This window comes from Panulirus ornatus, chromosome 37 (genome assembly GCF_036320965.1).
Source record: "Panulirus ornatus isolate Po-2019 chromosome 37, ASM3632096v1, whole genome shotgun sequence".
Classification (NCBI taxonomy): domain Eukaryota; kingdom Metazoa; phylum Arthropoda; class Malacostraca; order Decapoda; family Palinuridae; genus Panulirus; species Panulirus ornatus.
Window position 1 is genome coordinate 10,232,245 of NC_092260.1, and position 72,089 is coordinate 10,304,333.

Here is a 72,089-nt window from a genome sequence, read left to right on the forward strand (position 1 = left end):
AGCATTTACTACTACTACTATATTGCCCTACACTTTCTGCACACAGACGAACACACAACATCACAACACTTTATGACTTAGGATCCCAACCGGTGGACGTGCTGAAGGAGTTTCATAAGGATAGAAGGGACTCCTAAGGCAAAAAAAAGTTATATATATATATATATATATATATATATATATATATATATTGCAGTAGGTCACAGTAATGGGAATTAGCTAATATCTGCTGATAACGACGAGGAAAATTGAAGTACGATAAGTTCCAGGTGTTACATCGTCAGAGGAGATGCAAGACTGAGGTTCAATACTTGGATCATTTAATATTTATATTGAAATAGGCGGAGCTAAGACGGCGTCGGTAGACCATTGTTTATGGTTTTGTGGTTTTCGGGTCTGGCACTGTGTCTGTCATGGTATGTGGTCAAGACAGCAAACCATTCAAAAATTTTGCCTACGACAAATTATATATATATATATATATATATATATATATATATATATATATATATATATATATATATATATATATATATAACTATTTCTTTCAAACTATTCGCCATTTCCCGCGTTAGCAAGGTAGCGTTAAGAATAGAGGACTGGGCCTCTGAGGGAATATCCTCACCTGGCCCCCTTCTCTGTTCCCTCTTTTGGAAAATCAAAAGAAAAAAAAAAAAAAAAAAAAAAAGGGGGAGGATTTCCAGCCCCCCGCTCCCTCCCCTTTTAGTCGCCTTCTACGACACGCAGGGAGTACGTGGGAAGTATTCTTTTTTTTTTTTTTTCCAAAAGAGGGAACAGAGAAGGGGGCCATGTGAGAATAGCTTTGTTGAAAACAAAATTTGTGAACGATTCCCTTGACTCGGTTCTCCAAGCGGCTCTTGTCTTGTTATAACAACAGCTGGTGATGATGAGCAACAGTTAGGCCATTCTGGGGCCTTGCACGTCAAATGAAAATGACCACATTTTCGGCAGGTGTTCTACCCTCGGTGCGTGTTCTGCTCTCTCTCTATTCAGCCTGACTAAGTAAACATTCACTACATAGTTCACGGAACAGGCGATGGATCGCATATACAAGAAAAGACGTTACACTTCTAAGTAAAATATGTAGAATATGCAGCATCAGGTAACGGGATATGGAGCATTGTCAAATATGCAGCATCAGGTGACGGGATATGGAGCATTGTCAAATATGCAGCATCAGGTGACGGGATATGGAGCATTGTCAAATCTGTCCTCAACCCTGGAGGCCAGAACACCAGAGACTCCCTAGAGACACATTTGCACATCTCGGACCGGGGAAACTGTAACCTGGATGAATTCAGTCATGATAAACGTAGTTTATATCACTCATTCCCGATTGTTGCATTTCAGTCTACCCCCGCAGTAATATAAACCTGTTAGGCATAACCATCATCTCTACTCTCTTCTGAAAACCCCACACAATGAACATCACGAAATCTACTTCTCAAAACCTGGGGGTGTTGTATAGCTGCCGTAATTTCTTTGCTTGGGAGCAACTATTCAATCTCTACGGAAGTCTTATGTGCCCCAGTGTGGAGCATCGCTCCCATATCTCGGGTGGCTCGTCCTCCACCTTTCTCTTAGCCAGACTGGAACAAAGCGCCATCCGCCACCCTCACTCTCCTGCCATCATGGTCCTTTGAACCGTCCCTATCCATCTGTCGTTGTCCTCTGCTCCATCTCTCTCTTCTCTGTACAGTGATCACTACGGTCACTGTTCTCGTAAGCTGCCTGTGTGTACCCCTGCCACTCTGCTTTACAGCTGTGGCATGCAACTGGCCCCTGTTTTCCAAAGCTTCTCTGTGAAGCCCATCCACACGAGGACTGACAGGTTATGATACCTCCTCTTCCCTCGCGCAGTGGTACTCTCTTGTCCTCCTTTGTCCTTCCCTCTTCCTATGATCTTTCCATCCGTATGAGTCAAGTCTACAAACAAATACGGAGCTCTGATTAAATTAAGTCATTATCTTTCTCGTACTTTTTATTTTTTCTTCCGTTTGAGATGGCCACAATTACGGCACAAATACATATATGATCTCCACGCAGTCACGAACAGTCTTACGTCGAGGGATACTACAAGTGTTGCCCACCCAGGACTTAGCATGCAACATTCATGGAAAACCAACAGGGCGCCAGACACCGTGAAAATCGACCACAGATACAACAGGGTGGTTTCGTCGTCACCTGGCCAAGCTACAGCTGTTGTGTTTTAGTGAAAAATGACAGATGTGGAATCTATCATTACCATTAGGGGCCATTAGGATCTTTGCATTTATCTTACGATGAGGCAGGAGGATTAAGCAAGTGCGTTTCACAATATGTGCCTAGCCAGGTACCCATAAGCCAATGTTAATAACACTTAGGTGTAGGTGAATGGCGTGTGTGAGTACAGTTAGTGTGGTACCTTATGCATGATACACAAGTATAATGGTATGATGGTATACACAAGTATGATGGTATCATAAATCCCTGTAAAGGTTAAACGTGCATTCTAGTGAGAGGCGTTGTGGCTTAACAGTATGTGATGAATGTCTTTAAAGTGTTAAGTTGTGTCGTGCGGGAGGGGTTGATGATGTGTGCGTGTGTGTGTGTGTGTGTGTGTGGGAGGAAGGATGGAACAGCTGAGAGCTGGCAACACCACACTTGTCACACAGGTGCTAAAAAAACTGATAAACAATCTTAGTCCCACGTTATCATCCGCCGCGGTTGTGAACTGGACTCACTTTCTAGCTGTCCGTAGTGATGAGTGAGAGAGAGAGAGAGAGAGAGAGAGAGAGAGAGAGAGAGAGAGAGAGAGAGAGAGAGAGAGAGAGAGAGAGAATTAGGCCTGGCTATACGGCAAAGACATGTTACTGCCATTTCGTATTACCAAAATGATGCTTGGAAACGAAGCCATGCACGTACAAATGCAGACACTTCATCTATCTCACTTTCATCTCCAGTGAGTGTGGTTTTTCCTGGTGTTGCATCGTGGACTAGTGAGAAGGACGAGGATTGGCTCATTAAGCAGCACACAAACCAATGGAAGATTCCATAGATATCAAGTTGGGCGTGTTCAGTTGGGCAGGGATTTCAGCAGGTCATGTTGCGGTACGTGAGTGATCGGCGAGGAGGAGGAGGAGGAGGAGGGTGGGGCTAGCGGACCAGACGAGCCAATGGGGTAACGAGAACCAAACAGTTAGGCGCCAGACGGATGAAGAACGTGGCGTGAACGTAAGCTTAATGTTTACCTGATGTGCTGATCAACTGGATATGGACCTTGTGTTGGAACGCCCCGAACGAAGTTTTCCTAACTTTGTGCATTTCTATTACTTCATTATCTCCATATATATATATATATATATATATATATATATATATATATATATATATATATATATATATACATATATATATATATATATATATCATCCCTGGAGATATAGGAGAAAGAATACCGCCCACGTATTCCCTGCGTGTCGTAGAAGGCGACTAAGAGAGGGGGCGGGAGCGGGTAGCTGGAAATCCTCCCTTCCTGTATTACCTTCCAAAAGAAGGAACAGAGGAAGGAGACAAGTAAGGAATTTTCCCTCTTAAGGCTCAGTCATCCGTTCTTGACGCTACCTGGCTCATGCGAGAAATGACGAACGTGTGTGTGTGTGTGTGTGTGTGTGTGTGTGTGTGTGTGTGGGAAGTGACTGGACGTAAAATATCATAATCTCGTTGAAGAACTTCTCACTGCAAAACAGTCCATCACTACCGGACTCCGCCAGGGTCCACGTGGTGACGTCGCGATCGAAATGTTATCATCGGCGAAGTGGAATCGCGGGAAGACCTTCTCGCATGAAAGGAATCCATCCTTTCCCTGCCACTGATTGCATCAAAATGTTTTTTCCTTTTCTGCCGTGAATACCAACATCACATACCTCGTCCTTCCCCTCCCTCCCACACACACACACACACACACACACACACACAATCGGTGCAGCAGCTCTACTGATGGCTGGCCACGTCGACGGCTGCTCAACACGAGCATCAAGACAGTGATTTGAACGACATACCAAAACGTGGCAAGACTTAGAATTTCCTGCTTAGCTCGGTAGACAACCAAGATGAGATGAACAAGTTCATCAAATCTTATCCTTTATTTCTTAAATGCATCTAAAACTTCTTAAAGATATATCTAAGAAAAATCGTGGGCATATTTTTCTTTTTTTTTTTTAGATCTTCACGTATTTTTATTTTTGTGTTTTTCAAACGCAAAAATTGGATAGTTATAATTTAGTGACTCCTTAAAGGGCGCTCAATCATCCTCTTGGTTTCAGGACGCCATGAACAACAACACGAATTTCCTTCCTTTTGGAGAAGATTTTCTCCCACGAGCGAATGATGGTGAACGACTTCGGCTCTCTGAACACAACTCCGGGAAAACAAATATTTGATGAAATAACAAACAAAGAACGAAACAATATGAAAATATTAATGACTATTAATACTGTAGGTAATTAGATATATGATAATGCTAATCGGAAAACTAATGAACGATAATGAAGCGTAATAAAAATTCAATGAAATTTTAAAGTTTATTCTGACATGAAAGATATGTACATGGTTCACATGCAGGCCACTTCATCTCGACCTTACCACCACCTGCCACCAATCCACAAGTTATACTTATATATATTATATCATGGGTTATACTTAGATATAATAAGTATTGTCTGGTTCCATTTTGTTAACCCAGCGAATCTTCAGGTTCATGACTGACCAAGTGAACCCTCAGGTTCATGACTGACCAAGTGAATCTTCAGGTTCATGACTGACCAAGTGAATCCTCAGGTTCATGACTGACCAAGTGAATCCTTCAGGTTCATGACAGACCAAGTGAATCCTCAGGTTCATGACTGACCAAGTGAACCTTCAGGTTCATGACTGACCAAGTGAACCTTCAGGTTCATGACTGACCAAGTGAACCCTCAGGTTCATGACTGACCAAGTGAACCCTCAGGTTCATGACTGACCAAGTGAATCTTCAGGTTCATGACTGACCAAGTGAACCTTCAGGTTCATGACTGACCAAGTGAACCTTCAGGTTCATGACAGACCAAGAGAACCTTCAGGTTCACGACTGACCAAGTGAACCTTCAGGTTCATGACTGACCAAGTGAACCTTCAGGTTCATGACTGACCAAGTGAACCCTCAGGTTCATGACTGACCAAGTGAATCTTCAGGTTCATGACTGACCAAGTGAACCTTCAGGTTCATGACTGACCAAGTGAACCTTCAGGTTCATGACAGACCAAGAGAACCTTCAGGTTCACGACTGACCAAGTGAACCTTCAGGTTCACGACTGACCCAACCAACCCTCATGAAATGACTGAACAAGCGAACCCTCAGGTCGTGTCTGAACCAGCTAACCGGTATCGTTCAGAGCAACGAATCTGCTGTATAACGAGAGGAGACTTTTTCCTCGGTGTTTGAAAAGACTTGGGGTAACGTGTCAGCTTCTGAGGACAAGGGCCATACGTGCAGCGAGAGCATGTATCATCCTGAACACCTGAAGAAGATGCTTCAAGTTACTTCAACGGTGGTTCCAAAATGATGCTTTCGGTCTCAAGGAACCCTAAGAATTGATAGGTGTGAAGCTGAAAGAATCAACCAACCAATCTCCTGATGTCGTTTATGCTTCTATTGGGATCGGTCCTTTAAAAATGTAATTTTTTTATGTTAAGTGAGACGGCACTGTTAACTGAAGCTTTAATCAAGGCCATTTCTTTAACGATATATATATATATATATATATATATATATATATATATATATATATATATATATATATATATATATATATATATATGTATATATATATATATATGTATATATATATATATATATATATATATATATATATATATATATATATATATATATATATATATATATATTTTTTTTTTTTTTTTTTTTTTCCCCATACTATTCGCCATTTCCCGCGTTCGCGAGGTAGTGTTAAGAACAGAGGACTGAGCCTTTGAGGAAATATCCTCACTTGGCCCCCTTCTCTGTTCCTTCTTTTGGAAAATCAAAAACGAGAGGGGTGGATTCCCACGACAAGTATTCAAACCAATGCGCTCGACCTCACAAATTGCCCTTTTTCTTTCTATCTGGCTAAGAGTAAGTATCTATTACCCTTTCCTGGAACTGACCACTCCTTTATGGAGCTCATCTGGATATGTTCGTCACACATCACGTTTAGTTTCTTGCATGTAGACGTTTTCTGTGGAGGAGATTTTGTCTCGTTCCGTCGTCTTTAGAAAGAGTTACTGTGGGGACTTTAAGATCTCTTGTACAGGTTACCATTAGGGTACCTGAAATAGGCAAGGATATGTGTGTGTGTGTGTGTGTGTGTGTGTGTGTGTGTGTGTGTGTGTGTGTGTGTGTGTGTGTGTGTGTGCATACATAAAAAGGAGTAAAGATATAGTACGTATATACAAGGTTAAGAGACAGGGCAACACGAGTGTACAATGTCTTCCCGTAACACACAAAAGGTAACGAAGAACTCTCAAGGAAGCTGATGGTTGGGAGGGATGTATAGAGCCAGTGGCAATAAGATATGTTGATGTCGGTTGATGCCTTCATCAGTGTGGCTCGTGGTTTTTCTTTTTCACTCCACCAGAACTCCTAATGCTTCTTACTGGGATGTTATGCTGTTTCTTTGGATCAACTTATATCATCATTTAGAATATCTGGCATCAGAAAAAAGAAATTCGTACATGCTCGCCATTTCCCGCTTGAATGACGTAGCGTCAAGAACAGATGACCGGGACTTAGACGGTAAAACCCTCACTTGGCTCCTTGCTTTGTACCTTCTTTTGGAAAGCAAAACAGGAAGGAAGGATTTCCAGCAACCCATGCCTGCCCTCTTTAGTCGCCTTCTAGTACACTCAGGGAATACGTGGGCAGCCTTCTTTCTCCCCTAACCCCAGGGATAACATAGAACATATGATAACAAAATTTTGTTGCATGTTATTTGTGCCTCCACCCGACCATAGCACCCAACTCGACCATATTGCTACACATGCTTTCTCCCAGACCGGAGGAGTTCACTTTTTGGACAAAACTCGTGTTTTTCTCTTTTTCCTGCGTTCTCTCCTTTTGAATTTGTCATTTCAACTGGTCTTCCGTAAACTTCACAAGCCCGGACACCTAATCCGTGAGCAATATTACCCGCGTCATACTACATATGTGCCATACTGTTTATAAGGTATGTGACGCGTGCACCATAAAACGTTATCTACCATATTGCATGTATCCCATGTTACATGTGTGCCACATTACATATATCCCATGTTCACGTGTGCCATATTACATATATCCCATATTCACGTGTGGCATATTACAAGTGTGCTGTATTACACGACTACCATTACCCGTGTGTTATATTACAAGTGTGCCACATATGAGGTGTTCATCATGAATCATTTCAAAATTGGAGAATTGAGACATATGCCTTCTCATGTGTATGATCTGTATGTATGTATTATTATGAATACTTGAAAACAGGCACTTTGATGATGATATTTTGAACTGTAAGTGTGAGAATTATCAGCACGTCTTGGTCAGGAACGTCGTATAGTTTAAATATCCAGCGAGATTATGATTGTGATTCTAACCGTAAACCAATGAAATACGTCGAAAGCTATGACATTGAACGTTAGACAGGCTTCTGAGAAGAACAGAAAGAAAAAGAAAAAAAAAAAAGGATTGCTTTGATGTAAACTATATCATTAAGTTAACTATTTCTTAACGACCAAATTAGCCATCCATCCCCCTGTAGTAGGCCTTGGTTTGGTGACCTCCCATCCCCCCTTCCTTCACCCCCCCCTCTCTCTCCTCTCCCCAACACAAGGAACCATTACCAGGCGTGGTGAGGTGAGGGCTGGTCGCAGGTGTGCAATAAAATCATTTACCAGCCAGGATCACTAATGTCAAAATAATGATTCGCACCTCAGCAGGTAAGGTGATTTACTGGTGCTCTCTCTCTCTCTCTCTCTCTCTCTCTCTCTCTCTCTCTCTCTCTCTCTCATATATATATATATATATATATATATATAATATATAAAATATATATATATATATATACATATATATATATATATATATATCATCCCTGGAGATATAGGAGAAAGAATACCGCCCACGTATTCCCTGCGTGTCGTAGAAGGCGACTAAGAGAGGGGGCGGGAGCGGGTAGCTGGAAATCCTCCCTTCCTGTATTACCTTCCAAAAGAAGGAACAGAGGAAGGAGACAAGTAAGGAATTTTCCCTCTTAAGGCTCAGTCATCCGTTCTTGACGCTACCTGGCTCATGCGAGAAATGACGAACGTGTGTGTGTGTGTGTGTGTGTGTGTGTGTGTGTGTGTGGGAAGTGACTGGACGTAAAATATCATAATCTCGTTGAAGAACTTCTCACTGCAAAACAGTCCATCACTACCGGACTCCGCCAGGGTCCACGTGGTGACGTCGCGATCGAAATGTTATCATCGGCGAAGTGGAATCGCGGGAAGACCTTCTCGCATGAAAGGAATCCATCCTTTCCCTGCCACTGATTGCATCAAAATGTTTTTTCCTTTTCTGCCGTGAATACCAACATCACATACCTCGTCCTTCCCCTCCCTCCCACACACACACACACACACACACACACACACAATCGGTGCAGCAGCTCTACTGATGGCTGGCCACGTCGACGGCTGCTCAACACGAGCATCAAGACAGTGATTTGAACGACATACCAAAACGTGGCAAGACTTAGAATTTCCTGCTTAGCTCGGTAGACAACCAAGATGAGATGAACAAGTTCATCAAATCTTATCCTTTATTTCTTAAATGCATCTAAAACTTCTTAAAGATATATCTAAGAAAAATCGTGGGCATATTTTTCTTTTTTTTTTTTAGATCTTCACGTATTTTTATTTTTGTGTTTTTCAAACGCAAAAATTGGATAGTTATAATTTAGTGACTCCTTAAAGGGCGCTCAATCATCCTCTTGGTTTCAGGACGCCATGAACAACAACACGAATTTCCTTCCTTTTGGAGAAGATTTTCTCCCACGAGCGAATGATGGTGAACGACTTCGGCTCTCTGAACACAACTCCGGGAAAACAAATATTTGATGAAATAACAAACAAAGAACGAAACAATATGAAAATATTAATGACTATTAATACTGTAGGTAATTAGATATATGATAATGCTAATCGGAAAACTAATGAACGATAATGAAGCGTAATAAAAATTCAATGAAATTTTAAAGTTTATTCTGACATGAAAGATATGTACATGGTTCACATGCAGGCCACTTCATCTCGACCTTACCACCACCTGCCACCAATCCACAAGTTATACTTATATATATTATATCATGGGTTATACTTAGATATAATAAGTATTGTCTGGTTCCATTTTGTTAACCCAGCGAATCTTCAGGTTCATGACTAACCAAGTGAAGCTTCAGGTTCATGACTGACCAAGTGAACCCTCAGGTTCATGACTGACCAAGTGAATCTTCAGGTTCATGACTGACCAAGTGAACCCTCAGGTTCATGATTGACCAAGTGAATCTTCAGGTTCATGACAGACCAAGTGAACCCTCAGGTTCATGACTGACCAAGTGAACCTTCAGGTTCATGACTGACCAAGTGAACCTTCAGGTTCATGACTGACCAAGTGAACCCTCAGGTTCATGACTGACCAAGTGAATCTTCAGGTTCATGACTGACCAAGTGAACCTTCAGGTTCATGACTGACCAAGTGAACCTTCAGGTTCATGACAGACCAAGAGAACCTTCAGGTTCACGACTGACCAAGTGAACCTTCAGGTTCATGACTGACCAAGTGAACCTTCAGGTTCATGACTGACCAAGTGAACCCTCAGGTTCATGACTGACCAAGTGAATCTTCAGGTTCATGACTGACCAAGTGAACCTTCAGGTTCATGACTGACCAAGTGAACCTTCAGGTTCATGACAGACCAAGAGAACCTTCAGGTTCACGACTGACCAAGTGAACCTTCAGGTTCACGACTGACCCAACCAACCCTCATGAAATGACTGAACAAGCGAACCCTCAGGTCGTGTCTGAACCAGCTAACCGGTATCGTTCAGAGCAACGAATCTGCTGTATAACGAGAGGAGACTTTTTCCTCGGTGTTTGAAAAGACTTGGGGTAACGTGTCAGCTTCTGAGGACAAGGGCCATACGTGCAGCGAGAGCATGTATCATCCTGAACACCTGAAGAAGATGCTTCAAGTTACTTCAACGGTGGTTCCAAAATGATGCTTTCGGTCTCAAGGAACCCTAAGAATTGATAGGTGTGAAGCTGAAAGAATCAACCAACCAATCTCCTGATGTCGTTTATGCTTCTATTGGGATCGGTCCTTTAAAAATGTAATTTTTTTATGTTAAGTGAGACGGCACTGTTAACTGAAGCTTTAATCAAGGCCATTTCTTTAACGATATATATATATATATATATATATATATATATATATATATATATATATATATATATATATATATATATATATATATATATGTATATATATATATATATGTATATATATATATATATATATATATATATATATATATATATATATATATATATATATATATATATATATTTTTTTTTTTTTTTTTTTTTTTCCCCATACTATTCGCCATTTCCCGCGTTCGCGAGGTAGTGTTAAGAACAGAGGACTGAGCCTTTGAGGAAATATCCTCACTTGGCCCCCTTCTCTGTTCCTTCTTTTGGAAAATCAAAAACGAGAGGGGTGGATTCCCACGACAAGTATTCAAACCAATGCGCTCGACCTCACAAATTGCCCTTTTTCTTTCTATCTGGCTAAGAGTAAGTATCTATTACCCTTTCCTGGAACTGACCACTCCTTTATGGAGCTCATCTGGATATGTTCGTCACACATCACGTTTAGTTTCTTGCATGTAGACGTTTTCTGTGGAGGAGATTTTGTCTCGTTCCGTCGTCTTTAGAAAGAGTTACTGTGGGGACTTTAAGATCTCTTGTACAGGTTACCATTAGGGTACCTGAAATAGGCAAGGATATGTGTGTGTGTGTGTGTGTGTGTGTGTGTGTGTGTGTGTGTGTGTGTGTGTGTGTGTGTGTGTGTGTGTGCGTACATAAAAAGGAGTAAAGATATAGTACGTATATACAAGGTTAAGAGACAGGGCAACACGAGTGTACAATGTCTTCCCGTAACACACAAAAGGTAACGAAGAACTCTCAAGGAAGCTGATGGTTGGGAGGGATGTATAGAGCCAGTGGCATTAAGATATGTTGATGTCGGTTGATGCCTTCATCAGTGTGGCTCGTGGTTTTTCTTTTTCACTCCACCAGAACTCCTAATGCTTCTTACTGGGATGTTATGCTGTTTCTTTGGATCAACTTATATCATCATTTAGAATATCTGGCATCAGAAAAAAGAAATTCGTACATGCTCGCCATTTCCCGCTTGAATGACGTAGCGTCAAGAACAGATGACCGGGACTTAGAAGGTAAAACCCTCACTTGGCTCCTTGCTTTGTACCTTCTTTTGGAAAGCAAAACAGGAAGGAAGGATTTCCAGCAACCCATCCCTGCCCTCTTTAGTCGCCTTCTAGTACACTCAGGGAATACGTGGGCAGCCTTCTTTCTCCCCTAACCCAAGGGATAACATAGAACATATGATAACAAAATTTTGGTGCATGTTATTTGTGCCTCCACCCGACCATAGCACCCAACTCGACCATATTGCTACACATGCTTTCTCCCAGACCGGAGGAGTTCACTTTTTGGACAAAACTCGTGTTTTTCTCTTTTTCCTGCGTTCTCTCCTTTTGAATCTGTCATTTCAACTGGTCTTCCGTAAACTTCACAAGCCCGGACACCTAATCCGTGAGCAATATTACCCGCGTCATACTACATATGTGCCATACTGTTTATAAGGTATGTGACGCGTGCACCATAAAACGTTATCTACCATATTGCATGTATCCCATGTTACATGTGTGCCACATTACATATATCCCATGTTCACGTGTGCCATATTACATATATCCCATATTCACGTGTGGCATATTACAAGTGTGCTGTATTACACGACTACCATTACCCGTGTGTTATATTACAAGTGTGCCACATATGAGGTGTTCATCATGAATCATTTCAAAATTGGAGAATTGAGACATATGCCTTCTCATGTGTATGATCTGTATGTATGTATTATTATGAATACTTGAAAACAGGCACTTTGATGATGCTATTTTGAACTGTAAGTGTGAGAATTATCAGCACGTCTTGGTCAGGAACGTCGTATAGTTTAAATATCCAGCGAGATTATGATTGTGATTCTAACCGTAAACCAATGAAATACGTCGAAAGATATGACATGAACGTTAGACAGGCTTCTGAGAAGAACAGAAAGAAAAAGGAAAAAAAAAAAAGGATTGCTTTGATGTAAACTATATCATTAAGTTAACTATTTCTTAACGACCAAATTAGCCATCCATCCCCCTGTAGTAGGCCTTGGTTTGGTGACCTCCCATCCCCCCTTCCTTCACCCCCCCTCCTCTCTCTCTCTCCCCAACACAAGGAACCATTACCAGGCGTGGTGAGGTGAGGGCTGGTCGCAGGTGTGCAATAAAATCATTTACCAGCCAGGATCACTAATGTCAAAATAATGATTCGCACCTCAGCAGGTAAGGTGATTTACTGGTGCTCTCTCTCTCTCTCTCTCTCTCTCTCTCTCTCTCTCTCTCTCTCTCTCTCTCTCTCTCTCTCTCTCTCTCTCTCTCTCTCTCTCCCTAGCTAAGGCAGACGTGAGGGAAAGGAGGGGTGTGTGTGGGGGGGAGTGGGGTGGAATATCTATCGTGCGGGGGTAGAGAGAGAGAGAGAGAGAGAGAGAGAGAGAGAGAGAGAGAGAGAGAGAGAGAGAGAGAGAGAGAGAGAGAGAGGGGAGGTGGGTGTCTCTGGCCAGGGGGTGGGTCGGTGAGTAGAGGCGACTGGGCCGATGATCATCCCACCATTATGTGGTGATCATGGTCGTAGCGGCGGATCTGCCTGGGTCCCCCAGCGTCGTCCAATTTACCAAATCTTGTTTATTTTCGAGACGAGTTATGGATCCCGATTCCAATTCTATTATCCGTACGTAAAATTTACGTCCAAATCTACATTTTTCTTCGTTGTAATTGCCTTTGCTTTTGGCTGTGCAGTTATCTGTCATCACACCAATAGTATTTTACCTTTCATGAACTTGCTCTCAAAGCCACTGTCGTTATATATAAATACACAAACACACACACACAAATATATATATATATATATATATATATATATATATATATATATATATATATATATATATATATATATATATATATACATATATATATATATATATATATATATATATATATATATATATATATATATATATATATATATATACATATTACATACACCAAATAATGGAAGACGAAGTCAGTACCAGGGAGACTCAAGACCCAAGACGCCCTTTCCTCCACATCAGACGTTTAACATCACCAAGATTAACCCACATACGTCCTGAGGGCGTCCGTCATCAGTGACAGACTCTGGGAATATTAGGAAACATTCGAGTCTACCTTTGTGAGGACAATGGTTCTCCGTGTACTCCCAGTGGGAACAAGCAACCCTCCCTGTTAGGCTCAGTGGCAATTGGAGTCTGCATTACCTTGCAGACATCCACTCGGCTTTTCTGTCGTCCATTGTAACAGCTAACAATCTACCTTAAGCCCCTACGGACTCAGCAGTAGAACATCATCACAGTTTATTTTCTGCAGTTAGAGCTTGTGACACCTGTACTAATAACCCATCTAGACTCCCTCCTCAGTGAAGATACTAACAAAGCAGCATCGTGGAAGCAGAAGGCATGCACCCAGGCCCCAGCCACACTAGACCAAGCTTCAGCCATGCTAGAACAAGCCCCAGCCATGCTAGACTAAGCCCCACCATGCTAGACCAAGTCCTAGCTATGCTAGATCAAACACAAGCCATGCTAGGCCAAGCCCCAGCCATACTAGACCAAGTCCCAGCTATGCTAGACCAAACACAAGCCATGCTAGACCAAGTCCCAGCTATGCTAGACCAAACACAAGCCATGTAAGACCTAGCCCCAAGTATTCTGGATCAAGCCTCAGCCATGCTAGACCAAACCCCAGCTATGCCAGACCAAGCCTCGGCCATGTTAGACCAAGGCCCAGCCATACTAGAACAAACCTTAGCCATGCTAGAATAAGCCCCCGCCAAGCTAGACCAAGCCCTAGCCGTGCTAGATCAAACCCTATCCATGGTAGACAGAGCATCAGCCATGTAAGACCAAGCCCTAGCCATGCTAGACCAAGGCCCATCTATGCTAGACCAATCCCCAGCCATGCTAGACCAAGCCTCAGCTATAATACACCAAATCCTAGCCGTGCTAGACCAAGCCTCAACCATGCCATACCAAGTCCCGGCCATGCTAGATCAAGCCCCAGCCGTGTTAGACCTAGCTCCAGCCATTCTAGACCAAGCCTCAGCCATGCTAGACCAAGCCTCAGCCATGCTAGACTAAGCCTCAGCCATGCTAGACCAAGCCTCAGCCATGCTAGACCAAGCCTCAGCCATGATAGACCAAGCCTCAGCCAAGCTAGACCAAGCCTCAGCCAATATGTTCCGAGGTGTAAGAGTGACCCGTCTGCCAGACACAGTGAAATTAAGGACATCGCTTCAGGAATTCATCCTTCTGCTGAGCATCCAGTTAAGAGAACACCCCAGCTCCTCATGCCTGATGGAAGTGACAGGCGCTCTGCCGGTGTGGCATCATATGCCCGAAAGAGAGACAGGCGGGTGAGATGGAACTACATAACCATATGTGCTATACGTGTCATCATAATGAAGCAACGAGAGTCCCACCTCATTATGCTCGGTACTTGTTTCAAATGCAACGGTACTAAACCCCCTTCCACCGAAACCACTCTCTCGCTAACCCCCAACCCTCCACCGAAACCACTCTCTCGCTAATCCCCAACCCTCCACCGAAACCACTCTCTCGCTAACCCCCAACCCTCAAGTTAAAATAAAAAGCTTACCCCCTTCCTCACACCTCAGTAACCACTACTCACAGATCCCCCCCAACCTAACAAATATAACAATGACAAAATACATACACACTGAAATCACCCAATGAGCACCAAGCCCCAACTCAGTCTTAAACTTCAACTTACCTGACATACACCCATTAGAAACTGCACTCCCCAGCCAAACACGAGGCACACTCCCCCGCTCACGCTTTGGACGTCACTTATCACTACAACACCACAAGGATCGTTTCATCACATCCCAACATCCTTCATGCCCGTGAAGCAAGAGCTCATTTGCCCTGCCCTTTCCGTACATGGACGCAGACACATCATAACACTTTATGACCTGTGGTCCCCACTGGCTGCCGTGGCCAACTTCCTGAGCGCTGCAAGAGCCTTAAAATGATAAAAGGGACTCCTGGGGCTGAAAGGTATGATTATATATATATATATATATATATATATATATATGCTGGGGAAAATTATGAATGAAGAGGGATATATTTTTAAAGTTCAGGTAAAACAGACATACACATTTCGAGTGCGTAGAAAAGTGTATAGTTATAGGAAATAATTTTCGGATAACTGACTCCAAACACGATCAGAGATGAAGGTTGATTACCGGCTCGTAAACCTGGAGAGCAGATCGGTACGTGGATATCGCACGTATATTTCCAGAAGACGTTTGTTCAAATATGTATTTTCGATGTTAACGCGACTGAATGTCTTGAAAGCATCAGTACACGTGAAATCTGCCCATAAGATTGTCGAGCATGATATATGGCCAGATATATTATCACACACGTCGTGGTGAGGCCCCCTGATCTCCGGCACATAACAAGGGAGCTGTGATAACCCGCAGACCAAGCACCAGCGCCTTCCGTGTGGACATAACACTCCTAAACGGACTGACAGTTCGATTTCGTATTTTCATGATGATCGGATACGTTTGCCAGCCATGTGAGCAGGCATTACATGGCTCTCTCTTGAACCGAGTCTGAAAATTGGTCCCGCGTGGCCTGTAAAGTTAAAAGCTCCCGACACGATTCATCTCGGCAATTTGATGCTCATCTCCTGGCTCAAAAAATGAGGCATCACATCCCAGAGGTCTTGTGAAGGCACGTGAGGTCAGGTCCATGAGGGGGGAGAGTGAGGCGAGGGCCGGACAGGTCAGGTCACATCGGAGGAGGCGACTCCACTGTGGCAACATTGTGTTATGTATGATAATCCCTTAAGATCAATGTAAATGTAAATTGCTTATGTAAATGATACAGAGATATCACGAAACCTCATGAAAATATCACGGTAAGTTATGTTGATAAGATCATGAGGTATACAGGAGTCTGACATGGACCAAATACAGAGTGAAAATGTGTGTGTGGTTTTATAATCGTCTTTAACACCTGAAGAAGGTGTTACAGATGATTTTTTTTCGGTTGGTGGATGTAGAGCACGACAATGACGACCTTAACGACCCCCGGCAGTTGATGGGACTAAAGCTCAAACAACCAGCCTGAGCTCTGAGGGAGGGTGTGTGTGACGCAGGTCCCCCGACACTCCTACGTAAAGAGAAGCTAAAATTAACCTGACTCTGTACAAGGTTGTACGTCCTTATCCAGGGTTATTTCAACCATTGGACTGAACTACTGCATCAGAACCTTGGAACCCATGGGTAGCCACTACAATGGCTAGAAAAACCTAAAAATAAATGTTCAACGCTGAGATTTGGGCCGTCATCACGACCTGTGTTGTTTTGATTGACACGTACTCAATAACACGTACACAGTGACACCCACACTATGACAACCCCCACACAGTAACACGTACACAGTGATGACAACCACACTGTGACACCCCCACACAGTAACACGTACACAGTGACACCTTACACAGTAACACAGTCTACAGCGACACCCACATTGTGACACCCCACATAGTAACACGTACACAAAGACACCCATACAGAGACACCGCACAAATTAACACGTACACAGTGACACCCCACACAGTAACATGTACTAAGCGACACTCACACTATGACAACCCACACAGTAACACGTATACAGTGATGACAACCACACTATGACAACCCACACAGTAATACGTATACAGTGACACCCACGGATTGACACCGACACACTGACACCACTATAAAGTGGATAAGGAAATATTCAACAAACTTTACGTCGGTGGTTTAGGCTAAAACTGGAATACGCTTCTCCAGTTTTATCCCAGCGCCTCAAGAAGCACAAAGAACTAACAGAAAACGTCGAGAGGAGAGCAGCAAAAATGGTACCAGAATTCTGAGAAGTCAGCTTAACACTAAAGATTTGTACAGCATGGAAGAGAGAAGAGTAGGCGTGACTTAATCACGGTCTTAAGCTTAAAACTAAATTTGATAAATTGAACATTAAAGAACTTTTCGAGAAATGAAAAAAAAAACAGAAAAACCAGGAAGAAACTCGTGAGGGAAGATGTTAGGAAGTAGTTCTGTAATACAGTGTGATGAAGGAATGGAATGAACTGGGTAATGGAACTGTGAATGTGGACAACATACAGAAGCTTAAAAAGTCGTATGATAGCAGAAGAAAGTTCAAGACATGGGACCCCCAAGTGTCTAGCACTCCCTACCCGTTACGTCATGTCTCACATTATCAAAAATTATCCGAAATCTGCTTATTGTAAACAGTTTACAGGTGGCCTGTCTTATCTAATCATAGTTACTCAGCATTTTTGTAAACAGTTCACTTACAAGGTAAATTGCCAAGTGATTCATTAAATGCTGTCCAATTCTTAGTAGCGTTTTTCTCCCTCCGTAACTTAATATAACTCAATCACTGAGGCGCAGTCCCTGCACCTTTTATGCACTGTAGCCTTATTTTTCTCCTGTGTGTGCCACGCCCACACGACGGGTAAAGGAGCACAATACGTTGGCCGTTTTTGCGGGAAAGATGATAATCCATCCTCTCCGTAGAATGTGATTAGGACATTGCACTGGTTTTCCTTCTTAGTTACACCCACACAGTGATAAGTACACAGCGACACCCACACAGTAATAAGTACACAGCGACACCCACACAGTGATAAGTACACAGCGACACCCACACAGTAATAAGTACACAGCGACACCCACACAGTAATAAGTACACAGCGACACCCACATAGTAATAAGTACACAGCGGCACCCACACAGTAATAAGTACACAGCGACACCCACACAGTAATAAGTACACAGAGACACCCACACAGAAATAAGTACACAGCGACTCCTACACAGTAATAAGTACACAGCGACACCCACACAGAAATAAGTACACAGCGACACCCACATAGTAATAAGTACACAGCGACACCCACACAGTAATAAGTACACAGCGGCACCCACACAGTAATAAGTACACAGCGACACCCACATAGTAATAAGTACACAGCGACACCCACACAGTAATAAGTACACAGAGACACCCACACAGAAATAAGTACACAGCGACTCCTACACAGTAATAAGTACACAGCGACACCCACACAGAAATAAGTACACAGCGACTCATACAAAGTAATAAGTACACAGCGACACCCACACAGTAATAAGCACACAACGACACCCACACGGAAACATATACTCAGTGACTGCCACATAGTAACACGTCCTGGGTGACACACACACACAGCGACACGTAACACCGTTGGGCAATCTGAAGACAACACAGATGTATGGCTGGATTTCCTACACATCTCGTTATGTTCACGAAAACATGATGGACAAGATATCTAGTTCCATACAGTCATCACCTACGTCGAGCCATCCGTAATCGCCATTTCCGCAGTCTAAATATTGTCCAGTGGATACTATTAATCATGAGTCTCAGACTCCGGCACACGAGTAGTGTTGATCATTGTAGATATTGATCTGATATGTGAGTTTTTCACAGTGCCTTTATTCCACCCCTGGAAATTTCCCCACCTCCCGTTCACATATACCTGTATCCCTATATACAGTCAAATGTTTACTGCTGTAGATGTCGTGCCCACACCATACCATGGAGGGCGGTAAATAAAGTGATTACACTGAACCAACTTGTTCCTAGGGCGGCTGATATTTTGATCTACTGCTTTTATGTATAATGGTAAACAAACGTGTTTATTTTCTATTCAGTACATACCCTGCTGGGGGAAGGGAACGCACCGGACCGTGGACAGGGGAACGAAACAACTTTTTCGACCAAAAGCAACTTCCACAAACGGAAGCTATAGGGATGCATCATCCATCTGTTCCTCCTACAACGATGAGGGGCTGGTTAGGGCGCCCTCTGCACGCTACCACGACACCTCCCTCAAGTGTGGTCCGGAGGCAGGTCAGGAGAACACCCTATCTACAGCCTCGTTGTGATGTCCAGTGCGGTGGTCTACGGCCGCGGCCGCCCGCCCGCCAACCAGACCACCAGGGCTGGAGGGAGCGCACACTGACCGCCCGGCTGTGAGGGCGAGAGGGACGGAGAGGGTGACCCAGGGACAGAAGAGGGAGTGACGGTCGGTGCTCACCCTTTCTACGGGAACTGGGGATGGAGAAGGAGGAGGAGGAGGGGAATGAGAAAGAGCTCCTCCGAAACTTTGTTCCTAATAATTTTTATGCACAAGTCTTGTGCCAACACGAACATTCAGTTCATCCTGGACGATTAGATTGTGCATAGTTGACCCAGATGACAACGCCACCTACACACAGACTCACATCTGCAGCCAGGGGTGGCGTGGTAATCACCAGACTACAGTATGTTAACTGTAGAGAGACAGAAAATGACCTTCTGAATGTTAAGAGCTATTATTACCTATGATAAGCCACATCACTAATATATATATATATATATATATATATATATATATATATATATATATATATATATATATATATATATATATATATATATTCCCAGTGAAATTCACTGGTGATTTATCAATTAGTATGACAAATAAACGACTATATCATTTGTAAAAAAAATTCATTTTTTCTCACAAATACAAGATTTTGATACATTTGTTTCCTTATTTATCCAATCCAGACGGGCATTAGAGACTTTCAAACTGAAACAGTTGAAGAATTTTACTCTTTAAGAATCACTGGCGCTGCATGGGTTCAAGGCTGACCACAGAGAGGCACAGCTTCACTATGGTTAAGAACCAACGCTCTGAACCATATGGCTCCTGGACACAATACAGGAGGTAGTGATGGTGGTAGTGGTGGTGACAGTGATGGTGATGGTGCTGTTGTTGATGGTGGTGGTGATGGTGATTGTGGTGGGGAACCATGGCTCTTGATTGTAATTCAAAAGCGGTGACATTATTAGTTTACATAATTCCTGGTAAATTTAAGCAACATTCTTCTCTATGTTTGCTGAGACGGCACGGGCAAGTAAATGTCCTCATCTAGGCCATATTATGAACGCTATATATATATATATATATATATATATATATATATATATATATATATATATATATATATATATATATATATCTTTGCTAACTTAAGGGATTTATCAATGAAAGATCTAGGGTACTTTAACTTGGATCCAATTGAATATATCTTCTCAAACTCATCATCAAAATGCTCTGGATTGCAAATACGTAATGCCCTAAGGAACATAGATTGAAATTATGATAATTTAACTCTGTTATGTTGAGGTGAGTAATAATGGACATATGAGCATACACTGGTATGTTTTCTGTATATGCTAAACTTAAACTTGTTTCTTTGCCTATGGATCATTCAGTCTAAAAATAGTAAATATATATATATATATATATATATATATATATATATATATATATATATATATATATATATATATATACTAAGCAAGGTACCCAATTTATCGACCAACCGCTAAAGGTGGATGAACAGCTGGGTTGACTGCGCAGTGACTGCCACAACCAGGATTCGAATCTGTGCATGCTCGACCTTGAGCGACCAGCGAATACGTCATGGTCAGCAAGACTAACTGCTACACAAAGGAGCTCCATATCGTTACTGGAAACGTGAGACTGAATCTGTTAAATCACTAGTTTTCTGTACTGTAAAACGTGTTATATATATTCCATGTAGTCGTAAGCCTCAACACCAGGGCCAGCAGGACCTCACTGGAATGTGACAATTGAATCATACACACTTCGCCCTCCTCTCAGTAGGCCGCCGCCGAAAACGCACGTAGCTCCTGTATCTCTCGCCCAACTTGCATCGTAGGAAGACTCTGGTCCAGGCCAGTGCCTGGCCCTGTAAACAGTGCCATAAGCGCGGCACCGAGCCCGTCAACGTGCCAGATGTTTACTTGGCCCCTCGTTGTATCCCACCTTAAGCATGGGCAGGCCCGACGCCCCAGCTGTGTGTCAGCTGGTGCGTGTGGTCATCTCTCAAGACGCATTAACATCTGCAAACGTCAGAATCTGCACGTTATCTGTATCACCAATAAACAACGGGTTCCTCAGAGCCATAGATCTTGGTGTCTATACATCTATATTCGCGCTATACTCGCTGCAGATCCATTTATTTACCATATGCCTCGAGTATTACCAAAACAGGGATTCGCCCGGCCTTAATCCCATCGAGCCGCTGTAAGTGGCGAGATTCGCTTGACAATAGGGAGTAAGTATTATTTTATGGCTTTACAGCGCCCGGGGGACCGCTACTCTATGAATATGGTGCTCTGCCCACCGACTCTGCCGACCGCCCGCCCCCTATTCTCTCTCTCTCTCTCTCTCTCTACCTCACCCCTCACCCTCTCCCTTGCCCCTCTCCCTCACCGCTCATCGCCTCCCTCCTCCCGAGAACTGCCTCAGGCCACCGCCCCTAGAAAACCTCCCTCCTGGTATTGTGAATGAGGGGAGCTGCTTATGACACTGAGGTGATTACGGCCATTTAAGCTTATTAGTTTACATCAGGACATTACGTAAAGACAGTCCAGTGTATAACAGACAGACAGACAGATAGAGAAAGGACAGGAGGGAGAGGTGAGCGGCACGACACAGCTGGTTGGACCGAAGTGGATGATGGAGGGACAAAAGGTCGCCACAGTCACTATCCGCAGCTGTCACCCCTTCCACTGTTCACACGTGCCATCACAAATCACTGGCCATAGCTGTTATCATCGTCATTATCCACAGTTATCATCACTGTGTCTGTCCCCAGGCGTCATCACTGTCACGGACCAGACTTGTCATCCCTGTCACCATCCACAGATGTCATCCCTGTCACTATCAACAGTCATCATCCCTGTCACCATCCACACTCGTCATCCCTGTCACTATCCACACTCGTCATCCCTGTTCATCCCTGTCACTATCCACACTCGTCATCCCTGTTCATCCCTGTCACTATCCACACTCGTCATCCCTGTCACTATCTACAGGTCTCATCCCTGTCACGATCAACAGATGTCATCCCTGTCACTATCCACAGCTGTCATCCCTGTCACTATCCACAGCTGTCATCCCTGTCACTATCTGTCATTCATAACAATGTCCACAGCTATTATCTCTGTCACTGTCCACATTCGTCACCCCCCCGTCACTACCCACAGCTCTCATCCCTGTCACTGTCAACGGCTGTGAATGATTCTGGATCTCGTCATCATAGGAGACTTACAACAGAAGACATATCGCGGCATTTGTCTATGTAGGATGATGACGATGAGAGGACAAGTGATGGTGTGGCGTCCCTCATCATGGAGTCAGATCATGAGAAGAATGTCTGGGATTACAGCTGCTGACGGCCGTTAGAGAAACAGATGTGGGTGGCAACTCTCGGGACAGATGTGGACAGTGACTGTGATGATAGATGTGGACAGTGACTGTGATGAGAGATGTGGACAGTGACTGTGATGAGAGATGTGGACAGCGACTGTGATGAGAGCTGTGGACAGTGACTGTGATGAGAGATGTGGACAGTGACTGTGATGAGAGATGTGGACAGTGACTGTGATGAGAGATGTGGACAGTGACTGTGATGAGAGATGTAGACAGTGACTGTGATGAAAGATGTGGACAGTGACTGTGATGAGAGATGTGGACAGTGACTGTGATGAGAGATGTGGACAGTGACTGTGATGAGAGATGTGGACAGTGACTGTGATGTTAGATGTGGGCAGTGACTGATAACAGATGTGGACAAAACAAGGGATGTTGTGAGGAAAGCCGAAGAGAAAGACGCTGAATCAAGTTACTGTTATGAACAGTGAATATCATAAGATTTCACTATTGCTTCAGATCACGACTGTGACAACGATCGCTGTGAACAGTGAAATTCACGATTTCAGTGATGGCTATGTTTCCCCCCAAGGGACGGAGAGGAGTATAGTCTTGTCAAGGATCCTCTCGCTCCAAAGGAGTCCCCAACACTTTGCCTCATATGAGCTTCGTAAACACGGTCTTCAGTTTGTACAGCTCCTCTCCATACTCCTTCGCTGATTCTCGCTTTACCCAAGTAGCGCCATGAATGGACAAGACAACGGTCTCGTTTGCTCTTCTCCTCGCTCCAGCTGTCACGTATAGTGCATCGAAACCAGAGTACGCCATCCACCGTCAAGCCCAAAGACCCATTCTGTGGTTTCCCCGAGCCGCTGCATACACCATGGTCCTTTGATGATGTTAATGAACCATAGAAAGGTGTGTGGGGGCCTGGCTCTGGATACGGGGCTCTACTTGCAGTGACCATTACACATGACCTCCAGAGAGTGGATGTGAGCTGTAAATGCCGTTCATTCCTTTGCTCCTGGCGCTGCCTTGCTAAACTGGGAAACAGGAAAAGGGAGAGAGAGAGAGAGAGAGAGAGAGAGAGAGAGAGAGAGAGAGAGAGAGAGAGAGAGAGAGAGAGAGAGAGAGAGAGTCTTCTTCGTACCGATTTACGTAACTGTAACGACCTGACCCCTTGTATGAAGCCTGACCCAGCAAAAATCTTTGAAGTTAATGTAGAATCAGTTTCATGATGGGCAATGACGCATTCACGAGCCATCCGGGTTCAAGCCCGCGTAGGTCCGAATCCTGGCTGCGGTAGGGAGTCTGCAGTCACCCCTGGTGTTCATCCTTACTTTAGGGGTATGTCGATAAATTGTGTACATGGCTTAGCTCTCTCTCTCTCTCTCTCTCTCTCTCTCTATATATATATATATATATATATATATATATATATATATATATATGTGTGTGTGTGTGTGTGTGTGTGTGTGTGTGTGTGTGTGTTATGTGTGTGTGTTGTGTGTGTGTGTGTGTGTGTGTGTGTGTGTGTGTGTTGTGTGTGTGTCGTAAATAAGATGACCTTGATTAGGGCATTCACTCACCCATGCCATCTCAGCAGACATAAGAAAAAACTGATGCCAAGGAAATATAACTTGCTTCTATATAGTGGACTCAGTCATGCAATCTGTATAACAAAATTCTTATAAAAAGTTTTCAGAATCTGCCCGATATATAGGCATGGTACAAATGGTTCAGAATCTATATTGCAAAATCAAACCCTTCATTTTGAAAAGGAGGGCTTACTCCTGCTTTACAATACCCAATAGAAAGAAGCTAACACAGAACAAGTAACGCTTCACATGATCTTCCTCAAAACCAAAGCGTAGCTGAATCCATCTTTAATAACGTGGCAGACGATTTGTGGTAAATAGCGTCGCTTCGGTATAGACCTTTGAAATCTAGTACTAGGTCTGTAGATAGAAAATTGGAGAGTGTACAGAAACACTTAGGTGTTTAACAGAGCAAACTTGCCTCATTATTCGCCATATTGAAAATATCGCTTAACCTTCTCGAGAGTTTTCTATTTTGATAATAATATATACAGGTAAACACACAAATGTCAGCCAAGTAACTTAAAAAGAAAGAACTTGCTTATAAAATATTTACCTGTAATGATGTCTTATCTGATGACATTATTTCAAATGGTACTTGAATGAGATTAAATATCACTTCCATTCTGTGTGACTAACACAAAAAAACGCTGAAGAAACAGAAGAGAAACGACAAACATAAAACTGTTCCGCAAATATCAGATCACCTCTTGAGACGTGTTTTTGAATTCCTATCATTTTACGGATCTTGACGTCACTTTAGGAAGAAAACAATATAGAAACCAGTTTCGTGAAGGTAAGTTTCCCTTCCACAGGAACCCAACCTTCAGGAGTACTTCAGACGCAGATAATTCTGTCGACTCCACTGTCACATAACATACGCCCTCACGGACACGCTACACGGTAAGATAGATATAGTGTCTTACACCTCCGCATATCCTCAAAAAGACTCAGTCGAACGATACTTTTGCTAGTTCGTTGATCATAAGCTTTTCCACCCGCAGTGTAACTATAGGTAGGCGTAATCTATTAACGAAAAGGCGTAGAATCCCGATGGGAACTTCACACTCCTTATCCATCATTTCCCTGCGACTGAGAGCAGCGCAGCCTTAAAGCTGCAGGAACCCCTCCAGAGAAGGAGTCTTGGGATTATATTATAACAATGATAATAACTATGATGATAGAAATGAAGATAATAATACTTGTTATAATGTTAATGAACATAAACAAAACAACAATATACAAAATAATAATGATAATAATAGTAATAATAATAATAACAATACTAATAATAGTAATAATAATAATAATAATAATAATAATAATAATAATAATAATAATGATAATAAAAATGATACCACCACTACTACTACTACTACTACTAATAATAATAATAATGATAATAATGATTATAATAATAACAATAATAATGATAATGACATAAATACACATTACTGGTATCATTATATATTATAACCCAGGGTCCATTTCATGAGGGTTGCTGCTGCTTCGAAGCTGTGCTACAATCAGGAGCAGGGAAACGATGGACTCTGGTTCAAGAAGTTCCTCGACGAAGACTAAACTGCCTTTGTTACAAACACTCACAGTGAAACCACAGACAGGCGGAGCCCAGTAAAACACACAGACCCACCCACCCACCCACCCACACACACACACACATATATATATATATATATATATATATATATATATATATATATATATATATATATATAGTGCGTTATGTGGTTACGCCGTGAGTGAGAAGTCAACTCCGGCAGGATTGGATCAACATCAGTGGAGGGAAAGAAGTACAATGCAATATCGTCGAGGAACTTCTCACTCCACATGAATCCATACTTTCCCTGCTCCTGAATAGAGCGAAGCTTTAAAGATGCAGGAACCCCATTAGATGGTTCCTGGGATTACATCATTAAAAAAAATCACATATACAGGTGTTCATGCACCCCTTAGGTAGGACTTACGCAGCTCCAGGGCTGCTCTGTATGCGGAAGCAGGGTAAGGTGGGTTCCTTCGGAGATGGAATGCTCTCGACGACACTGTGCCTCTTAAAGTCCCTTAAGTGTGGATGATTCAGCCTCGTAAAAAGAGACGTGTTGCTCGCGTTATTTATGAATATATATATATATATATATATATATATATATATATATATATATATATATATATATATATATATAATGAAAATAGTGTAATGGACGCCCACTTTCATAGAACATATCGCTCTCCAACAGTAAGGATGCGAACTCCTTACTCCAATTTGGTCTCCCACTTCCTCGTTCCCTCCACCTCTGGCACATATATCCTCTTGGTCAATCTTTCCTCACTCATTCTCTCCATGTGCCCAAACCATTTCAAAACACCCTCTTCTGCTCTCTCAACCACGCTCTTTTTATTTCCACACATCTCTCTTACCCTTACATTACTTACTCGATCAAACCACCTCACACCACACATTGTCCTCAAACATCTCATTTCCAGCACATCCACCCTCCTGCGCACAACTCTATCCATAGCCCACGAGACGTATTCCCTGCGTGTCGTAGAAGGCGACTTAAAGGGGAGGGAGCGGGGGGCTGGAAATCCTCCCCTCTCGTTTTTTTTTTTTTCTTTTTTTCCAAAAGAAGGAACAGGGGGGGGGGGGGGGGGGGCCAGGTGAGGATATTCCAAAAAAGGCCCAGTCCTCTGTTCTTAACGCTACCTCGCTAACGCGGGAAATGGCGAATAGTTTAAAAGAAAAAAAGAATATATATATATATATATATATATATATATATATATATATATATATATATATGATTCTATTCCGTACCTGTTTGCTGTTTCCCGAGTGACTAAGGTAGCGCTAAGAATATGTGAGTGAGCCTTAAAAGGAAAAAAAAAATCTTCACTCAGCTCTGTCTTCTCTTCTTTTGAAACGTAATGATACAGTAGGGGAGGATTTCCTGTCCATTGCTCCTAATCCTTTTTTGTCGCTTTCTACGACAAGCAGGAGACATATGAGCAGTATTCTTCACAATAACGATAACAGCAATAATGACAATATTAATGATATTAATATTAATAATAATCAATATTAATAATCTAATTTCAATAATATTAACAATTACTATTATGAAATCAATAATAATGATAACAATAATAGTAATGATTATGATAATAATTCATGTAAGCGATAAGACCTGAACGTGATGTACACAATCTATGCGCCACATTACATCACTGTTCACCTTCAGGTATTCTGGGAGCGTCAACGTCTGCAATTCGTCGTGGTGCAGGTCCTATCAGCCTTCACAACTACGCCTTCTCTAAAACCAGTCAACCAGGCACCAGCCTCCTTGTTATCCGATCACCCACCAACCATCATCCTTCTCATCCGATCACCCACCAATCATCATCCTTTTCATCCGATCACCCACCAATCATCATCCTTATCCCATCACACAGCAATCATCATCCTTCAACACCTGTTTTTCTCTTAGTATCATCCTCTTCCGATCATTCAACACACATAACACTTTACAACTTGGCTTTTTGATATGAATACGATTATAATCCTTCCCATCTAATCATCCGGCGCACAATATCATTCACAACCAGGTCCTCAGTTCACAACTCAAAGCCCACGCAGTATCTCATCTATACCTCATGAAGTAGTTACATTCATATATGAAAACAATATTCCATGAAATGTATATTACAGCCCACTGAACAGGGAACACTACCTCCGATAGGGTGAATCCTCACAACCCTTCAACAAGGTTATCAAACCTTTCACAATCTCTTTTTTTAGGCAAAATATACCTAACGTAACTTTCAGGGAGCATCATGATTGCAACTATTTTCCAGGTATAACCAACACCTGTAAAATGGATGGTGTCTCGTCCTGCACCAGCAAGTGTCTGCAGCTCTCGTTCGTGCCCGTGGGCGTCCCGTCTCCAGCCTAGACAAGGCTGCTATGGCGCCGCTGCCCGATCAACACTAAGCGACTAGCGCGGAGCTCGAAAAATATTCATTGGTACGAATACACCGTCAATTCGTCTTGTTTTGGAAGTCTTTAGATCGTAAATCTTGTAGCAGTGGTAACATGCTGAAGTATATTAACTGATTCGGGTCCCTGTTGTTCATTCTGGGGTAAACATATTAATCTTACCGATACAAGTACGGGGTTTGCGTAGAGCGGACAACATGGCATCATAAGGATGGCGAATAGAATATGATAAAAGTCCTTAACTCCGAATAGCTTATACCTCGACAAACGCAGCGTTGAATTAACATCTCGTATGTAGATGTTCAAACTAGTCAAACGTCCAATGAGAGCGAAAGGATAAGATAAAGGTAAGGAGGGACACCAGGACGTCTGTACGGTGTTAAACCAAGTCTGGTTTCTCATACTTGGCGTGAGATGGCGCGCGGAGGCAGTGGGCTGGAACTGTTGAGTTCCAAGTGGTATCCGTATGGAGTTTCGAAATCTCAGTGTTATACTGTAAATGTATTTTTCTCCGAGAACAAAGAAAATATCTAGCCAGAATACTGTAAAAGATCAATTTCGTGATAAGTTTTTCTTTGAATATATATCAAATCTTTAATACTGGATGAGAAGAATGCGGTAAAAAAATATACTATTTGGGCTCCCTGGCACCTGAGGCTGCAGAGGCGGAGCCTACACTGTCACTGGGCCAATGGGCTCACGCCATTAAAAGCAATAACAGAGAATCGGGTGCTAATTGACCAATCATTGACCACGCTGGCTCATAATGGCGATAAGAGCAGTCAGTACAACGTAAAAGGAGTAGAACAGTTCCAGCTTGCCGTATAAGTCCACGTGAACTCCTTGCGTGATCATCTCAGGACACTTGTTATCCTGTGAACTCATAAGCCTGTGGGTGGCTGTGACTCTCTGGTGTGAAGACAGGACAACACTTGGTTGTCCGAGTGCGTACTGGTTGGAGTGTGTCGTGTTAGACTTAATAGGAACGCATTGTGTCCTCTGACTTGATGATGCCACAAGCGCCCACGCCCGTGGTGCCCACACGCCCACGCCTTGGTTTCTCCATAGAGTCGCTGGTGGGTTGCGGAGATGAGAAAAGGACTTCAGTGTCGCCACCTGCGCCAGGACTGACCAAGCTACCAGAATCGCCGCCGCATCACTCCCCGCGAGACCTCAGCAGCCTTGGCCTCCCACGGGAGTTTTTCATGGTTCGCGAACAACAGCTTCGTGATCATTTGCGGGATCAGCTGTTGAAGGAACAGCTTTTCCGTGTGCAGCAGGCGCGGCAAGAACCTCAACAGCCCTCTTCACCCGTGACATCGCCTGTACGCACACACTCCCCCTAACATTCATCACGACGACGACAAGAAAGCGTCGTCGCCGCTTCCTAGTCCCGCCTCGCTTCCCCCGCCAAACCTCCTGCCGGGATCGGGAGTACCGCTACCACCACAACTGCTCCCGCTGGGCGGCCATACCATGCCACCACATCTGCCCACGCCCCTGATGCCTCATCCTCTCCTAGCACAAGGGCAGGTCTCTCAGTTGGGCACGCCGCTCCCTCCAGCGCCATGCCCTCGGGACTACCCGTTATACCCGTGGCTCCTCTCCCGCCACGGAAGAGTCTTCCCACCTGGTTTCCCCGGCGGTAAGTGTCTCATCTTGAGCTGGCTGCTCTGATGAATATCAAATGATGGAAAGTTTAATCTTTATATTGCAATTACTGAGATATTACTCTGTGAAACGTCTTGATTACAGTTGTCCGCGGGTCTGTTAATTACTTCAAATTTAAGAGTTATCTGGGACTCATACCTGATTACTAGTATTAAGGTTACTCAAACTAATAAGAGCCAAGTTTAATATTTTTCGTAATATATATATATATATATATATATATATATATATATATATATATATATATATATATATATATATATAACAATACCAATTCCAGATAACATTAAAGAAGGCACGAGCCCCACTGCGTATTTATATACTTGGCATGCATATTACCATAACAGAAAACCATTAAACAAATAACTTCTTTGGAGTTGTATCTTGTGTTGCTGATGAGTGTGCGTGTTCCACAGCCCACGACTTCCCTACGTTCCTGCTGCCCTTCCGGAAGCCCAAGAGGATCCGGACGGCGTTCAGCCCGAGTCAGCTGCTGAAGCTTGAGCAAGCCTTCGAGAAGAACCAGTACGTTGTCGGCGCCGAGAGGAAGCAGCTCGCCCAGTCCCTCAACCTCTCAGAAACACAGGTACGTTGCATCATCTCGGCCATACAGGCAGACTTCACGTTTCCTTAACTTTGGGAAAGCAAAACACGGCTACGTTGCACGTGTCCTTAACCTTTGGAAGATTTGGGTACACTGCGCGTCCACTTACCAGAAGTACGGCACCCTTCACATGTGAGAATTTTCCCTAGGGAACGTAAGTGGTCTCGATGAATGAGAAATAGCCTTCACGTGGGCTCAGCGTCTCGGAAACAAATATACGCCTCACGCCTCTTCAAAATCTTGAAAAGACAGATACGCTTCTCATTCTTAAAGGAAAAGGTTACTTCACGTGTCCTCCGCTTCTCGGTAACTACAGGTACCCCGCTTCATGTCTTCAACGCCTTGGAAGCAAAAGTAGATTAATCCATCTTTTTTCTTTACTAAGTTTTCGTTTATATCTCTGTTACGAGAGAACTATGCTAGTGTACGGTATGTTTCATCTCGGGATAATCAGCGCCGAAGCTGGTTCCTTCCTTCGCTCAAATCATGACGCTTGCCATGTCGCTGCCTGGATTCAAATTGAAGTGAAAATTGGGTGCCTCTCCTCGATCTCAAATAAAACCACTATTGAAATTATGCACCTTTAATTCCTACTGCCGGCTCATAAACTCTTCCAATTATAGTCCTTGTTGTACACGGCACAAAGACAACATCAGACTGACCCCGGGTTTTCGCTCCCATCACCCACTAATCTGTGCTGACCGTTCGTCTGATCTCTCGGCTTAATTTCATCCCGACCGCCCACACCCACGCCCACAACCCGCCCAACTCTTTAACGGCGGATCGTCCCAGCGACCAGCTCTTCCAACCAGTCCCCCTCAGGTTCACCTTCACTGAGCAGCGATGGTGAAACCACTAATCCATGAAATTCTCGGCGTGGGTATAGATTGGAAAGATAAATATCCACACGTGGAAAATCTGCCGCACTTCACCCTTACATACACAAGCCTAATCGTTCTAGCTATTGAAATATTATTAACAGCGATCAATTATTAACTTTTAACATCCTTCAGTCTCTTAAGCGCGCGCGTCACCAGCTCCCGCTAACCAGCCGGTTTCGCCGCATCCTTCCACTTGACAGGAACGACTTATTTTCACGTAATCACGAGAGGGAAAAATCACATTTCCCGACCTTAATCTTTCGGTAATAAAATCAAGTACCCTGCATCACCCAGCTATTTAGCGGTGGTTAGTGAGGCTTGGCCCGTACGCCAGCCAGCCTTCCCGGGCACCCTCGCCGACACAGGCCTTACGTTTCTCTTGACTTCGTCAGCTTGGCACAATATAACGTCTGCCTGGTCTCGCATCTTTCACCCAGATGAAAGTAAGGGATTATTGCTATTGTCACGGCTGCTAACATTGTTTTCTTTACTGTTGCTTTCATCATGGAGGTGGTGGCATTCCTTTCGTTTCTGTATTATCATTATTATTATTATTATAATAATAATAGGAAGTTTTATCATGCTATTATTTTTTCTGTAAATATCATTATCCTTATTATCAACAATACTGATAGTACCATTGTAGATCTTCCTATTGCTATCATTTTTACTCTATAATAATAATAATAATAATAATAATAATAATAATAATAATAATAATAATAATTAATAATAATAATCACTATCATTATTGGAGAAAGTGTTAACAATACTGATACTGTTGTTATGATTTATATTCTCAGTGTAATAATGATAATAATAAAATGATAATAATAATAATCAATAATAATTAGAGAAACAGAGGGTTGCATATCGCACTTGTGGATCTGGAGAAAGCATATGATATTGTTGATGGAGAGATGCTTTGTGAAAAATGTTACGAATTTACGGTGTGGGAGGAAAGCTGTTAAAAGCTGTTAGGAGCGTTTGTTCAGAGAGTAAGGCATGTGCGCGAGTATACAGAGAGAAGGTAAGCAGTGTCTGGTGAAGGTTGGTCTGTGGGTCAGTGGCAGGGTGTGATGTCACCATGGCTGGTGGTGGGGGAAGTGGGGACGAGGTGTGTCTTCAGTCCGGTAGGGATGCTTGGGAGGTGAGTCAGTTTATGATTGCTGATGACACAGCGCTGGTGACAGATTCGAATGAGAAAGACCAGAAATTGGTTTCTGAGTTTGTGAGTGCGTGTGAAAGGAGAAAGTTGAGTGTAATTGATTGAAAAAAAAGTTAGGTTGTTGGGTTCAGCTCCGGAGAGAGACGATTATTTGGGGTTTGATTTTGACTGGTGACACCTTGAAGGAAGTGGGGTGTTTTACACAGCTGGGAGTGGACATGACAGCGAATGGAACCATGGAAGCTGAGGCGAGTTGTAGGGTGGGTGAGAGAATACAGGTCTTGGGAGCAATGAGGAAGTGTGGTAATTATAAGGGTTTGGTTAAGACACCTGAAGAGGGTGTGCAGGAATGGTTTAGACAGTTTGGACATACAGAAAGTATGAATGAGATGAGGGTTTTATGCATCAGAAGTGAAGGGAAAGAGAAAGGGGAGACCGAATAGGAGACGGAAGGATGGAATGTAAAAAAATTTGATTGTGCACCGGACAGAATGAATTAGAGGGCTGTGGTATGCAAGGGGCGACGTGCTGTCAATGGACTGAACCAGGGAATATGAATCGGCAGAGGAAAACCACGGAAAGGTCTGTGGGGCTTATTTATGGATACGGGGCTGTGGTTTCGGTGCATTATACATGACAGCTAGTGAACAGATATGAGCGAATGAGTCCATTTCCTCGTCTGTTCCTGACGAAACCTCGTTTACGCGGAAAACGACGAACAGTCATGAAAAATATATTTTCAATATCATTATCATCACTGTCATTATTATTATTGTTATTATTATTATCATCATCATTATTATTGTCATTATTATTATTATTATTATAATTATTATTATTATTATTATTATTATTATTATTATTATTATTATTTTCATTATTTATCAGTTTTAGTATTATTATTATTATTATTATTATTATTTCATTATTATTATTATTATTATTATCATTATTAATATAAAACAGAAAGTGTATGATAGGGTTAACAAAGACGTCTTGTGAAAGGTGCTACAAATGCATGATGTGTGAGGAAAGCTGTCAGATGCAGAGGAGTTTTATCATCCTTGCAGAGTAAGACATGCATACGGGTAAGGAGGGAGGTTAGTTTCCGGTGAAGGTAGGTCTGTCAAAGGCGTGATATCAGTTTGGCTGTTTGATATGTTTATGAGGGGTTGGTACGGGAGATAACTGCAACGATCATGAAGAGAGGCTGAGGATCTTCAGTATGCTTGATACTAGGGGTGGAGGGAGAAGCTGGGAGGGGATCAACTGCTGCTTGCAGGTAACACGGTTCTTGCCGCAGACTTCATCGATAAACTAAAGCAGTTGGTATCTCATTCTGGGACAGTCTGTGAAATGCGGAAGTTCAGAGTTAATGTGAATAAAACTGAAACCCTCAACAAGGCCATCCCAGTATGTTTGAAGGAATAGTGGTTCCAACAATGTTGTATGGTTGCGAGGCATGGGCTATGGATAGAGTTGTGCGCAGGAGGATGGATGTGCTGGAAATGAGATGTTTGAGGACAATGTGTGGTGTGAGGTGGTTTGATCGAGTAAGTAACGTAAGGGTAAGAGAGATGTGTGGAAATAAAAAGAGCGTGGTTGAGAGAGCAGAAGAGGGTGTTTTGAAATGGTTTGGGCACATGGAGAGAATGAGTGAGGAAAGATTGACCAAGAGGATATATGTGTCGGAGGTGGAGGGAACGAGGAGAAGAGGGAGACCAAATTGGAGGTGGAAAGATGGAGTGAAAAAGATTTTGTGTGATCGGGGCCTGAACATGCAGGAGGGTGAAAGGAGGGCAAGGAATAGAGTGAATTGGAGTGATGTGGTATACAGGGGTTGACGTGCTGTCAGTGGAGTGAATCAAGGCATGTGAAGCGTCTGGGGTAAACCATGGAAAGCTGTGTAGGTATGTATATTTGCGTGTGTGGACGTATGTATGTACATGTGTATGGGGGGGGGGTTGGGCCATTTCTTTCGTCTGTTTCCTTGCGCTACCTCGCATACGCGGGAGACAGCGACAAATTATAAAAAAAAAAAAAAAAAAAAAAAAAAATATATATATATATATATATATATATATATATATATATATATATATATATATATAAAAATATATATATATATATATATATATATATATATATATATATATATATATATATATATATATATATATATATATATATCCTAGCATGAGCAGGTACTCATTTAATCGACCAACTCCTAAAAGTGGGCGAACAGCTGAGTTTTCTGTGGACCGACTGCCGGAACCAGGATTCGATCCTATGCGATAGACTCTGGGTGGCCCTGAATGCGTCACGGTCAGGAACGCTAAGCGCTACAGCACGGGAATCAGAGTGTGAATTTGAGTGGGGTAGAACCTATAGGAAGTGGAACGATTTATATACCTGAAAATGGGCATGGCAGTGGATGGATTATGGGAGGTTTAGTGAACCACATGGAGTGTGAGCCTGAACTCTGAAAGTTTATCAAACCCCGTAGTCGCCATCAACGCAGCAAAGTACAGATGGATGCCACATCAAGTCTCCTTAAGACCTGGTGTGGCTCTAGAAAAGCGAAAAAGATTCAGACTGAAAGTGTTTCCCCGTCATCAGAAAAAAAAACATTGAATCGTATGAATGGTTTTAACACGACTGGACAATGTATTTGCGGCCCTTGAGGCAAAAATAAGAGAATCGATTGTATTCCCACTCAAGAGTTGTCCCAGGCATTTGTGGACGGAACTAGGACGAATGGAAACTCCCGCTCCCTGGCCACTTAATGTCCCACCTGGTGTTCCATCCCTTTCCTCTGTCCTTCTGGTGTTGCACTCTCCCCTCTTACTTAACTTGGTGTGCCATTCTTTTCATTTACCCACTTGTGTTCCACCCCTCTCCCCTACCTACCTGGTGTTCCACCCCTCTCCCCTACTCACCCGGTGTTCCACCCCTCTCCCCTACCCACGTGGTGTTCCTCCCCTCTCCCCTACTCGCCCGGTGTTTCACCCCTCTCCCCTACTCGCCCGGTGTTTCACCCCTCTCCCCTACTCGCCCGGTGTTCCACCCCTCTCCCCTACTCGTCCGGTGTTCCACCCCTCTCCCCTACTCGCCCGGTGTTCCACCCCTATCCCTTACTCGCCTGGTGTTTCTCCCCTCTCCCCTACTCGTCCGGTGTTCCACCCCTCTCCCCTACTAGCCCGGTGTTCCTCCTCTCTCCCCTACTCGCCCGGTGTTCCACCCCTCTCCCATACCCACCTGGTGTTCTACCTCTCTACCCTCCCACCCGGTGATCCTACCTTTTTTAGTGCCCACTAGTGTTCTGTTTCATATCTGTGTGTGATCACTTCTCTTTGTCTATCTTCCCCACCTCTGTTTCCTGCTCCTCCCATTCTATCTCTTCAGCTTCTCTTTCCCTACCATTCTGTTCCCTTTTCTCCTCCCCTTCCATCCAGTTTCGTTCCCCTCTCTTTCCCAGCTCTATCACTGCTACTGGGGCAACCGAGGAGGGAGGCCAGCCGAGCGTGGCGACGCTCACGGCCTGCTGCCGGCGGGTGGGAGGGGAAGTCGTACTGCATAGATAGAATAGATTTCATTTTCAGGGTGAAATAACGGGAATATTGTTGCTGTTAGGTCTCTTAAGACGCCATCTACATTTACTAATTTACATTATGTCTGTAATGCTTCAATTTTTTTTTTACATCAAACACATATATATCCCATGAAAAATTTCCATGAAAAAGTCCATGTATTACCAAGAACCTTTCTGAAAGCTCCTGAAGCCATTGGCTGTGCAAGGAAATGTAGATTCCTCTGGAGGGAGAAGCTCTTTGGCGAGACAGTACTCCCAAAGTTACAGCCTCGCCGAATGTTATTTTTCACTCGCGGTGTAATCTAACGGGCGGAGTCCGGTAACACTAAATATAAATTTCTAAAAAGCGACAAATTACGGGGTCCATTCAAGAGTCTGTTTGTGATAATGTAAGGTATTAGAAACTTACGTACTTGTATGGTAACAGGAGAATGCCATACAGGTCATTCAACCTGCAAAGGTTTCAATCAACAAAGGAGGCCTATACAATGTTAGCCATAAACTTAAAGGGAATTATTTAATCGTCTCTTCTTAAACGTATCTGTAGCACTGCTCTCAGCCACTCTTGATTGGTAAATCATTCCATATGATAATAGTCTGTTGAAGAACTGACACTTCATTCGAGGTAAACCGTTGATATGTGTACAATTCTTTTGTTTAGTCTTGTGAATACGACCACAAACAATAATTGACACAATATTCCTCTCTTACTTAGCCACTACTCTAGCCTCTTAGTCCTTCGTCTCTCTACCGTTCGTTCAGCATTTTACCCTTCCAGCTTCCTTCATCCTCCTCAATCCCTCCATTTTCCCCACCCCCTTTACTCTCCCTTGCTCTTTTACTCTTCCTGACATCCTCATCCATTGGTTAACTGTTGCACCCTCACTGTCTTTCGACCCAGCCTCTCCCTTTCACCCTCCAAGCTCCCCCTCATCTCAGTTGCCCCTCCACTCCCATCAAGCCCACAGCTCTCACCTGCCCCCTCTACCCTCACTCGCCTCTCCACCCTCACCCCTCTCTCTGGACCTCCTCTGCCCCCGATAACCAACATATTGCTGGCAATAGAGGGTAATTGTGCGTAAAATCGGTTTAATCGGGTGTCTTAATAGTCACTGGTGGAAGGGCTGGGTAAGGGGAGGGGCTTCCCTGATGGATGCTGGCGACGCTTACTCACTGCCTCACCCTGGGTTAGCAGTGAGTCCCACACTCATTGTAGTGTAGCAGTGGCTGATTCATTTACTCATCGTTAATAGCAATGAGTCAAGACGAGGAGATCCTTAATCTTTTTTTTTTACTCATCGTCGATAATACTGACTCATGCACCTTGTCTAGTGATGTCTCGTTTACTCACTCTAGTGCTGACCTACCCAACCTGAGGAAGCCCCATATTAAGATCAAGGCAGACCTTTCCTTATTCACACAGGTAAAACTGAATCGTCTCCCATGGATAAAATCATACTGAGTCACTGAGTCATAATGAGTATCCCTACCACTCGCCTCGTAGCCCCAAGCCAAATTAGATTTACTGACTCCATCGGATCATTACTCAAGCTACTATAACACTAACACGCAACTGGGAACCATAACAATAGCTTCGGGAAGTACATGATGACTGCAGTGGCGACACTGGGAACAGGGATGAATTGATGGAACAAGGATAATAGGGGAAGAGTAAGAGAGTGAGGGAAATAGGAAGACAGTAAGGGAATAAGAAAATTCAGGTTAAACAACAAACGGGCAGGAATTTCTACAAGATGGTTTATAAAGGATTCATAGGTAGGTGTAAACAAGGATTGCCTAACTTCATCTCTAAGTCCCAGCCTCCAGACCCCAACCCGTGCCTCCAACTCCCAGTACGGGCCTCCAACTTCCCAGTTCATCCCCAACACCTATCCATACCTCCACCCCCAATTGCAAGTCCCCAGATTCAGCTCCCAACACCCACCTACATCTTCAACCCCAACCTCCTAATCCCAGCCCGAGTCTTCAATCCCCAACCCCGGTCTCTAACCTCCTGCCTCAATCGCCCAACCCAAGACTCCAACCCCCAATCCTAGCCTCAAACACTCACCTACACCCACAGCCCCAACTTCCAACTCCTGTCCAAGTCTCTCACCTCAGCCTCTTACCCCAAACTCAAGCTTCAACCCTCCAATTTCAGCCTCAATTCCATATCTTAAACCTCTAACCTCCAACCCCAACTCGAACTTCTAAACGTATATTCACCGTCAAACTTTATTCTCCAACCCCAATCTCAGTCACTAACCCACATCCCCCAACACCATCATCCCTCCCCTAATCCAAGCCTTCAACCCCAGCTACTTTCTCCAACCCTAATCCTAGCCTTTAACCCATCTCCCGCCTGGAAATCAGCCCCAGCCTTGAACTCCAACCCCTAACCCCGCCTTACAACCCCAGTCCCAAAATATACCCCTGCTTCCAATCCTCAACTTTAGCCTTCAATTCCAACCCCTTTCTCGAACCCCAGCCTCCAATCTTAACCCCTTCCGTTAACCCAACCTCCAGTACCCAGTCCTAGCCTTCAACCCCAGTCTCTAACTCCATCTCCAACCCCAGTCTTTAACTCTAACCTCAGACTTCAACCTCAGCCATAGCCCCCAGCCACCAATCACAGCTTTCACGTCTAACCTTAGCCTCCAGTCTTAACCACAGCCATTAAACCCCAAACCCAACCTTCAGCCCCAACTCCCGCCCTCCACCCTAATCCCAGCCTTCTACACCAACCCTAGTCTCCAGCCCTAACCCCATTCTTCAGCTCCCACCTCAGCCACCTACATGCAACCTTACTTAAAAGTATATAGATATATTATTTCGTGTTATGTTGATGCTTGGAGTCAGAGCAGAATGCGTTGGTCATGCCGACGGCTGGGGTTGAGTTGTAACCACGAAGTTATAACTCCGTAGGCTCATCCCAGCCAGATTTCTCACACTTACCCCAACCAAACCTCCCAAGCATACCCAGCCAGGCCTCCCAGGCTCACCCCAGCCAGATCTCCCAGGCTCACCCCAGCTAGACCTCCCAGGCTCACCCCAGCCAGACCTCCTTGACATACCCTAGCCAGATCTCCCACGGCCACCCTAGCCATATCTCCTATGCTCGTCCTAGCCAGACCTCCCCAAGCTAAACCCAGCCAGACTTCTCAGGCTTACTCTAGTCTGATAACCCCTAGGACTGTTCTGGTACACCTCCCAGGCTTTACATAGCTAGGCCTCCTAGGCTTACCCTAGCCGGACCACCCAGCTGGTAATATACCATATCCGGGCGTGGGGGGGGGGGGGGGGGTTGAAGGGAAAGGGGCTTCCCCTTCCCCCAGCGACCTGCCCTCAGCTCCCCTCATCGAGTTGTCGGAGCGTGTTCCCGGGATGGCCATGTTTGATATGTCTCTCGTATGATGTGATATCTAGGGATGACGTTTTTATGTCGCTGGCTTTTCCTTTTGGTGGGAGACACGGCCTGCGTCAGAAAACAGTTTGTAATCATGTAGCTTATTTTCCCAAACTTGTCTTTGTAAATGTCTTAATAGACAAGGATTCCTTTTAACTCACATGTCTTCTTCCTTTCGCAGGTTAAAGTTTGGTTCCAAAACCGCAGGACAAAACACAAGCGGCAGCAGCAGGAGGACGGTGGTGAGGGAGAAGAGAGCAAATCCAGCAGCAAGCCGGGCGAGGAGGAGGGGCTGGTGCTCGAGCATGAGGAGGAGGAAGAGCTCGATGTCGAAAACGAGGCTGAGGCACACTAGCCTCCTCGATGTCTTGCTCCTTCCGATGCGTCTTCCCTGTTCCTCCTCCTGCGTTATCCCTGACCTCGACAATCAGGAGGAGTTCCGCATCTCGGTGATCTTCCTGTTCCTCCTGAAGGCTCCCTATCAAATTGTCAACACACACACACACACACACACACACACGTCACACAGGAGCCGCTCCTACCTGCCTCCATCGCCCGCCACTTCGCAGGATCCTGGATGCCCCCAGACTTCAAGCAGTCTCCGAGATTGTATGGAGGTGCTCCCTTGTCCTAGTCTCTTCTCCAGGCAGGAGATCTAAAGCCGGAGACTCCTGACAACGATCTTCGAGTATATTCCGATATACCCAGACAGATGCCACGGATGTCAGATATTCCTTCTGGTGATCTTCGTAACCTCAGAGTCCGAACATTTCCGAATATTTCATGTAAAAGTACAATATTCCCATATTCATTTTGATAGAAATATCAGATATCTAAAAAAAAGAATAGTGTCAGTTCTTCCAGTAATTCAACTGAAATTATCCTAATAATATTACCCAGATTATCGCCTCCAAACATTGTACATCCGTCAGGTGGATCTGATGTGACGAAGGAGGCCGAGGTGCGCGTGTGCACTCGGAGTCATTCCCCGGGTTCACAGTAACCCAGTAACACCACCTCACACTCTGTTGACTACCATTGTTGATGATTTATTGTTCTTGAAGTGTTGAGTTGTTTTCCGTGAGTGTTCTTCCCCTGATCTTGTTAAATAGCCCACGAAGGCCCTCCTAAAGTTCCTATATGTGCCATATTTTGTACATAATTGTAAATAAAGCAGAATAATTTATATGTAAATAGTGTATGTATAAGATCTATTTGTTTTATATAGTCATGCCGAATCCTTCGTGCCAGTACCGTGGAGACCAACATGAAGTACTTTCGTAATCATGCTTTACAATAAACTGTTTGGCTGCAAATCTCATGACATTCTATTTACCTACTCGAAAAGAAAAAAAAAAAAAAGGATTTGAATGATAAAATTTTGGGATTGCCATAAAGTAAGGGTATTTTGAAGGTTGTAATAAACTAAGGGTATTTTGGGGCTGTAATAAACTAAGGGTATTTTGGGGTTGTAATAAAGTAAGGGTATTTTGAAGGTTGCAATAAACTAAGGGTATTTTGGGGTTGTAATAAACTAAGGGTATTTTGGGGTTGTAATAAACTAAGGGTATTTTGAAGGTTGCAATAAACTAAGGGTATTTTGGGGTTGTAATAAACTAAGGGTATTTTGGGGTTGTAATAAACTAAGGGTATTTTGGGGTTGTAATAAACTAAGGGTATTTTGAAGGTTGTAATAAACTAAGGGTATTTTGGGGTTGTAATAAACTAAGGGTATTTTGGGGCTGTAATAAACTAAGGGTATTTTGGGGCTGTAATAAACTAAGGGTATTTTGGGGTTGCCATTAAGTAAGGGTATTTTGAAGGTTGTAATAAACTAAGGGTATTTTGGGGCTGTAATAAACTAAGGGTATTTTGGGGTTGTAATATACTAAGGGTATTTTGGGGTTGTAATAAACTAAGGGTATTTTGAAGGTTGTAATAAACTAAGGGTATTTTGGGGTTGTAATAAACTAAGGGTATTTTGGGGTTGTAATAAACTAAGGGTATTTTGGGGTTGTAATAAACTAAGGGTATTTTGGGGTAATAAACTAAGGGTATTTTGGGGCTGTAATAAACTAAGGGTATTTTGGGGCTGTAATAAACTAAGGGTATTTTGGGGTTGTAATAAACTAAGGGTATTTTGGGGCTGTAATAAACTAAGGGTATTTTGAGGATTGTAATAAACTAAAGGTATCTTGGGGCTGTAATAAACTAAGGGTATTTTAGGGCTGTAATAAACTAAGGGTATTTTGAGGATGTTATAAACTAAGTATTTTGATGTTATAAACAAAGGGAATTTTGGGGATGCAATAAACTATGGGTATTTTGGGGTTGGTTTAAACTAAGGGTATCTTAGGGTTGGTATAAACTTAGGGTATTTTAGAGGTATATTAATCTAAGGGTATTTGGGGTTGTTATAAATTAAGGGTATTTTGTGGTTGTGATAAACTAAAGGTATTTTGGGGTTGTTATAAACTTAGGGTATTTTGGGGTTATACACTAAGGGTATTTTGAGGGTTATAAACTAGGTATTTCGGGGTTGTTACAAACAGGATATTTTGGGGTTGTTATAAACTAAGGGTATTTGGGAGGTTATAAACTAAGGGTATTTTGGGATTGTTATAAACTACGGTTTTTTGGGGGTTATTATAAACTACGGGTATTTGGAGGTTGTTATAAACTAAGGATATTTTGGGGTTGTTATAAACTAAAGGTATTTTGGGAGGTTATAAACTAAGGGTATTTTGGGACTATTATATACTAATGGTATTTTGGGGTTGTTTTAAGCTAAGGGTATTTTGGGACTGTTGTAAACTAAGGTATTTTGGTGTTATAAACTAAGGGCATTTTGGGGTTACTATAAACTAAGGGTATTCTGGGATTTTTATAAACTAAAGGTACTTTGGGAGTATTATAAACTAAGGATATTTTGGAGTTGCTATAAACTAAGGGTATCTTAGGGTTGTAATAAACTAAGGGTATTCCGGAAATGTAATAAACTAAGGGTATTTCGGAAATGTAATAAACTAAGGGCATATTAGGGTTGTTATAAACTAAGGACATTTTTGGAGTTGTGATAAACTAAGGGTATCTTATTACACCTGATTGTCAACAATTTCCCGACGTTCTCTGGGGGGGGAGAGAGAGAGAGAGAGAGAGAGAGAGAGAGAGAGAGAGAGAGATCTGGTGGGGAGGTAGTCAGCCAGCCTCCAGCGTGCAGGCCATCCGTGCCCTGGTGCCGGCCAACCAACCACCTGCACACCTCTCGTTCTGCAATATTAATTCTCACAGGAGAAGCAAGGATGTGTGCACGCTCTCTCTCCCTCAAGCAAATGGAACTCGAGTTAATGATTTATTTCTTTAGGATCGAGCAGCTATAACTTTTACAGACGAACAGCTATGGTGAACGTGGAGGCAGAAGGGGTGAAGAACAAAGTCATTGAACATAATAGGTTCCTTTGGGCAAAATTACACTCTGTTGATAAAGAATTACTTTGAGCTTTAATAGAGACCTAATCAAAGTTAATTTCTCTCAAAAGAGGAACACGCAAGTGATAAGAATCCCCGCTCACTTCTTATCGGAACTTCATTTATTACTGTGATAACGAAAATTAGTTACGGTATTGTAGAAGCTTCTGATCGACTAATCATATTGACAGATACGTTCATCCGTCATACAATATGACTCCTCATGACGACATACAGTCCCGGCCTCTTACGTTAGCGGGTGAGGTGCATGGAGGAGACCAGAGGAGGAAAGAGGAGACTTCTTGTCCTTTGGCATCAGTCGTGGGTGTGAGCGTCTAGCAACGCATGCGCGCCAGTGTTACCACCCCACCGTAACGCACACCCTCTGGGAAGGCAGGGGACAGTACAGGGGTTAGAAGTAGTCAAGATTATGACTTGTCAGTAAGGATATTTCCTTGTCAGTAAAGTGAATGAATGGCTCATTCAAAATGTTGAAGAAATTCCATAATGAATAGAAGATTGTACATGGTAAAATACATGGTCTTCAAATGGCAACATCCTGATGAGAATGTTCGAGACCAGGAACCTGGAAGGAAAGGTCTTTCGTAGTATGACAGTGCCACCCTTGGGTATGTCGGCCTGGCCTCTGATCCGGCCAGGTCATCATAGTAAAGAGCCATACCGTCGTGCTCAAAGGCCATACCGTCGTGCTCAAAGGCCATACCGTCGAGCTCAAAGGCCATACCGTCGTGCTCAAAGGCCATACTGTCACGTTCAAAGGCCATACTGCCTTGTTCAAAGGCCATACTGTCATGTTCAAAGGCCATACTGTCACGTTCAAAGGCCATACTGTCTTGTTCAAAGGCCGTACTGTCGTGCTCAAGAGCCATACTGTCGTGCTCAAAGGCCATACTGTCACGTTCAAAGGCCATACTGTCTTGTTCAAAGGCCATACCGTCGAGCTCAAAGGCCATACCGTCGTGCTCAAAGGCCATACTGTCACGTTCAAAGGCCATACTGTCTTGTTCAAAGGCCATACCGTCGAGCTCAAAGGCCATACCATTGTGCTCAAAGGCCATACTGTCACGTTCAAAGGCCATACTGTCTTGTTCAAAGGCCGTACTGTCGTGCTCAAGAGCCATACTGTCGAACTATGAAGACTACAAATGAAAATTCAACTACAATTGTCTTCTTAGGATCAGAGCATCTTACTTACTTTTCTGCACTGCTTTATGATATGGCATGTTTTCTTTAGCTTCCTCTATGGGTTGATATATATATATATATATATATATATATATATATATATATATATATATATATATATATATATATATATATATATATATATGCAGGATATTATTATCATCATCATCCTGGGAATCGTCATCCTGGTAGTATCTGTTGGCCACCATCATCGTCATCATTCTGGGATCGTCTGTTGGCCATCATCATCCTAGGAGTGTGTGTTGGCCATCATCATCATCCTAGGAGTGTCTGCAGGCCATTATCATCCTAGGAGTGTCTGTTGGCCATCATCATCATCATCCTAGGAGTGTTTGTTGGCCATCATCATTATCCTAGGAATGTCTGTAGGCCATTATCATCCTAGGAGTGTCTGTTGGCCATCATCATCATCATCATCATCATCCTGGGAATGTTTGTTGGCCATTATCATCCTAGGAGTGTTTGTTGGCCATCATCATCATCCTGGGAAACAAGGTAATCCAGTATGGAGTGTTGGTCTATCCGTCCCTCTGGTACTCTAAGGTATCATCCTTTCATCGGATGTTGAGAACGAAGCAGAACAGAATTTTGTTGAATCAATAGACGTTGTACAGTGCTTAGGCAGCATGTGTAGCTGTGTGGCGTGCCGTGAGGCAGGTGTAACAGTGCTGTGCTAAGCTGCTGTCTCGATTGAGTTTGATTCAGCAGGTGTAATTAGCGTCGAGGCGAGCTGCTGCCTTGATATAAAACAAGTGTTCGAAACAAGTGTAAACCGTAGTCGATATAAATTGCTGCCTCGGGATGAAACAAGTGTTGGAAGAGGTGTTAACAGGCTTACTGACGCGTGTTCGTGGAATATTGGTGACGCCAGAAATAAACTAATTAACCAATCTACGTTCAATTTTTCAGCATGATGATGACTTCGTCTGGGTATCAGAAGCAAAGCATGTCACTCATTCCCATCTTCCAGGTCTTGCACCATATCATAATGTACCTGTACGTGGAGAGTATCAAGCAGGCGTAATATTATTGGTAAAATGGGAAATGTTAAGGGAATGTAGCTGATGAGGATTTGGGTGTGGAAGATCAAATATGGTTACAGCTGTTGTGCTGCTTCAATGTACATTTGATGGGGTAAATGTGCCTCCACAATATTCCCTCTGTGACCCTGTAACAATGTTAGGGGACTTCAATGGATGAGTTGGCCTGTAGTGTAGATACATTGTCATAAGTGACGGCACAGTGAACAATCATGGAAGAAAGGTGATAGATATACGTAACCAAAAAAAAAGAAGGAAATCATTGGGCGTAGCTGATCATTTAGTATAGGAAGATACGTTATTTGTTGGCAAATGGTCATATAGGAAAGGAAACAAGTGGGGATGAAAAATCGATTTGTGTACCATTCATTTGTTGATGATGTTAAATTGCGTGGAAGTTAGACAGGAAATACGATACTCTGATTATGTACCAGTTCTATAGATGTGATGGAGCCTCACTGTTACGAGAAAGAGTTGTGAATTTAGGAAACTCCTACATGAACCAGTCTCTGAAGAACTAGCTATACAAAACAAAATCACCATGATGTTCTCGACCGTTTTGTTCAACATGCAAGTGAACATCCAGCCTCAGCAGTGATGAATGTTTCGGCAGATAGTGAAACGCTACAAGCAGTAAAGAAGAATGTATTTGAAACTATAGGTACAGGTGCCAAGTAAGAAGTGAGAAGGGAAGTGAGAGACGAGAAGGGTAATGATTAGGATAACACGCCTCCAAACTGGAAACGCCTACTTGATGTGACTGACTCGATGCTAACATAGAAAGCCATATACTGGAAAGGTGAAACGACAGACGGAGACGTCAAAACAACCTGATGATGAACACTTTAAGTCACACTCTGAAACCCCTTTTGAACCCCGACAGTAATGATGATGGAAATGGCAATGACGTGGGGTTAGATGATACACCATATGTACCCCATTGTAGAGGATCAATTTATCGTACATGAACTTAGTAAAGCCACACTAAGCCCGAATTTGTCCTGGATTATTTCTTAACCGACCAATACAATGGATAATGTTCTTCCTCACTGTATTCAATGTTATCTGTCAAGGTTTCTATTGCCCCAATGATGTGGGCGTACAATAAAATGGCGATATTATTCAAATCTGGTAATAGTGTGTGGCAAACTACAGAAGTATCAACATTATAGACACTATTGCCAAGATATATGACAGATTGTTGTTAAACAGATTCTTATTATGATACAATACTGACGTGTCATGGTGGAAGTCAAGAAGATAGAGACTGTATTGAGCAAATATTGACATTAAGATTAGAAATTGATTTTGCCAGTTATGAAAACATCAAGCTGTATGTCCTATTCCTTGACTAGTTAAGCCTATGTCAGGTTGCCCAGATATAAACTGGTGGAGTATATGAAGTCTCTAGTTCGCGGCCGAGTTATGTTGCATGTAAACTGAAATGATGCACACGTGCAGCACCTACAGTGTGTTACGGTCAGTGCATTGCCATGGCGTGAGGGAGGGAAGCCCCGACAGGCTCTCTTCTCTTTGGTGTGTGTATTGATAAAATGATGAGGATGATTGAAGGAATTATGCCTACAGGTGAGTTTTTAGGTCATTTACGTGCATTAATGTTGATGGATGAGACAGCCATACTGGCTGCATCTTGTGATACATGTTTGACTAAACTTAACCTTGTGTCTTCAACTATAGTAAAGAATGCGATAGGAGATTAATGGAAGAAAAGACTAAGTCTCTGATTAATTTCCATGGAGATAATAAGCCATCACTCAACTATACGTGGTTGGAAAACAGATTACTGTAAATAATGATACTTAAATCCAGGAAAATAGTTCACAGGTAATGGTAAAATAGAATATATTCGACGGCGACATCAACCATCTGATCACGTGGTATCAAATACATTTACTATACTGTGGACTGTACACACCGAGATGCCATAAAGGTACGAGTTAATGGCTATGGAAGACGCAGCAGTGACATCCTCCTTTTATGACGGTGAGTCTTGGTTTCATCGACAACCCATATAATGTTATCAAGGTCTATCATCAACTCCTGAAGTATCCCATTGCTGTCAGGGTCAAGACAAGTATAAATCTGTGTCTAGTAGAGTCAGGTATACATCCAGCAAGGTTTAATTGTGTCTAGTAGAGTCAGGTATACATCCAGCAAGGTTTAATTGTGTCTAGAAGAGTCAGGTATACATCCAGCAAGGTTTAATTGTGTCTAGTAGAGTCAGGTATACATCCAGCAAGGTTTAATTGTGTCTAGAAGAGTCAGGTATACATCCAGCAAGGTTTAATTGTGTCTAGTAGAGTCAGGTATACATCCAGCAAGGTTTAATTGTGTCTAGAAGAGTCAGGTATACATCCAGCAAGGTTTAATTGTGTCTAGTAGAGTCAGGTATACATCCAGCAAGGTTTAATTGTGTCTAGTAGAGTCAGGTATACATCCAGCAAGGTTTAATTGTGTCTAGTAGAGTCAGGTATACATCCAGCAAGGTTTAATTGTCTCTAGTAGTCAGGTATACATCCAGCAAGGTTTAATTGTCTCTAGTAGTCAGGTATACATTCAGCAAGGTTTAATTGTGTCAAGTAGAGTCAGGTATACATCCAGCAAGGTTTAATTGTGTCTAGTAGTCAGGTATACATTCAGCAAGGTTTTTTAATTGTGTCTAGTAGTCAGCAAGGTTTACGACATAGAAAAGTAAGTAAATGGGCTTGAAATATAAACTGCAAAATCATGATATGGAAGAATATGAAATGGGAAAAGCTGTATATTCAGCTGTATATTCACTGAGTCACAGATTCTTAAAGATGCACTAAATGTAGATGTTGAGAGTGACCCACTACTAACACAGACTGCAGAAAGAATTAGAGGACGAACCAAATACTGCAATAAAATACTTTGTTATCGATCACAAATTAATCCAGAGCTTACTATTCATGTCGTCTGTTGTAAGAAAATATCGATACCAGATTAAGCCTGTGTGGCGTTTGTTCGTTTAAATGAATGTCTCACGGTGACCTTGGAGTAGAAAAAGGGAGATGGAGTGGAATTGTTAGAAAACGGAGAATCTCCCAGTAAATGTATAAGATGCATGTATGTACATGTTAACCGTCCGCTATCAGCTATGACTCGTCCAGAGCGCAGAAAAGCTTTCATTTTATTCACTGGCATCTCTGATGGGTGGTAATGATGTTATTAACCTTCGTAGATTAGTTCATCAAGTGTTGAAGATTTAGCTGTAAGTATTCCGCAAAAGACTAATGGGTATATTATCATACTTGGTGCTTGTAAATCATAAATATGAATTGTGATATGGTATGATTTTGTACATATAACAAGGGTAATTTTTTTTTTCATTACTTACTATAGTATGTAATGTACTACACTCACCATCATTACTGTTTACTTTTATAATGAATAAAAAGAAATTCTTTGTTGGACATTTAATGCTTAATGTGAAGTTATATATACACTATTGCATATTTTGTCAATAAACTAACTAAACTAGTGTCCAGGTGGGCTTATGCCTCGGGTGAAACAAGTGTCTAGAACAGGTATAAACTGGGGTCAAGATGAGCTGTCGCCCCGGGTCAAACAAGTGTGCCAAACAGGTGAGCCGCTGCCTCGATTCTGCCACCCATGTGAGCAAGTGTTGTGTGATAACAGGGTAGGCCGCTGCCTCGATTCTGCCACCCATGTGAGCAAGTGTTGTGTGATAACAGGGTAGGCCGCTGCCTCGATTCTGCCACCCATGTGAGCAAGTGTTGTGTGATAACAGGGTAGGCCGCTGCCTCGCGGCAGTTGTGTGCGGCAGGTGCACTTGGGCTGTGTAGCCTCGGACAGTGGTTCACAAAAGCGACCTAACACGAGGGAACAGATGATGATCAACGAAACAGAAGCTGAACACACTCTTCCCACTCAACTCACTCTTCATACTTCCTTTATCTTTCTCCACAAAGCACACTTCACATTTAACACACTCTTGGCACTTACTACACTCAAACTTCACACCTCCCTTCTAAACACACTCTTCCCACTAAACACATTCCCCACCTTGGAACACATTAGCGGTTATTGAACAAAGACTTCTAATTCAACTCACTCCTTTCACTGGACCCATTTTTCATCTCCAGGTACAAGAGACCTATTAACACACTCCTCATGAAAACACTGCTTCCATGAACACACATGTCGCATACTTTTCACTGAACACATTCCACTGGATAAACAAGCCCCATTGAACACACTCTTCCCTCTGAACACTCCCCCAGTGCTCACAGATTCCATTAGTCATGTTCTCGCTACGTTCTTTCCAGTGGACGCGCTCAGATCCACTACACATATTCTATCCATATTCCATTGACCTTCCCCATTCACACTCGTATCAGTTAATACACTTCTCACCCTAACATGTTTTTTCCCTCCCCCTCCTCCTGCTCCTCCTTTTTTTTTTTGTCTTATTATTATTATTATTATTATCATTACTGTTATACATATTTTTTTCTTACCAAACCAACACCATAAACGATGACTTCATCTTCTTTAGATGGGACATGACCCATTGGGTCTCATAGCACAGATGTTTCTACCGTCACCCAACAAACCGTACAAATCCACACTGTGTACTCTGTGTTTCCTCCACCCATCGCCAGCCATGTGCCCTCCACCCGCATTGTCACAGACGTCCACTGTTTGTGTACGTATTACAACTGACGACATCACGTAAGCTTTCCAATGTGGCCGACTGTATCACACTGTATCTGTTAATCATGCACTACAGATATGGTATACCCTAAATTCTCTCTTGATTCTCCTTTGTCCCCGTTAAGCAGTGTACCTTGTACTGTATACATCCATCACATGATTGGTTTTCGCTCTCCATTATACTGCTTGTACTATTACCAGGGTTACTATCATGTCCTATATGGTGCTCTACATATGTATATTCAATGTTACCTTGTGTCGTATTTAGTTAGTAACGTTAACTAAGAGTAATGCTCCTTTCTGTTGGGCTTACTTAACTGTGTGCTGTGTCCACTGTCCGTTCTGTACTTGCCTCCACCTACACCGAGTCATGTACCCTTCAACCATCCTATAACTGATATACTTTAAACTTTGGCCCTTGCCTTGCAGAGCTTTGCACTAAGTCTAGAACCCTAGATTCATGATTTCCTTAACATCAAGCTGACATTTTATCGAGCTAAGAACATACGTACCAATGATTTTCTTTCTTTATTCTGGGTTGTCTTTTATCATTTTTCTTCTGCTTGTCGCTCCTAACGTCTAGAGATGATTATCAAAGCTAAGTATCAACGCTTCGAATATAAGCATCAACGCTTCGAATATAAGCTTCAACGCTTCGAATATAAGCATAAACGCTTTGAATATAAGTTTTAACGCTTCGAATATAAGCTTCAACGCTTCGAATACAAGAATCACAATTTGAAGGTGTCTCGAAACGTATTATGTTGACTATAAAGATACAGTGTTTCCCGGACGCATATGAAAGGCAGCAGTAAGATATGAATGTCCCTCACACTCATCCCTCATCCCCGCTGCGTGTAGGGCAGAGAATCAATAACGGTAAACACACTCAACTGGTGTATATGTCCTGTGTCTTGTAACATGACACAGTTTGTCGGTGCTCCTATTCATTTTCGACCATCGCTCATAATCGCCCCTGGCCCATGATGAGTGCAATGACAAGACTTCGATGACCCACTTCAGGCTGCTGCTGCATGGGCTCTGACTCTAGACGACCCACTTCAGGCTGCTGCAATATGGGCTCTGACTCTGGACGACCCACTTCAGGCTGCTGCAATATGGGCTCTGACTCTGGACGACCCACTTCAGACTGCTGCAGTATGGGCTCTGAGTCTAGTTCATTGATAACTCCAGTCGTGGCGTTGTGACCCCACATCTATGCTCGTGTTTGTAAACTGTGTGTCATAGTTCACGGATACTTACGTCCATGGAACTTACAAAGAAAAGAATAAACGCCAGAAATAGATACGAGATTAAGAAGTATATGCATCATATTCCTTATTTCTTCCCAGTGTGTCTCTGCAACAATAACCAGCTTGATAGGGTATGTACGCTGTCTAACGTACAGAAAATAAAACGAAGTTTACCTAAATCAAGGAAAAGGACATGATAGACGGGCTGGAATGACAGAGAATACGTTGTACCCAGTGCGCAAGTAGCATCTGTATTGCGCCAAGCCACTGTCGGTGTGGCATTGTGGAGACACTAATCAATCTGTAAATTCTACACGAAGGAAAAAACAGTGCTGTGAGGAAGGTACAGAAGAAGGAAGAGTGAAAGACGAGCCAGAGGTGGATATCTGAATGTATGGGATCTCGCAATGCACAAATGACAAGCAGTGAAGGAAGAAAGTCACTCACAGCTCTGCACGAGTGGTGAGCATTCACATCATGTCTGAAAGTTTAATTCTCAAGAGGAAGGGACCCCTTCCACAATATGGGGAATTACCTTCATAACAACATGATCTGTTGCACTTGGCTTGCTTCATACATAGAGGGATTCCAACGTAACAATATTCCACGTAAGCCATCTCACTCTCTTATCAACGCAATTCAAAACTCTAAATAGCATCATTCAAAACCTAAACCTTATTCTCCTGCATCCATCCTTAGCCACAGTATCTATCAGTTCGTTCCAAACGAGTCGAACATATGCAGGTATCCACAGGAATGAACCATGTCTTCATCCTATTTTCTAAGAACCTAAACACTACTTCTAACCTCCCGAGTGAGCACATCCTCACTCACAATATATTCTCTTTTAAGTGTATTACAAATTCAGCTTGAGTGAGTCATTCAAGGCCAATATGTTATCATCTTCCAACTTTAACTCTTTCAAGTTCTTTAGGATCGTAATTTGTCACGATTAGTTCGGCCTGTGTTAAAACTCCACCACTCAGTCTACCACATCGCTTGTTCCAAGACTCTTTAATTCTTCACGTCAATAATCCTATTCTACTCCTCGTATTATCTCTGCAGGGCGTTAGTCTGCAAACGTTGATGATACGGTTAGATATCAGTATAAATCTATACATGTTTATATCCATATATATATATATATATATATTCCTATGAGTCCACGGGGAAAATGAAACACGAAAAGTTCCCAAGTGCACTTTCGTGTAATAATCACATCATCAGGGTAGACACAAGAGAGAAATATAACAGTCAGTTGATATACATCGAAGAGACGAAGCTAGGACGCCATTTGGAAAACATCCATCGACGTGCTGTCAATGGATTGAACCAGGGCATGTGAAGCGTAAACCACGGTATACCACATCGTTCCAATTCATTAATTTCCTTGCACGCCTTTCACCCTCCTGTATGTTCAGGCCCAGATCGCTCAAGATCTTTTTCACCCCATGCTTCCACCTCCAATTTGGTCTCCTACTTCTCGTTCCCTCCACCTCTGACACATATATCCTCTTTGTCAATCTTTCCTCACTCATTCTCTCCATGTGACCAAACCATTTCAATACACCCTCTTCTCTCCCAACCACATTCTTTTTATTACCACACATCTCTCTTACGCTTTCATTACTTACTCGATCATCCCACTTCACACCACATATTGTCTTCAGACATCTCATTTGCAACACATCTACCCTCCTCCTCACAACCCTATCTATCGCCTATGCCTTACAACCATATAACATTGTTGGAACCACTATTCCTTCAAACATAACCATTTTTGCTCTACGTGATAATTTTCTCGCCTTCCACACATTCTTCAATGCTCCCAGAACCTTTGTCCCCTCACCCACCCTGTGACACTTCCGCTTCTATGGTTCCATTCGCTGCCAAATCCACTCCCAGATATCTAGAACACTTCACTTCCTGCAGTTTTTTCCATTATATATATATATATATATATATATATATATATATATATATATATATATATATATATATATATATATATATTTATTTATTTATTTATTTATTTATTCATTTCATTTATTTTACTTTGTCACTGTCTCCCGCGTTAGCGAGGTAGCGCAAGGAAACAGACGAAAGAATGGCCCAATCCACCTACATACACATGTATATACATACACGTCTACACACGCAAATATACATACCTTTACATCTCAACATATACATATATATACACACAGACATATACATATATACACATGTACATAATTCATACTGTCTGCCTTTAGTCATTCCCATCGCCAACCCACCACAAATGAAATTACAACCCCCTCCTCCGGCATGTGCGCGAGGTAGCACTAGGAAAAGACAACAAAGGCCACATTCGTTCATACTCAGTCTCTAGCTGTCATGTATAATGCACCGAAACCACAGTTCCCTTTCCACATCCAGGCCCCACAGAACTTTCCATGGTTTATCACATACGCTTCTCATGCCCTGGTTCAACCCATTGACAGAACGTCGACCCCGGTATACCACATCGTTCCATTTCACTCTATTCCTTGCACGCCTTTCACCCTCCTGCATGTTCAGGCCTCGATCACTCAAAATCTTTTTCACTCCATCTTTCCACCTCCAATTTGGTCTCCCACTTCTCCTCGTTTCCTCCACCTCTGACACTTATATCCTCTTGGTCAATCTCTCCTCACTCATTCTCTTCATGTGACCAAACCATTTCAAAACACCCTCCTTTGCTCTCTCAACCACATTCTTGTTATTACCGTGCGCACATCTCTCTTACCCTATTATTACTTACTCGATCAAACCACCTCAAACCACATATTGTCCTCAAACATCTCTTTTCCAGCACATCCATCCTCCTCCGCACAACTCTATCTATATAGCCCACGCCTCGCAACCATATAACATTGCTGGAACCACTATTCCTTCAAACATACCCATTTTTGCTTTCCGAGATAATGCTCTCGATTTCCACACATTCTTCAACGCTCCAAGAACTTTCGCCCCCTCCCCCGCCCTATTATTCACTTCCGCTTCCATGGTTCCATCCGCTGCCAAATCCACTCCGAGATATCTAAAACACTTCACTTCCTCCAGTTTTTCTCCATTCAAACTTACCTCCCAGTTGACTTGTCCCTTAACCCTACTGTACCTAATAACCTTGCTCTTATTCACATTTACTCTCAGCTTTCTTCTTTCACACACTTTACGAAACTCAGTCACCATCTTCCGCAGTTTCTCACACGAATCAGCCACCTGCGCTGTATCATCAGCGAACAACAACTGGCTCACTTCCCAAGCCCTGTCATGCACAACAGACTGCATACTTGCCCCTCTTTTCAAAATATCTTGCATTCACCTCCCTAACAACCCCATCCATAAACAAATTAAACAACCATGGAGACATCACACACCCCTGCCGCAAACCAACATTCAATGAGAACCAATCACTTTCCTCTCTTCCTACATGTACACATGCCTTACATCCTCGATAAAAACTTTTCACTGCTTGTAACAACTTGCTTCCTACACCACACACATATATATATATATATATATATATAATATATATATATATATATATATATATATATATATATATATATATATATATATATATATATACATCAGTACCTTGTTAGAACAGGAGAGACTGATGGGAACAGAACATTGAATGAATCATTCACTTCTTTTTTTTTTTCTTTACGCCTGTACATGTAAACATCGCATTATCGTACCATGAAAAAAAATTGGGACGTTGAAACTTATCTTTATGAGAGAGACACAACTCAAAAGGTTCTTGTGATGCATTACCTGCAACAGTAGGTGATTCATCACAAGCAACACTTGCTGGATTACAGGCCACCAGTGACAGAGTGGGAGGAGCCATGCTTATATGCTCTGTACTTGCCACCTTTGTCGGTACGTGCCTTCCTGTTTTGTCTTTTTATCTTTTTAATGCCTAAGTATATAACTATGAAAACACACACACACACAGACACACACACACACATACACACACACACACACACACACACACACACACACACAGAGCGCTGCAGGAGCCTTATGTGTGTATATATATATAATATATATATATATATATATATATAATATATATATATATATATATATATATATATATATATATATATATATATATATATATATATATAAAGTTTGGACGTATGTATAAAATAAAAAAGTTGAGAGTATATGTGAATAAAAGCAAGGTTGTTAGGTTCAGCAGGGTTGAGGGAAAAGTTAGATGGGAAGTAAGATTGAATAGGTAAAAATTGGAGGATGTGAAGTGTTTTAGAGTTCTGAGAGTGGACTTGACAGCGAATGGAATCATGTGAGCGGAAGTGAGTCATAGGGTGGGGGAGGGAGCGAAGGTTCTGGGAGCGATGAAGAATGTGTGGAAAGAAAGAACGTTATCTCGGAGAGCAAAAATGGATATGCTTGAAAGAGTAGTAGTTACAACAATAGTATATGGTTGCGAGGCATGGGCTATAGAAAGAGTTGTGCGGAGGAGGGTGGATGGGTTGGAAATGAAATATTTGAGGAGAATATGTGGTGTGAGTTAGTTTGATGTGAAAGAAGAAAGCTGAGAGTAAATGTGAATAAGAGCAAGGTACAGTAGGGCTGAGGGACAAGTCAATTGGGAGGTAAGTCTGAATGGAGAAAAACTGGAGGAAGTGAAGTGTTTTAGATATCTGGGAGTGGATTTGGCAGCGGATGGAACCAAGGAAGCGGAAGTGAGTCACAGTGTGGGGGAGAGGGCGAAAGTTCTGGGAGCGTTGAAGAATGTGTGGAAGTCGAGACCATTATCTCGTAAAGCAAAAATGGGTATGTTTGAAGGAACAGTGGTTACAACAATGTTATATGGTTGCGAGGCGTGCGTTATAGATAGGTTTGTGCGGAGGAGGGTGGATGTGTTGGAAATGAGATGTTTGAGGACAATATGTGGTTTAAGGTGGTTTGATCATGTAATGAAAGGCTAAGAGAGATGTGCGGTAATAAAAAGAGTGTGGATGAGAGAGCAGAAGAGGGTGTGTTGAAATGGTTTGGTCATATGGAGAGAATGAGTGAGGAAAGACTGACAAAGAGATATATGTGTCAGAGGTGAAGGGAACGAGGAGAAGTGGGAGAGCAAACTAGAGGCGGAAGGATGGAATGAAAAAGATTTTGAGCGATCGAGGCCTGAACATGCAGGAGGGTGAAAGGCGTGCACGGAATAGATTGAATTGGAACGATGTGGTATACCAGGGTCGACGTGCTGTCAATGGATTGAATCAGGGCATGTGAAGCGTCTGTGGTAAACCATGGAAAGTTTTGTGGGGCCTGGACGTGGAAAGGGAGCTGTGGTTTCGGTGCATTATACATGACAGCTAGAGACTGAGTGTGAACGAATTTGGCCTTTGTTGTCCTTTCTTAGCGCTACCTCGCGCACATGCGGGGAGAGGGGGCTGTCATTTCATGTGTGGCAGGGTGGCGACGGGAATAAATAAGGGCAGACAGTATGAATTATGTACCTGTGTATATATGTATATGTCTGAGTGTATATATATATATATATATATATATATATATATATATATATACACGTTGAGATGTATAGGTATGTATATGTGCGTGTGTGGACGTGTATGTATATACATGTGTATGTGGGTGGGTTGGGCCATTCTTTCGTCAGTTTCCTTACGCTACCTCGCTAACGCGGGAGACAGCGACAAAGTATAATAAATGAAATATATATATATATATATATATATATATATATATATATATATATATATATATATATATATATATATATAAACAATCCTCCTGCAGAGTTCGAAAACGTAGGTCATAAAAGTCAGTTATGTTTTATGAGCGTTTATGTAGAGAGTAGTGAGGGCAATTGAGTAGTAAGTGCTCGTTGCCTTCGTTATGGAAGTTGGGACATAATGAAACAATGTTAGGAGTGTTCTGGGGATGGGAGATGTTCAGAACATGGACGAGAAAATGGGACTCGTATTAGGTGGGTGTGGCTCCTAATGAGTGTATGTTTGGGTGTATGGCTCTGGCCAGAATGTGTGTAGATGCAACCAAGATGAGAAGAAGAGAGGAATAGGGAGTACGTTTGAGGAGAGGAACCTGGATGTGAAAGAAAGCTCAAGGGTATGGCGAATAATTGCATTGGGAATGTCTTAGGGGTAAGACAGCAGAAGCTGTAGTATTGTGAGAAAGAGCATAAAGAAGTGATGTAAGATTAAAGGTATTAAAAGCAGTGATTTTTTTTTCTTTCTTCATAAGGATAGAATAACGTGTTTGAGAGCAAGAAGAGAGGAGTGTGAATTGTTTCAGGTGAAGATGGACCTGTGGTAGGCGTGTAAGATGGTGCCATGGATGTTCAATCTGTTTATGGGTGGATGGGAGGCGGGGTGGCGGGTCAGGGTGGGGAATGCAAGGGTACTGGGGAAAGGGGTAGGTCTGCAGTCTGTCAGAGGTGGGGACGCTTGAGAGATGAGTAAGCTGATGACGCAATTTCTAATGAGAAAGTGTTGAAGATGGTAACTGGGTATGTTAGAATGTGAGAATGGAGGAGGTTGAGAGCAAATGTGAATAAGAAACAAGGTTAGTAGGCTTCGGAACTGGAGCGAGACACATGATAGCTAGAGTATGAGTCTGAATGGAGATAAACTGGAGGTTCTGAATGGTTCGTCATACATGAACCTCCTTCCCTAATACCGTGCTGACTGTCGCTCTAGTAATCTTTCTTCTGCAGGAAGACGTCCATTTGCTTCCTGATTATCTTTTCCATTACGATACAGACGACATTCGTCAGGGAGACTGATTCTTCCCCGTCTCCTTCTTATACATAAGTATGTCATTTGTCCTCTTCCACTCCTTCAGCACTTTGATTTTCACCAGCGACATTTGGCACGCCATTTAACAAACACCTTCAACACATGATGGGAAAATGATAACAGGTCCATGAGCCTTGCATGGGTCGAGACCCTTTAGTAATCTGTTCAAATGTGTATGTACTACACCGTTGCAACACAATCCTTTTTTTCCCGGAAAATTTATGAATACCATTTTACTACTACATGATAAACGTATGTAATCAAAATCTACAAAAAAAAAGCTATATATGCAATATGTGTAGTCTCTGTCGGGGTATAATATATGTCCCTGTCGGGTCACCATCGTATTCCTTTGTGTTTATCATGGGGTGGCGACTTTGGTGCTGGCAATAAATTTTTGTTGTGTTGGTTGTAACACCTGCAGGATGAGATCGATCTTCCGGACATATACGTTGCTCGTTTAACTTTTTATCCGTATGTAATACTGATGGTTTTTTTTGCGAGGAACGTTTACTATATATACTAAAAATTATCATGATCTAACTACTCCTCTGATTGGTTCTTGAAAAAAGATGCGTGTATATTTACATTCATGCACGTGCATATATACGCCTCTGTGCATACGTATGGCTCACACACACACACACACACACACACACACACACACACACACAGACACACACACACATTATATACATATATATATATATATATATATATATATATATATATATATATATATATATATATATATATATATATATATATAGATAGTGTAAGTGTATATATGAATACTTCATCAAGAGAGCTTTTGTATTGATCTCTGCACATTCTGATTGCCCTCAGGAAGAGCCCAAAAGTTGCTTCATATTTGTCCCTTCCTTACAGACCGAGAGCTAATGATCAACATCATTCCTTTTGGTTTGTATCCGGTACAATGAGAACGTTACACCCTCGTCAGAGCTCTGCATTATTGTATGTAAAAAAAGACTATTCCCCATTGTGGCTTTTTGCTTCCAGTGTATATTGTATATATCTCTACTGACAGTTTATAATATTCAAAATTTCCTGTCCATGTTGGGTTCCTCAGGGAAACCTCACTATCAGGTCCACCACATATATGAAGTACGTGGCACACCTGCCCTCAGTTCTCATGTAGCCGTCCATCTCTAAGGTCTCGATATCCAGACATGCTATGACAGTAGTGAGGGAGGGTCCCAAGGCCAGGCCCCTGTGCTGTCTGTCTGTCTGTCTGTCTCCCTCCTCCTCCTCCTCCTCCTTCCTGAACGTCATTGCCTCACATCAGACACACAAAGACATCAGTTTCACACACTCTGTTCCTGATATCAGCAGCTCCTCATCTTGAATGCTATCCGACCCCGCTCTCCTAACTACGATGTCCTACCAGCACATTATCAATAAAGCCTTGACATCGAGACCTGCTAACTTTTCATCTTTAAGATTGACGCTTTTCAGCATCTCTACTAGATGCAATGCATTCTTCAGGTGAACACCACAGATGGATCCTTGCGTGTTAGACAGTAGTCTGGCCAAGTGCTTAGCCAGTGGTTTCAGGATATTACATATGACAGCTGTAGAATGGATGTAAGCCAATGGGACCATTTCTTTGCTCACGGCGCTACCGCGGGAAACGGCGAATAGGTATCGAACTTATATATATATATATATATATATATATATATATATATATATATATATATATATATATATATATAGTATGTGTGTGAGTGTGTGTGTGTGTGTGTGTGTGTGTGTGTGTGTGTGTGTGTGTGTGTGCGTGTGGAGAAATTGTATATGGTACTTATGGATCTAGGGAAATCGAAAAATAAAGCTGACGGAGAAGCCTTGTGGAAGGTGCTATGAATCTAGAGGGTAATCGGGAAGTACCTAAATGCAGTGAGAAATTCTCATCAGAAGTTTAAGGCTTGTGTGCGAGTAGGAAGAGAGGAGGTGAGTCGTTACTGATTAAGGTGGGCCTGCGCTACAGCAGTGTGATGTTTCAGTGGTTCTGTAACCTATCTATCGACTGGAGAGTAAGGGAGGTTAATGTTTTAAAAAGGTCACAGATCGAAGGGTGGGTATGCTGGGGTGTGGGTGAGATATGGAACGGTAATCAGTTGTTCTTTTAGGTGACCCAGCGCGAATGACAGAGTCCAGAAACCTCAGCATCGAGTCTAGGAGAGTGGGTGAAAAGAGGAAGTTGAGAGCAAGTTGAACAAAATGAAGGCAAAGAGTTGAAGCAAGGAGGTGAGACAGGATGGTCTGAGTGTAAGTTTGAATAGGGAGGACCCAGAGGGAGTAATGTGCTTTAGGTAACTAGGAGAGGACGTCTCCACAAATGGAACTATGGGAGCTGGAGTGATTTTAGTGCGGAAGAGAGGATTGAGGTCCTGGGTGCACCAAGTAGTGTGTAGGAGAGGTTAGTGTATTTCAGGGCAAAAGAATCCGAAAGTATAACAGTCCCGACAATGGATATGAATTTCATGCACTGGATCCAAGAGAAAGCAAGAGTAGGCGTGTTGGAAATGAAATGCCCGAGGACGCTACTTCAGCAAGAAAAAGGTGAAAAATACTCGGGGAATAAAATAATCATTCAGGAAAGTATAGAACTGTGAAAGCGAATGTGTTTTCAATAAGAAAACAGGACAAGTCTCCGGAGAAGTACTTGTTCCCTTGATCCTGCCACGGCGCACTGGACCTGGTGAGATATGCATATCCTGCGTCCGTAGCTTTTGAATTTTTGCACCGACGGAACCTTCATGAAGACATAAAAACCTGATCTGTGATCATCCCCACCTGACTTTATATTTTTGATTCGGTGAAATCTTCTGCATCATTTATGACCAAATTGAGACAAAACTGAAGTTGCACACGACCATCGTCATCAGCGTCTCAGGTAACACATGCAGCGGGGAGGGAGGTTGTGTCACGTCAGGGGATGGAAGCCACATCGTCGACCGCCGAGGCAGGTGTCACCCGTAATAGTTCACGGGCGTGTCTGTTTTGCTGATGAGAACCATTGTATTTACTTTATCGAACGTCCCACCTGCCATGCCTTTGCTGCAGCTGCTGCAAGTGTTGGTGCTACACTTGCTACTTCCATCGTAGCTTTGTACGGTACTTGCCGCCCCTGCTGTTGTCATTATTCCATTTGCCACCATTGCTGCTCGAACTGTCTTGCTTATTACTTCTACAGTTGCCTTTGTTACACCGCCTCTTTCTTCGTACTCCCACTGTGGCTTGTTCGATGCTGCAGGTGCAGTGTTTCGAGACACCACCGTACTGGTGCTTCTGTTGTTCCTCTAACGGCTTCTGTTTCTGTTTCTCCTGATGATAGCCTTACTGTTGGCATTTATCCCTTTCCTTGTTGCTGGCGATGATGGTGCCTGGTAGCTGAAGATCCGCTTCTATAGCCACTAGCCAGAAGGGAGGGGGAAGAAAACGTTTGTAGGGAAGTGAAGAATGTGCTATCTAAAAATAAGCAGGAAAAACATGAAAAGATAAAAATTCCAAAGCTTGGCGCTGTAGGGAAAGAAACAACCATCACAAAGGCGAGCGCCGAGTAGATTTTGACATACCTAATGGCAGAGTCACACACCCTCAGCCAGGAACCGAGGCAATATCTATAAAACGAGGAAAGAGAACGAACGATGCCGCGTAGGGCAAGTAAGTCAAGTCTTAAGGTAAGACGGGGAAAGCTGGTAGGTCTGTAAACTCGACTCTGTCAAATATGCAGAGCTATAACCACCCCAGATGTGAGAACAGTATACCAGTATACTAGACATAGTAGGAACATGTACCAAGGAAAAAATGACACCTGCATAAAAACAAGTCACACTGAATATATAATAGTAGAATCAAGCTTCGTGAAGTATTCAACTAACAACGGTCTTGTGAGTGAACAAGAGAACATCATGCGATCATCAAATCTCATCAAGAAATCTAAAAGACATAATTTGTGACTTATAGATAACCTCGACTGAACCAAGATGCTATGTGTTAGCCTTCCGATACATATGTGAATGTTCGTATCCCTCAGCAAGCTTCACGGTGGGTGTGTGTCGGAGCTCAGCAGACAGCGAGTGGATCATGGGTCAGTGTGAGAGTAAGCCAAGCAAACTCAGAGGCACGTTGCACGTCACTGCCTCCCGCTGTGACGTCTGCTCTCCTGCCAGTATGAGTCTGTTGTTAGATCAGATGGCTGTCAATAGATAATTGGTCATTAAGACATACTATATAAAGGATCTTCCTGTTGTTTCCTCTCGCCTTCTGCATGTCGGATGCAACCCAGTATTTGAACTTAAGAGATGCGTAATATATGTACACTAAATCGTGAGTGGTTTTCATCAGCTGTAATTTCATACATAAAATTGTTCAGCTTTTGCTTGAAATTCGTTTCGTGCCAAACAATTTTTACTTCTCTTCACAGAACTGATCAAGGTACACCATACAGATCTGTTGGCAATCCTCTCATATGGCATAATCAAGAATCCAGTCAGTGACTTCTGATGACGTTTTTCACTGTTTAGAAGTGTGGTAATAGTTTTGAATAGTTCCTTACAGTGCTAGACGAAAGCACATCTGTATCTTCAGCAATGCCAGCAATGTACCTGTACTATAATACAAATCATTGCTGTAGTTTACAAGTACAAGGGGTAAGGTACAAGCTCACAGCTCACTATATACTCTTTGACCTCTCTCAAGACTCACCCCATGTGAGGTTTGCTTGGGTCTGTGTCACGTCACTGAGGTACAATTACGAGACGAAAGAATGAAGTGTGACGTGGAGCTCATCACTGGTGTTGTTAACCACAGATGGCTGAAGAAATCGATGACAGTCACAAAATATGAAGGAAAACACACTCTTAAAAATAACTGTCCTGTAACATATTTCAGTCCTTTGATAAATTCCATGTTTACGTGGCCTATATTCTTGTCTGTCAACGGTAAGAATGTTTGTCCCAGATGACAAATTAGAATGTAAAGACAAGAGGATATAGGGAAGGATATACAAAATTCGACGAGGAAATACCAGAGGAATTAGGAAGCAGGGGGTCGGGCTATCCACCTAGCGGAGGCGATTGTCTACGTATCTGCTGCTTCTCAACCTTCAGATGTTTATGGATCTGTTCTGTTTTTTTTGGTGACATATCTATCAATGGCAAATGTTCCCTACACAAAGAGCTTTTCAAGCCTCCGAGAGACCTTCGCAGCCTATCTTGCGCCGCAGACATACGCTAATTTCCAAGCAAAGGAAAACGTGGTCACAGCGGTGTGCCAGGAAGAAGTCTTATTTTCTCGAAAGTTAATTTCTATACCTTTAAGTCCCTTAATTCCCCTTTGATTATGGGTTGCTTTTCATAATCTACTGATCTGCGTTTGTTATTCTAACTTACACAAGTTGACGGAACTTTCTTCCCATTGCCTTTAAACTTTGATTAATATTTGTGTATATTTGTCTGTCTGGTGTTCCTAGCGCCATACTTATATACTTGTCTTGACTCGAGAGAAAAAATAGAAAAAATCATTCAAGACTTTAAGAAGGCGATGGTTTATAGTACTAGAGACAAAAGAATTATCCTTAAGCATGCAATGTTGAAGAGGAGAAACAATGCAAAATGCCACTTTCTTGGGGTCAATGTGAGTATTTTTCTAACTGAATTGACTTGCACAGATTGGACCACGTCTACTGCAGGTTGTGCGCTGGATTTAAACAAATTTTCAAGTAAATCCAAGTTTTACTTTTTATGGTAATGCTCAGGAGGTGAACTGGTTGTGGCACCGTAATTCTTATCTTAGATCTTAAACTCAAGCATAACCAGACGTAGTAAATATTTCATAAGTGAAAAGAAATATATAATCATACATAAGGGAAAATGATTCATAAACATATATACGCAAAATTTCTCAAATAGTTGTGTAAACACGAGAAAATGATACTCTTTACTTCAAGTTAGAAATAAAGAAACGGAGAGGAACAGACCCAAAACTCTTCAAGACTTAGAAGAAGTAAGGATGAATAAGACGGTACACACATTATTGTCTTACTTCAACAGATAACGAGGAATACCTTATGATAATCTGATGGCTAACCTGATTGGACATATCTTCGATATCTTATCTGATCATCTGTAACAAGGCCCTTGCCTTGACAAGGTCCTGGGGAAAACCAGGACCCCATTTCTAGGAACTCCTGCAGCCCCAAGCTGCGCTACTTCCAGGACTAGGGGAATGATGGACTCTTCTGAAATGGGCAGTTATTCTATGTGACTGTATTCCCTTTCGTAACAGAAGATGATACAGCCTCGACGAGGGTGTAACCAAACGATGATGTAGTTCCGGAAAACACACACACACACACACACACAAGCTTCATTAGTCTGCTCTCTCTCTCTCTCTCTCTCTCTCTCTCTCTCTCTCTCTCTCTCTCTCTCTCTCTAGGCTTGCCTCACCTCCGCCTGCCGTGCATCCCTAGCGCTATACTTAGCGATTCTCACTCAATAGGAGGAGGGCGGACCGCCGTACTACATCTTCGGTCCCCGTAATAAATGCTCCAGCATCGCCCACCACTTCCATCGTGGGCGCCACATGGCGACACTCACAAGAGCGCAGCGGATCGTTCCATGCTTCAGCTGGTGTGAGGCACATAGCAGCACCAGGGTATAATGGCCCTCGCTCCTCCCCCGTCCGGGTCACATAGCCGTCGTGGAAACAAGTTTCTCGTGTAACCTGATCCGGGTTAAATTATCGAGGTGGGGGGCGCGAGCAGGCACAAACGTCTCCACTTCAGACTCTCTCTCTCTCTCTCTCTCTCTCTCTCTCTCTCTCTCTCTCTCTCGGTACAGGTTCTGTTATTCACCAACGTCCTGGCGGATGGAGCCATAGGAGCGGTAAGATAGGCATTACACAACATCGCAGATGAGGACTCACCAGAGCCCAGAGCGGAGGACGTAAAACTCGTCTTGTTATGTGTGAAATCTGGTCCACTCGTGTTTGACGGGGATGGGTACCGGCAGCGCAGTGGATTAGCACTGGGGGTCACCTCTGAGCGCAGTCCTGGGGCGCCTTTACATGGGAGCGCTAAGAGAGGCCAGTTTTAGCAGGATCATGGTTAGAGGCACCTAGGCCATACAGGCCATACAGGATAAACCCAGACGATTAGGATGATGAGAGGATACAGCTCACTGTCGAAGAGGAAGACAGTTTACAGGAGAAGAGGAGTTTAGATTACAGTAGACGAGGAGGAATACAGTTGACAGTAGACGAAGAGGATACTGGGAAACTTTCGATGCTTGATACCGTGTTCCGGAGGACTGATCTGCGCCTAAGATTCTCAGAAGCCTGTCAACGGGGACGATTTTAATCTCCCTCTTCCAGCTCACAGCGACAGGACAAAGTCAACTGTTATCATACGATTCATTCTCAGGGACTTCAGGACGTGCAGCGAAGAAGCAGATATTGCAACCGTTTCTTCACTGATGAGAATCGTAACCCATATCATTCATGGTACAGGTCAACGCTGACTGGGAAAGTTAGCAGTGAAGATCGAACAAGAATGGAATGGCAACACGCAGTACGAAGGTATGGCAAGTTGTCGTTCAAGTTCGATGATCTCCGGAGATCTTACCTATGGCAGAAATGCAGCCCTGGACCCGAAAGCCATAAAAACCGTAACATGAAATTAATGGCGACGAGATCTGTAAAAGACTTAAAGCGATCATGGAGACCATCAGTATCACTTTCAGAAGAAACTCGAACTGCAGGACGAACAATGCTCGGACTAAGTTCTAAGACATCAGAACAATAAGCAACCAGAGTTGGGTTCAAAAGTAACTCAGTTCATACTGGGCTTAGACAAAAACCTTTAACATCATGTGCAGAAACTCTATTATGTACGGTAACTCTATCCTGAAGATTGTGATAAACGTAGGGAATTTGTTGACATCATGTCGTGTGTGAGGGATGAGAACCTCGATCTGTTTAACAACATTCTGAAATTCGATGAAGCTGTCTCCCATGTTGGACGATTCTGTTAACCGCCACAACGGTCATTATGAGGCAGAATAAGATACGGCAATGACATGTATACGAGTGCAGTCCAATTCCAAGGAAACAGTTGGATTCGGAATGAGTTCGACACACTTTGTTGGTCCGTAACTTGCAACGAGATACTGAACCTAAGCCTATATATACCTAGTCGACTCATATGCATGTGGGTGGAGCCTGTATGCTACGTCATTGGCCTAAAACAAAGAAAACGTGCTAGTACAGGACTAAGGAAAACGTAGATTCATCTACACTTTGCTCACACTTTCTATACCTTCCCTCACAGTATCCATACCTTCCCTCACAGTATCCACCCCTTCCCTCACAGTATCCATACCTTCCTTCACAGTTTCCTTGTAACTGATGGTTCAGGACTGCGTGACGTCACAAGTCGGCCTGCGCGGTCGGGTCCATTTTTTGGAGTCAGAGTGGGTTGACTTGATATACATATATAGGTTTAGCAGTGAACAATGAGCAATAACGGAAGACGTTTCAAAATTTTGCTTGGTCTACCATTTCTGAATAGGACAAATGCTGGAGAACTGCTCTTCTTGTAAGATGGAGCTCCACAACAATTTGCATCAACTGTTCGTGACTGGTAAGACAATCACTCCGGCGGGTGGTTAAATCGTCGTAGGCCAATGGAATGGCTTGCCTCGAAATCCACATTCAACGACATGCGACTGCTTTCTCGTGGAGGTTAGGCCGAAGAAGAGAAACATGAGTCAAAACCAACAAAAGACTGCTGACAACATGAAAAAAAATATTCGTGATGTTCTTGGCAATGTATCACATGACTTCTTGAAAAAAAATCTGTTGATATTAAACTAGTAAGTTTGGTGAAGTGTGTGGACAGTGATGAAGTCTCCGCTGAACTCGGTACCAAAGCTTTCAGATTTTGTAATAAAGTGACGAGCTTACATAAGCCTCATTTTAGTTACAGAATTTTGAACTTTTTTTTTACTACCAATATGGGGATAGGGGAGAAAGAATACTTCCCACGTATTCCCTGCGTGTCGTAGAAGGCGACTAAAAGGGGAGGGAGCGGGTGGCTGGAAATCCTCCCCTCTCGTTTTTTTTTTAATTTTCCAAAAGAAGGAACAGAGAAGGGGGTCAGGTGAGGATATTCCCTCTAAGGCCCAGTCCTCTGTTCTTAACGCTACCTCGCTAATGCGGGAAATGGCGAATAGTATGAAAGAAAGAAGATGACAACTTGTGTATATTGTAATATTTCCCAAAGCTAATTCATTCTTTACGATCGTTTATTATTACTTAAGCCAACAAAGAATTCACTGCGAAGACATCGTCCCGCGTCCCGGCCTTAGAGCAGCCTGAAGGCGTTCCTTCTGCTTCGTTTTCTTTCGAGCTTCAAATCAGGTTTCAACACGGGTGTTCTCAACCATAGACGCCGTGCGAGTATGGAGATCTCCGGCGCTTATACTTGACCACCTGCTTAGCCTTAGAGCTGCGATGCTCGGCCCTCAAGTGTTGGTTCTCAGCCCTAGAGCGGTGATACTTGGCCTTCGAGTACAGATTAAGAGGTTGTGGTGTAGCGGGCGGTCCGGGGAGGAAGAGGTGTCCGCGGTGAGCTTGATGGTTCGACCCTTGGCTCTCATAACCCCTTGTTAACACGCCCACGCACTGTTTACCCCCACGCCCATGCCCTCGGCACCGCCACGCCCACACTCTTCACTCTCCCGCGGCTGCCTCGATTTGTTTTGTCAGATGTAAGGGCGAAGGGGCACTGGGTTCCTTTTTTGAATATAAGCTTTAACGGCATAAACCGGGCGCTGAAGAAGAGTAGTCTCTCTCGAGTGTTATCTGATCAACATACTTGTGGCTCTGCAATTTGCACAGAAAACGTTGCATAAGCCTTTAGCTGACTGGAGGAAGTAGACTGGAAAGAGTATGGTAATGCAAATGATTATAAATATTCATTTCTGTTGCCTTAGTACCGAGAAATCAACTTCATGTCCGCCTGGTATATACAGGCTAATGATTTCGAGCCTACACAGTCTCTGATTTGAATAAAAGCGACTAGTTACCATATATATATATATATATATATATATATATATATATATATATATATATATATATATATATATATATATTAGAAAGGATCACAATTTTGCGCGTGATCAAGATATTCGTATGAGTCCAAGAGGAAAATGAAACACGATAAGCTCCCAAGTGCACTTTCGTGTAATAATCACATCATCAGGGGAGACACAAGAGAGAAATATAAGAAGTTGATATACATCGAAGAGACGAAGCTAGGACGCCATTTGGTAAACATGTTAACCAAATGGCGTCCAAGCTTCGTCTCTTCGATGTATATCAACTGACTTTTATATCTCTCATGTGTCTCTCCTGATGATGTGATTATTACACGAAAGTGCTCTTGGGAACTTATCGTGTTTCATTTTCCCCGTGGACTCATAGGAATATATATATATATATATATATATATATATATATATATATATATATATATATATATATATATATATATATATATATGTGTGTGTGTGTATGTGTAACATGCTCCGCTTATAAACATGCCTCTCTCTTGCAGTGTCATTCCTCAATCGATCACGCACCAAAATGTTTTCAGGCGTTTCATTTCAAACGCATCCGCCCTCTTGCGTATTGACACCGTCAGTATAAACATACCATTAACCATACCCATCTTAGCCATCAAAGGCAATAACCCTTTCAAGTGCTTCTCAGTGCATCCAGGACCTTTGCCCCCTCAACTCACCCTTAGCTTCACCTCAGCTTTCGTCCGCTGCCATGTACACTCCTAGATATCTATATCGCCCCACTTCCTCCAAGTTCTCTTCGCTTAAACTTACACTCAAACCAGACTATCTCTCTACCGTGCTGAAATTTATTACCTTATGTTTACTCACATTAACCTTGAACTTCCTCCTGTCTCACACACACACCCAAACTCAGACATCAGCTTTTGGAATTTTTCACTCGAGCCCACCACCAGTGCCGTGTCATCTGCAAATAGCATCAAACTCACCCAGGCTCCCTCACCCCAGGAGACTGCACAACTGTCCCTCTTTCCTAAACCTTGGCGTTTACCTCCTTCACCACCTTAGCCATAAAAAAACAGTCTCCTCCTTGCTGTAACTGTGATGATGAGGACTTAACACTACATCAGCGCAATGGTGATGGTGGCTCCATCCTTCCTCGGATAAAGCTTATGGAATTTTATAAGGGATTTGATAGAAAAAATCCGTCCTAGCCATTTCCAGGTGTTCCTTTATGCTTCTGCCCATTTACCGTTTGTTTTCCTTTGTTCCCATTCCTAGACGCAGATCATGTGCAGAAAGTCTCTTACCTCACTCACACATATCCGCAACCCATATGTCCGATTTGCTAAAGGGACTGACCACTAGCATGAGAGGTTCTTGATTTTCTACCTTGCTAAGTTGATCCATCATATGACCGCGACTGCTAGAAATGTGCAACAGATTACCCTGCGATAACACTGGTCCATAACTCTTCTTGCTACTCGCTGAGATTACACATAACTCACTGTTGTCTCCTGCATGAGGTAAGTTTGTTATATTACAGCCCGCGTGTGTGTAGAAGGAGTAGGCTGCATCATGGCAACAATGTCCAGGGGCCCAATAGTCATGTTAATGCTGAGACAGCTGTGACCGCACTGTTTTGAGCGACCATTAATCTAGCGCTATCGGGAGGCATCGCCCGGCAGTCCCCGCTACACCCCGCTCCTGCTAAGACGACCACCTCCCCTCCCCTGATCTACTATGGACGACCAACCCACTACCCAGCCTCCTTACGATGACGCTTCCTGGCCTCCTAGGGACGACCCACTCACTCCTGGGCCGTCCTTTAGACAACCAGCTCACTCACTCTCCAGCCTCATTAAGACGACCACCTCACTCCACCCTTATCAAAGTCACACTCTGAGCCCCCGGTGAAGACAATCATCTTCCTCCTTGTTTATGTTCAGATGACCAGGACAAACCCTCCGAATTATTCAGATGAGCATTTCATCTCGTCCGCCATGCTAAGAAGACGACAAATACTTCGCGGTGCTACCAGTACAACTGCTTTGTTATCAAAACTACGACACTCCCGGACATGTTAAGTCGGTCGCAACACTTTACGACCTTGTTAAGATCACTACGACACAACTTGGCCTCGTTAAGACGACGACCATTAATCCGTTCAAACATGTCAAAACGACCACTTTACTTGCCGGCTATGTTAAGACGACCAACATCATTTTCTCGGCCATGTTACCTTAAGCAAATGAATTCCTAGCCACGCTAAAACGACAACAGTAACTTCTTGGTCTTGTTCAGACAACCATATGACTTTCTGGCTCGATATTTCCTAGGCTTTCTTTTTTCTTGACACGAACTCAACACTTGTCTCAGTTATGAAGACGCCTATGAGATTCTCAGGCTTTCTTACGACGACCACGACTCCTCTGCCTTGTTAGACGGCCCATGATTCTAGCAAGCATCTAAGACTGTCGCTCAGATGAGAGGCCAAGTCACTCTGTCACTTTGGGAAGCTTCCAACACTACGTCCTACACCAACAACGCAAATTCATCACTAGGTTGCCCTGAACATTGCGATCTTTCTATCGTTCTTCTGTACGTAATATAATATTCATCTCTGCGATGTTTCTTTTTTTTTTTTATTAATGCAACAGAGTTCTCCTAGTTCCTGGCGCAGTTCTGGTAGCGCTTCACGTAATCACAGCCGACCCTTCCTCGACCAGAATCTTTACCACAGTAAGACACAGATATTTCCTCCTCTCCCTCCATTACTGTCATCACCAATACATGAAGGACATACATGACAGACTTATCACTGATACTCCTATTGATATGTTGATATGCACGTAGACCACAGTGGAATATTTCAGTTAAAAGGGGTGTCTTATGTTGAAAGATACCCTGAAATGTAGCTTTATCCTTAAAAGTATTTCATCATTTCTTGTATGTCTTGATTCTAATTGCATAGCGCACATTACAGTTTCCCTAATTTCCAGTACCCCTACAGTTGAGCTAGCAAGCAAGATTTCATTTTCTGTAACGCAATTGATCTCCAAGTTGTAGCAATACGCACAACATACCTGTGGTCGTCCAGGTGCCGGAAAGATGGAGAAGGCTGATGATGCAGTTGTCAAAATTGGATGTTTAATGTCTGTCGCAAATAAAATTAGCATTGTGGACCTTAGGGCAAAAATCTTCAGGAAGACCACGGAAGAGGATTTGAGGTGACACGGGGTTGTACACACCAGTTAATAACACAGTTCATGGAAGCCCAAAATGCTGCCTATGACGCTATACGTGGAAGAAACACTGTGATATCACTTTTCAGAATCTGCTACAACGAAACCATTCCATTTGTACCTTACTTCGGTGCGTTGGCTTAGGTACAATGAGGTTCATTAGTTTTATTATACTTGTAGAATTACATTAATTACTTTCTTTCCTTGAGCAGCCTCAAGTGTTACACTAGAATGTGCTCTTATCTCACTGTCACCTGGAGTTGTACATATCTTGGCTGGACTGCGCTACACTTTGCTCTCCTTCTGCTTCTTCTTCAGGTTTCATTTCTCAATAGTGTAGTGGGGTTGGTCGTTGTGTTG

The 72,089-nt window shown here is 42.8% G+C and overlaps 1 pseudogene; it reads left to right on the forward strand.

Annotated features, from left to right (window-relative positions):
* Nucleotides 1–29,307: 29,307 nt before the first annotated feature.
* On the forward strand, nt 29,308–41,139 carry LOC139760495 (uncharacterized; annotated as a pseudogene).
* The last annotated feature ends 30,950 nt before the right edge of the window (nt 41,140–72,089 follow it).